The sequence below is a fragment of the Protopterus annectens genome, chromosome 1.part2, assembly GCF_019279795.1.
Source record: "Protopterus annectens isolate FY-2018-M chromosome 1.part2, PAN1.0, whole genome shotgun sequence".
Classification (NCBI taxonomy): Eukaryota; Metazoa; Chordata; order Ceratodontiformes; family Protopteridae; genus Protopterus; species Protopterus annectens.
In genome coordinates this window covers 869,540,552-869,612,640 of record NC_056727.1, presented here as the reverse complement: position 1 = coordinate 869,612,640, position 72,089 = coordinate 869,540,552, and the positions used below count along the sequence as shown (strand labels likewise).

General features: G+C 41.0%; 1 long non-coding RNA gene across 2 annotated transcripts; it reads right to left on the bottom strand.

Moving 5' to 3' along the window:
• Nucleotides 1-39,065: 39,065 nt before the first annotated feature.
• LOC122792481 lies at nt 39,066-51,688 on the bottom strand. Of its 2 annotated transcripts, none has more exons than XR_006363318.1 (3): nt 51,478-51,688; nt 51,212-51,334; nt 39,066-39,312 (listed from the first exon to the last, which is right to left on the bottom strand). It is a non-coding gene; the product is annotated as an uncharacterized LOC122792481 (long non-coding RNA). The 2 variants fall into 2 exon arrangements; XR_006363319.1 differs by having other exon boundaries at nt 51,212-51,315.
• Between the last annotated feature and the right edge of the window lie 20,401 nt (nt 51,689-72,089).

The following is a 72,089-nucleotide window of genomic DNA, read 5'->3' as shown; positions in this document are numbered from 1 at the left end:
ACTTGATGTGCTGAGTGCAATGCAGTACTGTGCTGAGCCTTATGTGCTGTGCTGACCCAATGCGGTGCTGTTCTGAGTCCAACAGACATGCTGTGCTGAGCCCAATGCAATGCTGTGCTGAGATCAATGAACATACTGTGCTGAGCCCAATCCAGTGCTCTGCTAAGCTCAGTGCAGTGCCATGCTGAGTCAAATGCATTGCTCTGCTAAGCCTGATATATCTACTGAACTGAGCCCAATGCTGTCCTGTGCTGAGCTCAATGCATGTGCTTTCCTAAGTCAAATACATGTTCTGTGCTGAGCCCAATACATGTGCAGTGCTGCACTGAATGCAGTGCTGTGCTGAGCTCAATAAAGATGCTGCTGTGAGCCCAACACATATGCAGTCCTGAGAATAATGCAGTGCTGTGCTAAGTGAAGCACAGAACAGTACTGCATTGCTGTCCTGAGAACAATGGAGTGCTGTGCTGAGTGTAATGCAGTGCTGTGCTAAGCTCAGTACAGGTGCTGTGCTGAATCCAAGACATGTATGGTGCAGAGCCCAATTCCCATCCTGTACTGAGTGCAATGCAGGGCTGTACTGAGACCAATGCATGTGCTGTGCTGAGCCAATATACATGCTGTGCTGAGTACAATGCAGTTCTGTGCTGAACCCTATACCTGTGCTGTTCTGAGCCCAGTGCAGTCCTGTGCTGAGCCCAGTATATGTGCTGTGCTTGGGCAATGCAGTGCTATGCTGAGCCTAATACATGAGCTGTGCTGAGCCCAATCAACATGCTGTGCTGAGTACAATACAGTATTGTGCTGAGCCCTGTACATGTGCTGTGCTGACCCAAATGCAGTGCTGTGCTGATCCCAATACATGAGCTGTACTGAGCCCCATATATGTGCTGTGCAGATCCCAATGCAATGCTGTGCTAAGCCCAGTGCAGTGCTGTGCAGTGCTCAATACTTGTGCTGTGCTGAGCTCAGTACTTGTGCTGTGCTGAGCCTAATACACATGCTGTGTTGAGTAGAGTGCAGTGCTGTCCTGAGTCCAATATATGAGTTGTTCTGAACCCAATACATGTGCTGTGCAGATCTCAATGTAGTGAGATGCTGAGTCCAAGGCAATTCTCTGCTGAGCCCATTACATGTGCTGTGCTGAGCCCAATGTAGTGCTGTGCTCATCCCAGTGCAGTACTGGGCTGAGTCAAATGTGCATGCTGAGCTCAAAGCAGTGCTGTGCTGAGATCAATACATGTCCTGTGCTGAGTCCAGTGTACTGCTGTGCTGAGACCAGTACATGTGCTGAGCTGAATACAATGCAGTACTACAATGCATGTGCTGTGCTGAGCCAAATGCAGTGCTGTGCTGATCCTAATACATGTGTTGTGTTGAGCCCAGTATGAATGCTGTGCAGAGCCCAATGCAATGATGTGCTGAGCCCAGTGCAGTGCTATGCTGAGCCCAAAACACATGCTGTGCTGAGCCCAAAATATGTTCTGTACTGAGCCCAGTGCAGTGCAGTGCTGAGCCCAATACATGTGCAGTGCTGAGTCAAAGGCAATGCTCTGCTGAGCCCATTACATGTGCCATGCTCAGCCCACTGCAGTTCTGTGATCAGCCCAGTGCAGTTCTGTACTGAGCCCAATATAACTGCTTAGCCCAATACAGTGCTGAGCTGATCTCAGTACTTGTGTTGTGCTGAGTACAATGCAGTGCTTTGCTGAGCCCTATAAATGTGCTATGCTGAGCCCAATGCAGTGATATACTGAGCCCAATACATGTGCTGTGCTGATCCCAATACACATGCTGTGCTAAGCACAATACACTTGGTGTGCAGAGCCCAGAGCATTGCTGTGCTGATCCCAATACACATGCTGTGCTGAGTACAAATGCAGTGCTGTGCTGAGCCCTATACTTGTGCTGTACTGAACCCAACACATGGGCTGTACTGAGTCCAGTGCAATGCTGTGCTGAGCCCAAAGTAGTGCTGTACTGAGCCCAATACACATGCAGTGCTGAGAACAAGTGCAGTGCTGTGCTGAGCCCAATACATGTGGTTTGTAGAGTACAATGCAGTGCTGTGATGTGCCCTATACTTGTGCTGTACTGAGAGTAATACATGGGCTGTCCTGAGCCCAATGCAATGCTGTGCTGAGCCCAACACTCATGCTGTGCTGAGCTCAAAGCAGTGCTGTACTGAGCCCAATACACATGCAGTGCTGAGCCAAGTGCAGTGGTGTGCAGAGTGTAATGCAGTGCTGTGCTTAGTCCATACACTTCCTGTTCTGAGTGCAATGCAGTGCTATGCTGAGTCCATTCCATGTGCAGTACTGAACCCAATGCATCTGCTGTGATGAGCCCAATGCAGTGCTGGGCTGAGCAAGGTGCAGTGCTGTGGTGAGTTTAATGCAGTGCTCTGCTGAGCCTGATACAGTTGTTGTGCTTGAGTCCAGTACACTTGCTGTGCTGAGCCCAATCCAGTGCTCTGCTAAGCTTAGTGCAGTGCTGTGCTGAGTCAAATGCATTGCTGTGCTAAGCCCAATATATCTACTGTGCTGAGCCCAATGCTGTCCTTTGCTGAGCTCAATGCACGTGCTGTCCTAAGGCAAATACATGTTCTGTGCTGAACTTAATAAAAGTGCTGCTGTGAGCCCAACACATGCACAGCCCTGACAATAATGCAGTGCTGTGCTAAGTGAAGCACAGCACAGAACTGCATTGCTGTCCTGAGAACAATGCATTTCTGTGCTGAGTATAATGCATTGCTATGCTGAGCTCAGTACAGGTGCTGTGCTGAATCCAATACACGTACTATGCAATTCCCATCCTGTACTGAGGGTAATGCAGGGCTGTGCTGAGACCAATACATGTGCTGTGCTGAGCCAATATACATGCTGTGCTGAGTACAATGCAATTCTGTGCTGAACCCAGTACCTGTGCTGTGCTGAGCCCAGTGCATTCCTGTGCTGAGCCCTGTATATGTACTGTGCTTAGCCAATGCAGTGCTATGCTGAGCCTAATACATGAGCTGTAATGAGGGCAATCGACATGCTGTGCTGAGTAGAATGCAATGTTGTGCTGAGCCCCGTACATGTGCTATGTTGAGCCCAATGCAGTGCAGAGTGCAATTCCCATGCTGTGCTAAGACAAATACACATGCTGTGCTGAGCCCAGTATATGTGCTGTTCTGAGCCCAGTGCCATCATTTGCTGAGCCCAATGCACATGCTGGACTGTGTGCAATGCAGGGCTTTGCTGATCCCAATACACAGGGTGGGCTGAGTGCAATGCATAGCTGTACTGAGCTCAATTCAGGCCTGTGATGATCCCAATACAGGTGCTCTGCTGAGCAAATGCAGTGTTGTGTGAGACTAATGCAATGCTGTGCTGAGCCCAATGCATGTGCTGTGCTAAGTCCATTGCAGTGCTGTGCTTATCCCAATAGACATGCTCTGCTGAGCCTAAAGCAGTACTGTGCCCAATACATCTGCTGTGCTGAGCCCAATGCAATACTCTACTAAGCCAGATTCATGTTCTGTGCTGAACCCAATACACATGCTGTGCTGAGTACAATACATGTCCTGTGCTAGTCCAAGGCAATGCTTCTCTGAGCTCATTACATGTGCTGTGCTGATCCCAATGCAGTGCTGTGCTCAGCCAAGTGCAATGCTGTGCTGAGCCCAATTTATGTGTTGAGCTGAATGCAGTGCTATGCTGAGCCCAATGCATTGCTGTGCAGAGACACATGTGGTGTTGAGCCCAGTGCAGTGGTGTGCTAAATCTAATGCAGTTTTGTGCTGAGTCCAATACACTTGATTTGCTGAGTGCAATACAGAACTGTGCTGAGACTTATTTGTTGTGCTGACCCAATGCAATGTTATTCTGTGTCCAATTAACTTGCTGTGCTGAGGCTAATGCAATGTTGTGTTGAGCTCAATGTACATACTGTGCTGATTCCAATCCAGTGCTCTGATAAGCTCAGTGCAGTGCCATGCTGAGTCAAATGCATTGCTTTGCTAAGTCCGATATAGCTACTGCGCTGAGCCCAATGCCATCCTGTGCTGAGCTCAATGCATGTGCTGTCCTAAGACAAATATATGTTCTTTGTTGAGCCCAATACATATGCAGTGCTGTTCCCAATGCACTGCTGTGCTGAGCCCAATAAAGGTGCTGTGCTAAGTTCACTGCAGTGCTGTGCTTATCCCAGTAGACATGCTCTGCTGAGCCTAATGCAGTACTGAGCTGAGCCCGATACATCTGCTGTGGTGAGCGTAATGCAATAATCTGCTAAGCCACATTCATGTTCTGTGCTGAACCCAATAAATGTGCTCTGCTGCATACAATACGTGTCCTGTGCTAGTCTAAGACAATGCTTATCTGAGCTCATTACATGTGCTGTGCTGATCCCAATGCAGTGCTGTGCTCAGCCAAATGCCATGCTGTGCTGAGCCCAATTCATGTGTTGAGCTGAATGCAGTGCTATGCTGAGCCCACTGCATTGCTGTGCAGAGACACATGTGGTACTGAGACCAGTGCAGTGGTGTGCTAAATCTAATGCAGATTTGTGCTGAGTCCAATACACCTGATTTGCTGAGTGCAATACAGAGCTGTGTTGAGACTTATTTGTTGTTCTGACCCAATGCAATGTTATTCTGTGTCCAATTAACTTGCTGTGCTGAGGCTAATGCAATGCTGTGTTGAGCTCAATGTACATACTGTGCTGATTCCAATCCAGTGCTCTGATAAGCTCAGTGCAGTGCCATGCTGAGTCAAATGCATTGCTTTGCTAAGCCCAATATAGCGACTGTGCTGAGCCCAATGCCATCCTGTGCTGAACTCAATGCATGTGCTGCCCTAAGACAAATACATGTTCTTTGTTGAGCCCAATACATATGCAGTGCTGTTACCAATGCACTGCTGTGCTAAGCCCAATAAAGGTGCTGCTGTGAGCCCAATACATGTGCAGTCCTGAGAATAATGCAGTGCTGTGCTAAGTGAAGCACAGCACAGTACTGCATTGCTGTTCTGAGAATGATTCAGTGCTGTGCTGAGTCTAATGCACTGCTGTGCTGATCTCAGCACAGGTGCTGTGCTAAATCCAATACACGTACTGTGCAGAGCCCAATTCCCATCCTGTACTGAGACCAATACATGTGCTGTGCTGAGCCAATATACATGCTGTGCTGAGTAGAATGCACTTCTGTGCTAAACCCTATACCTGTGCTACTCTGAGCCTAGTGTAGTCCTGTCCTGAACCCAGTATATGTGCTGTACTTAGCCAATGCAGTGCTATGCTGTGTGTAATATACGAGCTGTTCTGAGATCAATAAAAATGCTGTGCTGAGTGCAATGCAGTGTTGTGATGAGCCCTGTACATGTGCTGTGCTGAGCACAATGCAGTGCTGGGTTGAGTAAGGTGCAGTGCTGTGGTGAGTCTAATTCAGTGCTCTGCTGAGCCCAATACAGGTGCTGTGCTTGAGTCCAGTACATGTGCTTTGCTGAGCCCAATATAGGTACTGTGCTGAGCCAAAGGCAGTGCTGAGCCCAATACATTGCTGTGGTGGGTGCAGTTTACATGCTGTGCAGAGTGCAATTCCCATGGTGTGCTAAGACAAATACACATGCTGTACTGAGCGCAGTATATGTGCTGTTCTGAACACAACTTTGTCCTTTGCTGAGCCCAATGCAGTAAGGTGCTTAGCGCAATACACTTGCTGGGCATTGTGCAATGCAGGGAAGTGCTGAGCCCAATACACAGGGTGGGCTAAGTGCAATGCAGGGCTGTGCTGAGCCTGATACAGGGCTGTGCTGATTCCAATACAGGTGCTCCGCTGAGCCAAATGCAGTGCTGTGTGAGACTAATGCAATGCCATGTTGAGCCCAGTGCATGTGCTGTGCTGAGTCCAGTGTAGTGCTATGCCAAGCTTAATGCATGTGCTGTGCTAAGTCCAATGGAGTGCTGTGCTCAGCCAAGTGCAATGCTGTGTTGAGACCAATTTATGTGTTGAGCTCAATGCAGTTCTGTGCTTAGCCCAATGCACTGCTGTGCAGAGACCATTACACATGCAGTGCTGAGCTCAGTGCAGTGGTGTGCTAAGTCAAATGCAGCGTGGTACTGAGTCCAATACACTTGATGTGCTGAGTGCAATGCAGTGCTATGGTGAGCCTTATGTGCTGTGCTGAACCAAGGCAGTGCTGTTCTGAGTCCAATAGACATGCTGTGCTGACCTCAATGCACATGTTGTGCTGAGCCCAGTCCAGTGCTCTAGTGAGCTCAGTGCAGTGCCATGCTGAGTCACATGCATTGCTGTGATTAACCATATACATGTGCTGTGCTGAGCCCAATACATGTGCTTCACTGAGCCCATTCCATGTGCAGTACTGAACCCAATGCATAAGTTGTGTTGAGCCCAATGCAGTGCTGGACTGAGCAAAGTGCAGTTTTGTGGTGAGTCTAATGCAGTGCTCTGCTGATCCTTATACATGTGCTGTGCTTGAGTCTAATACATGTGCTGTGCTGAGCCCAATCCAGTGCTCTGCTAAGCTCAGTGCAATGCCATGCTGAGTCAAATGCTATGTTGTGCTGAACCAAGGCAGTGCTGTTATGAGTCCAATAGATATGCTGTGCTGACCTCAATGCACACGTTTTGCTGAGCCCAATCCAGTGCTCTGGTGAGCTCAGTGCAGTGCCATGCTGAGTCACATGCATTGCTGTGATTAACCATATACATGTGCTGTGCTAAGCCCAATACATGTGCTTCACTGAGCCCATTCCATGTGCAGTACTGAACCCAATACATCTGCTGTGCTGAGCCCAATGCAGTGCTGGACTGAGCAAAGTGCAGTTTTGTGGTGAGTCTAATGCAGTGCTCTGCTGATCCTTATACATGTGCTGTGCTTGAGTCTAATACAGGTGCTGTGCTGAGCCCAATCCAGTGCTCTGCTAAGTTCGGTGCAATGCTATGCTGAGTCAAATGCTATGTTGTGCTAAGCTCAATATATCTACTATGCTGAGCCCAATGCCATCCTTTGCTGAGCTCAATGCATGTGCTGTCCTAGGCCAAATACATGTTTGGTGCTGGGCCCAATATATGTGCAGTGCTGCACCCAATGTGCTGCTGTGCTGACCCCAATAAAGGTGTTGCTGTGTGCACAACACATGCAAAGTCCTGACAATATTGCAGTGCTGTGCTAACTGAACACAGCAGAGTACTGCATTGCTGTCCTGAGAATGATTCAGTGCTGTGCTGAGTCTAATGCACTGCTGTGCTGAGCTCAGTACAGGTGCTGTGCTGAATCCAATACACATACTGTGCACAGCCCAATTCCCATCCTGTACTGAGTGCAATGCAGGGCTGTGCTGAGACCAATACATGTGCTGTGCTGAGCCAATATACATGCTGTGCTGAGTAGAATGCACTTCTGTGCTGAACCCTATACCTGTGCTGCTCTGAGCCTAGTCCAGTCCTGTCCTGAGCCCAGTATAAGTGTTGTGCTTAGCCAATGCAGTGCTATGCTGAGCGTAATATATGAGCTGTTCTGAGATCAATCAACATGCTGTGCTGAGTACAATGCAGTGTTGTGCTGAGCCCTGTACATGTGCTGTGCTGAGTGCAATGCAGTGCTGGGTTGAGTAAGGTGCAGTGCTGTGGTGAGTCTAATTCAGTGCTCTGCTGAGCCCAATACAGGTGCTGTACTTGAGTCCAGTATATGTGCTTTGCTGAGCCCAGTATAGATACTGTGCTGAGCCAAAGGCAGTGCTGAGCCCAATACATTGCTGTGGTGGGTGCAGTTTACATGATGTGCAGAGTGCAATTCCCATGCTGTGCTAAGACAAATACACATGTTGTACTGAGCCCAGTATATGTGCTGTTCTGAGCCCAATGCTGTCCTTTGCTGAGCCCAATGCAGTAAGGTGCTGAGCCCAATACACATGCTGGGCAGTGTGCAATGCAGGGAAGTGCTGAGCCAAATACATAGGGTAGGCTAAGTGCAATGCAGGGCTGTGCTGAGCCTGATATAGGGTTGTGCTGATTCCAATACAGGTGCTCCGCTGAGCTAAATGCAGTGTTGTGTGAGACTAATGCAATGCTGTGTTGAGCCCAATGCATGTGCTGTGCTGAGTCCAGTGTAGTGCTATGCCAAGCCTAATGCATGTGCTGTGCTAAGTTCAATGGAGTGCTGTGCTTACCCCAAGAGATATGCTGTACTGAGCCTAATGCAGTATTGGGCTGAGACCAATACATCTGCCGTGCTGAGCCCAATGCAATACTCTGCTAAGCCAGATACATGTTCTGTTCTGTACCCAATACATGTGGTGCGCTGAGTCCACGGCAATGCTCCTCTGAGCTCATTACATGTGCTGTGCTGAGCCCAATGCAGTGCTGTGCTCAGCCAAGTGCAATGCTGTGTTGAGCCCAATGTATGTGTTGAGCTGAATGCAGTTCTGTGCTTAGCCCAATGCATTGCTGTGCAGAGACCATTACACATGCAGTGCTGATCTCAGTGCAGTGGTGTGCTAAGTCTAATGCAGTGTGGTGCTGAGTCCAATACACTTGATGTGCTGAGTGCAATGCAGTACTGTAGTGAGCCTTATGTGCTGTGCTGAACCAAGGCAGTGCTGTTCTGAGTCCAATAGATATGCTGTGATGAGCTCAATGCACATGTTGTGCTGAGCCCAATCCAGTGCTCTGGTGAGCTCAGTGCAGTGCCATGCTGAGTTACATGCATTGCTGTGATTAGCCATATACATGTGCTGTGCTGAGCCCAATACATGTCCTGCACTGAGCCCATTCCATGTGCAGTACTGAACCCAATACATCTACTGTGCTGAGCCCAATGCAGTGCTGGACTGAGCAAAGTGCAGTTCTGTGGTGAGTCTAATGCAGTACTCTGCTGATCCTTATACAATTGTTGTGCTTGAGTCTAATACAGGTGCTGTGCTGAGCCCAATCCAGTGCTCTGCTAAGCTCAGTGCAATGCCATGCAGAGTCAAATGCATTGCAATGCTAAGCTCAATATATCTACTGTGCTGAGCCCAATGCCATCCTCTGCTGAGCTCAATGCATGTGCTGTCCTAGGCCAAATACATGCACGGTGCTGTGCTCAATACATGTGCAATGCTACACCAAATGTGCTGCTGTGCTGACCCCAATAAAGATGCTGCTGTGAGCTCAACACATGCACAATCCTAACAATAATGCAGTGCTGTGCTAAGTGAATACAGCACAGTACTGCATTGCTGTCCTGAGAACAATGCAGTTCTGTGCTGAGTATAATGCAGAGCTATGGTAAGCTCAGTACAGGTGCTGTGCTGAATCCAATGCATGTACTGTGCATATCCCAAGTCTCTTCCTGTACTGAGTGCAATGCAGGGCTGTGCTAAGACTAATACATGTGCTGTGCTAAGTCAATATACATGCTGTGCAGAGTGCAATACAGTTCTGTGCTGAACCCTATACCTGTGCTGTTCTGAGCCCAGTGCAGTCCTGTGCTGAGCTCAGTATATGTGCTGTGCTTAGCCAATGCAGTGTGGTGCTGACCCAAATGCAGTGCTGTGCTGATCTCAAAACATGAGCTGTACTGAGACACATATATGTGCTGTGCAGATCCCAATGCAATGCTGTGCTTAACATTACATTGCTGTGCTTAGCCAATACAGTGCTAAGCTGACTCCAATACATGAGCTGTGCAGGTACCACTACAAATGATGTACAGAGCCCAATGCAGCACTGAGCCTAATGAAAATGCTTTGCTAAGTACAATGCAGTGCTGTGCTGAGCCCTATGCATGTGCTTTGCTGAGCCCAATGCAGTGCTGTACTGAGCTCAGTACATATGCTTTGTTGATCCCAATACACATGCTGTGCTGAGCCCAATTCAGTGCTGTGCTGTGCTGAGCTCAATACATGTGCTGTGCTGAGCTCAATACATGTGCTGTTCTAAGCCCAGTGCAGTCCTGAGCTCAATACTTGTGTTGTGCTGAGCCCAATACATGTGTTGTGTTGATTCCAATGTGTTTCTGTGCTGAATCCTATACTGTGCTGTTCTGAGCCCAGTGCAGTCCTGTTCTGAGCCCAGTATATATGCTGCGCTTAGCCAAAGCAATTTGGTGCACACCCAAATACAGTGCTGTGCTGATCCCAAAACATGAGCTGTGCTGAGCCCCATATATGTGCTGTGCAGATTCCAATGCAATGGTGTGCTGAACATAATATATTGCTGTACTTAGCCAATACAGTGCTACTATGCTGACTCCAATACATGAGCTGTGCGAGTACCACTACAAATGATGTACAGAGCCCAATGCAGCACTGAGCCAAATAAAGAGCTTTGCTAAGTATGATTGCTATGCTGTGCCTGATTCATGTGCTGTGTTGAGCCCAGTGCAGTGCTGTACTGAGCCCAGTACATATGCTTTGTTGATCCCAATACACATGCTGTGCTGAGCCCAATACAGTGCTGTGCTGAGTTCAATACATGTGCTGTTCTAAGCCCAGTGCAGTCCTGTGCTGAGCTCAATAAATGCGCTGTGCTGAGCTCAATACATGTGTTGTGCTAAGCACAATAGACATGCTGAGCTGAGCTCAATATACATGCTTTGCTGAGTCCAATGGTGTGGCCTGCTAAGTCTAATGCAGTTCTGGGCTGAGCCCATTAAATATGGTATGCTGAGCCCAATACACATGGTGTTTGAATAAAGTGTAATTCTCTGCAGAGCCCAATGCACATGCTGTGATTAACCCAATGCAGTGCTATGCTGAGGTTAATACATATTCTGAGCTGAATGCAATTCTGTTCTGAGCCCAATATATGAGTGTAATGAAGTGCTCCGCTCTGCCCAATGCATATGCTGTACTGAGTCTGGTGCAGTGGTGTACCAAACCCAATGCATGTGGTGTGCTGAGTCCAATGTGGTTCAGTGCCCAACAGACATGCTGTGCTGAGCCTAATGAAGTGGCATGCTGAGCCCAATGCAATGCTGTGCTGAGCTCTGTGCAGTGCTGTGCTGAGTCCAAGGCAATTCTCTGTTGAGCCCATTACATGTGCCACACTCTGCAAAATGCAGAAAGCAGTTGTGTGCTCATCCCCCTGCAGTTCTGTGCTGCGACCAATACATGTGCTTTGCTGAGGCCAATAGATGTGTTGTGCAGAGCCTAGTGCAATGATGTGCTGAGTACAGTCAAGTGGTGTGTTGAGTCTAATGCATTGCTGTGGTCAGCCCAATACACATGCTGTGCTAAGCGCAAGGCAGTGATGGGCTGAGCCCAATATATATGGTGTTCTGAGCCCAATACACATGCTTAGTTGAGCACAGTGCAGTGTTCTGCTGAGCATAATACATGCACTTTGCTTAGCCCAATGCAGTGCTGTACTGAACCCAATACATGTGCTGTACTAAACACAATGTAGTACTGTGCTGAGTCCAATATACATGCTTTGCAGAGCCCAGTACACTTGCTGTACTTAGCCCAATGTAGTGCTATGTTGAGCCCAATACATGTACTATGTTAAGCATGATGCAATGCTGTGCTGAGCCCAGTGCAGTCCTGCACTGTGCTGAGTCTAATTAAGTGCTGTGCTGAGCTCAGTACTCGTGCTGTGCTAATCCTAATGCACATACTGTGTTGAGTAGAATGCAGTGCTGTGCTGAGGCCAATATATGAGTTGTCCTTAATCCAATATATGTGCCGTGCTGATCTAAATGTAGTGCAGTGCTGAGTCCAAGGCAATTCTCTGTTGAGCCCATTACATGTTTTGTGCTGAGCCCAATGTAGTGCTGTTCTCAGCCCAGTGCAGTACTGAGCTGAGTTCAATGTACACACTGAGCGTAAAGCAGTGCTGTGCTGAGATAGATACATGCCCTGTGCTGAGTCCAGTGCAATGCTGTGCTGAGACCAGTACATGTGCTGAGCTGAATACAATGCAGTACTATGCTGAGCATTGTACATGTGCTGTGCTGAGCAAAATGCAGTGCTGTGCTGATCCTAATACATGTGCTGTGTTGAGCCCAATATGAATGCTGTGCAGAGCCCAATGCAATGCTGTGCTGGGCCCAATGCAGTGCTATGCTGAGCCCAATACACTTGCTGTGCTGAGCCCCGCACTTGTTCTGTACTGAGCCCAATGCAGGACAGTGCTGAGCCCAATACATGTGCAGTGGTGAGTCGAAGGCAATGCTCTGCTGAGCCCATTACATGTGCCATGCTCAGCCCAATGCAGTTCTGTGATCAACCCAGTGCACATCTGTACTGAGTCCAATATATGTGCTTAGCCCAATACAGTGCTGAGCTGAGCTCAGTAGTTTTGTTGTGCTGAGTACAATGCAGTACTTTGCTGAGCCCTATAAATGTGCTATGGTCAGCCCAATGCAGTGATGTGCTGACCCCAGTGCATGTGATGTGCTGATCTCAATACACATGCTATGCTGAGCACAGTACACTTGTGGTGCAGAGCCCAGAGCATTGTTGTGCTAATCACAACATATGTGCTGTGCTGAACACAATACACATGCTGTGCAGAGCCCAATGCAATATTGTGCTGAGCTCAAAGCAGTGCTGTGCTTAGCCAGTGCAGTGTTATACTCTGGCCAATACAGATCCTGTTCTGAGCCCAATACTTGTTCTGTACTGAGCCCAATGCAGTGCTGTGCTGAGGTCACTATATGTGCTGTGCTGAGTCTAAAGCAATGCTCTGCTCAGCAGAATGCAGTTGTGTGCTCAGACCAGTGCAGTTCTGTGTTGATCCCAATATATGTGCTGAGCTCAATGCAGTGCATTGCTCTGCTCAATACATGTGCTGTGCTTAGTCCTTTGCAGTGATGTGCTGAGCCCAATACATGTGCTGTGTTGATCTCAATATACATGCTGTGCTGAGCCCAGTACACATGCTGTGCAGAGCCCAAAGCATTGCTGTTCTGATCCCAATACATGAGCTGTGCTGAGCCCAATGCAGTGTTGTGCTGAGCCTAATAAATGTGCTGAGCTGAGTACAATGCATTGCTGTGCTGAGCCCAAGGCAGTGCTGGGCTGAGCCCAGTACATATGCTTTGCTGATCCCAATATATGTGCTGTGCTGAACCCAATATACATGTTTGCTGAGACCAATATAGTGCAGTGCTGAGTCTAATGCATTGCAGGTCTGAACTCAATAAACATTGTGTGCTGATACCAATACACATGCTGTGCTGAGTAAGGTGTAATGCTATGCTGAGCCCAAACCCTGTGCTGTGCTTAGCCCAGTGCAGTGCTGTGCTAAGCCCAGTACATATGCTTTGCTGATCTCAATACATGTGCTGTGCTGAGCACAATGCAGTACTGTGCTGAGCTCAATACATGTGCTGTGCTGAGCCCAATACATGTACTGTGCTGAGCCCAATATACATGCTCTGCTGAGTCCAATGCAGTGGAGTGCTGAGTCTAATGAAGTGCTGGGCTGAGTCCAATAAACATGGTTTGCTGAGTCCAATACACATGCTGTGCTGAGTAACATGTATTGCTCTGCGTATCCCAGTACACCTGCTGTGCTTGGCTCAGTTCAGTGATGTTCTGATCCTAATAAACATACTGTGCTGAGCCCAATGCAATGCTGTACTCAATCCAGTGCAGTACTTTGCTGAGTCCAATGTATGTTCTGGGCTCAATACATGTGGTGTGCTCAGCCCAATACATGTGCTGCACAGGGCCCAATGCAGTGCTGTGCTGACCCCAATGTAATGATGTGCTTAGCCAATGCAGTGCTATGCTGAGCCAAATACATTAGCTGTGCACAGCTCAATAAACATACCATGCTGAGTACAATGCAGTGCTGTGCTGAGTGAAATGAAGTGCTGTGTTGATCCCAATGCACACGCTGCGCTGAGCCTCATACATGTGCTATGCACAGCTCAATTCATTGCTGTGCATAGCCATTGCAGTACTATGGTGAGTCCAATGCATGAGCTGTGCTGAGCCCAATATATATGCTGTGCAGTGCCCAATGCAGTCCTGTGCTGAGCTCAATACACAATCTGTTCTGAGTCTAATAAATGTGCTGTGCTGAGTACAATGCAGTGCTGTGCTGAGCTGAGCTCAATACATGTAATGTGCTGTGCCTAGTGCAGTGCTGTGCTGAGATCAGTACATGTGCTGTACTGAATACAATGCAGTCCTCTGTGGAGCCCTGTACATGTGCTGTGCTGAGCCATATACAGTGCTATGCTGATCCCATTACACATGCTGTGTTCAGCCAAATGCATGTGCTGTGCAGAGCCCAATGCAATGCTGTGCTGAGCTCAATGCATTGCTGTGTTTAGCCAAGTGCAGTGCTATACTGAGCCCAGTGCACTTGCTGTGCTGAGCCCAATACACATCCTGTGCTGAGCCCAATACATGTTCTGTACTGAGCCCAATGCAGTGCTGTGCTGAGCTCAATATATGTGGTGTGCAGAGTCTAAGGCAATGCTCTGTTGAGCCCATTATATGTGCCATACTCAGCAGAATGCAGTTGTGCGCTCAACCCAGTGCAGTTCCATGCTGAGCCCAATATATGTGGTGAGCTCAATGCAGTGCAGTGCTGAGACCAATACATATGCTGTGCTGAGCCTAATGCAATGTTGTGCACAGTCCAGTGCAGTACTGTGCTGAGTAAATTTTATGTGCTGAGCTCAGTGCAGTGCAGTACGGAGTCTAATGCTGTGCTTGGCTGAGCACAATAAACAGTGTTCTGATCCTAATACACAGGCTGTGCTGAGTACAGTACAGTACTATGCTGAGCTGAATACATGAGCTGTGCTGATCCCAATGCAGTGCTGTGCTTAGACCAATACACATGCTGTGCTGAGCCCAATGCAGTGTTGTGCTGAGCACAATACATGTGCTGTGCTGAGCCCAATATATATGCTTTGCTGAGACCAGTCAGTGCAGTGCTGAGTTTAATGGAGTGCTGAGCTGAGCCCAATAAACAAGGTGTGCTGAGCCCAATACAGATGATGTGTTGAGTAAAGTGTAATGCTATGCTTAGCCTAATACATGTGCTCTGCTTAGCCCAATGCAGGGCTGTGCTGAGCCCAATACATGTGCTGTTTGGAGCCCAATACAAGTGCTCTTCTAACTCCAGTGCAGTGCAATGCTATAATGAGTCTAATGCAGTGCTCTGCTGGGCCCACTGCAGGTGCTGTGATGAGCCCAATACACATGCTGGGCTGAGCCAAATACACATGCTTTAATGAGCCCGATGCAATGATCTGGTGTGTCCAGTACATGTGCTGTGCTGATCAAAATACATGTGCTGTGTTGAGTGCAATGCAATCCTGTGCTGAGCCCAATACCTATGCTGTGCTGAAATCAGTACCTATGCTGTGCTAAGTCCAATGCAGTGCTGTGTTGAGTCCAATACATGTGCTGTGCTGAGACCAATACACATGCTGTGCTGAGCTCAATGCATTTCTGTGCTTAGCCAAATACATGTGCTGTGCTTTTGCAATGCAGTGCTGTGCCAGGCTTAATGTATGGCTGTGTTAAGTCCAATACAGTGGTGTGCTTTGCCCAACAGACATGTTGAGTTGAGCCTAATATAGTGTTGTGCTGAGCCCGATGCTTAGATGTGCTGGACCAGTGCAGTGCTGTGCTGAGTCCAATGCAATACTCTGCTGAGCCCAATTAATGTTCTGTTCTGATATTAATGCAGTACTGTGCTGAGCTAAATATATGTGCTGTGCTCAGTCCAAGGCAATGCTCTGCTGAGCCCATTACATTTACCACACTGAGCCCAAAGCAGTGCTATGATCATCCCAGTGTGTTGCTGTGCTCAGCCAAATATATGTGCTGAGCCCAATACACATGCTGTGGAAAGCTCAGTACATGTGCTGTAGTGATTCCAATACACATGCTTTGCTTTTCTCAGCCCAATACATGTGCTGTGCTGAGTCCATTGCAGTGCTGTGCTGAGGTGCTGAGCCCTATACATGTGCTGTGCTAAGCCCAGTGCAGTGCTCTTCTGAGCCCAATACACTTGCTTTGCTGAACACAATATATGTGCTGTGCTGAGCCCACTGCAATGCTGAGCTTAACCCAATACACGTGCTGCACTGAGCCCAATACAGTGCTGTGTTGAGCCCAATACTTGCACTGTACTGAGCACAATACATGTGCTATGTCCAATACATGTGTTGTGTTGAGCCCAGTACCCATGCTGTGCTGAGTACAATGCAGTGCTGTGCTAAGCCCTATGCATGTGATTTGCTGAGCCCTATACAGTGCTGTGCTGAGCCCATTACACATACTGTGCTAAGCCCACTACATGTGCTGTGCTGATCCCACTGCGATGTTGGACTGAGCCTAATACATGTACTGAGGTGAGCCCATTATACGTGTTGTGCTGAGCTCAATACAATGCTGTGTTGAGCCCTGTGCAGTGCTGTGCTTTGCTGAGTCTAATTAAGTGCTGTGGTGAGCCCAATACTTGAGCTCTGCTGAGCCCAGTGCATATATTGTGTTGATTATAATGCAATGCTGTTCTGAGCCCAATACATGAGTTGTGCTGAGTCCAATACATGTGCTGTGCTAAGCCCAATGCAATGCTGTGCTGAGTGTAATGAAATGCTCTGCTGTGCCCACTGCTAGTGCTGTGCTGAGTCCAATGCAGTGGTGTGCCAAGCCCAGTGCATGTGCTGTGCTGAGTCCAATACACATGCTTTGCTGAGACAAATGCACATTCTTTTCTAAGCCCAATACACGTGCTGTGCTGAGTCCAATGCAGTGCTGTGGGGAGACCAACAAATTCACATTCTTTTCTAAGCCCAATACATGTGCTGTGCTGAGTCCAGTGCAGTGCTGTGGTGGGACCAATACATGTGCTGTGCTGAGTACAATGCAGTGCTATACTGAGTCCTATACATGTGCTGGGCTAAGCCCAGTGCAGTGCTTTGCTGAGCCCAATATGCTTACTATGCTGAGCCTGATATATGTGCAGTGCTGAGCACAATGCAGTGCTGAGCTTAGCCCAATACATGTGCTGCACTGAGCCCAATGCAGTGCTGTGTTGAGCCCAATAAATGTGTTGTGCTGAGCTCAATACACGTGCTGTGTCCAATACATATGTTGCATTGAGCCCAGTACACATGCTGTGCTGAGCACAATGTAGTGCTGTGCTAAACCCTATACACATGCTTTGCTGAGCCTTATACAGTGCTGTGCTGAGTCTGTTACATGTACTGTGCTAAGCCCACTACACATGCTGTGCTGACCCCAATCCAGTGCTGTGTTGAACCCAGTGCAGTGTTGTGCTTTGCTGAGTCTAAGTACTGTGCTGAGCCCAATAATTGAGTTCTGCTGAGCCAAATACATATACTGTGTTGAGTACAATGCAGTTCTGTGCTGAGCCTAATACATATGCTGCGTTGAGTCCAATGCAATGCTGTTCTGAGCCCAATGCATGAGTTGTGCTGAGTCCAGTACATGTGCTGTGCTAAGCCCAATGCAATGTTGTGCTGAGTGTAATGAAGTGTTCTGCTGTGCCCAATGCATGTGCTGTACAGAGTCCAATATGGTGCAGTGCCCAACAGACGCACTGTGCTGAGCCCAATACATGTGCCATTCTGGGTCTAATGCAATGCTGTACTGAGCCCAAGGTAATTCTCTGCTGAGAATTAGATGTGCTGTGCTGAGCCCAATGCAGTTCTGTGCTCAGCCCAGTGCAGTACTGTGCTTAGTCAATGTATGTGCTGAGCTCAATACATTTTCTGTGCTGAGCTGTGCTGAGATTAATACATGTGCTGCACTGTGTCCAAGTCAATACTGTGCTGAGCCCAATATATGTTCTTTGCCGAACCCAATGCAGTGATGTGCTGAGCTCAATGCAGCAGTGTGCTGAGCTCAATACGTATGTTTTGTTGAATCCATTGGAGTCCTGTGCTGAGCCCAGTGCAGTGCTATGCTGAGCCTACATATGTACTGTTCTGTGTAATGCAGATATTATGCTAAGCCCAATTTGCTGCAGTGTTGAGCCCAATGCATTGCTGTGCTATGAAATGCTGTGTTCAACCAGAAAAGACACACCTTACTATACAGGTACACTGCTCAGCTACAGTTCAGCCATTCCTTTAGTATCCTCATTTTCCCAAGTCATTATGAATACAGATCTCACTTCTGGATCTTCTTACAAAGACGCTGTAGTGGGAATTCTGCTAGCTTCCTTCAAGATAGATAGGCTACAATTCTCTGTTCATTTCCATCTTTCCCTAACAGGGTCTTTCTGCTCCCGGACCACTAATCAAACATGTGTTGGCTGGGACCAAGCCAGAGCTTATTCCTATGCACCATGGACCAGTTAAAACAAGTCAAATATATGAGAGCAATGTCAAGGAAGGACTAATGGAAGAGAAATAGGCTTTAATGTTTCTTTTAAAGCACTAAAATGCTACCAGCAAAATGGCAGATTCCTTTCTGTTGGCTTAGGGTGTAGTATCAGTGAACCATCCATAGTAAACATAGAGTGAAGTTATGAAAAAAAAAACAAAGCTTCTTATGCTCTTAGTATTTCTTCTCCTCTGTGCATGTCAAGCATCCTCACTCTCTTAAAGCCCTTTTATTCCTTCATTGCAATGGCTAGTTCAGCAACTGTTGGAGTTACTGACTGGAAAGTCTTTCATGCAAGCAGAGTTACTGACTGGAAAGTCTTTCATGCAAGCAGCCATGCTGACTGGTGAGTTTTACTGTTGTGATCTTACCCCCATCCTGGCAGTTGATGTGAGTCCCTGCATAAGTAATGGCCTGCAAGGTTTTCCCTGATGTACATGTATATTTCTGTACATATGCAATGGAAGCCACTGCATACATGGCTATATTACACCGCATCCACACTGCATGCTGTACAGTTATCTCTCTAGTAGGTGCCAACATTGCAAGAAGTCCACACTGGCTGATCTCCCATAACAATTGCCTCTGTTTCCTCTGGCACATGGGACCCTACTCATCACCAGGTCATCTGTGTTGCACGTAAGGCTTTATTCCTAGGTGCCATTCTGCAGGTAACTAAACACAATACTTATAGGGCATACTGCTTTAGGGTAACACCAAGAAATAGTGGTATGTTCTTAATGTTTTATTATTTTAGGGAAACCCTTTTGCTCATTGCACAATACTACACTCTGTTAAAAGTCACCTCATTATTGCACGAAACTACAGCATATGCAGAAATAAACTGGCAATACATGTCAAGAACCTTCATATAATCAGTTGACTTCTCCAATGCTAATGATTAAATAAGATAAAGAAAACTGAATAATGTGTTGGTCTTTGAAAAGTTACTATACAAAATACATGTGCTAAATATACATACCCCAGAACTTATGATATCTTGAGCAAAGTGAATGGAACAATGATTTTGTTTACCATGTTTTACAACTGGACATTAGGAAATCCTCTGTATAATCAGTCTACATATCTCAATAGTGTTCATCTCCCTTTGGAAGATGCTGAGTTTTGTGTGAGGCTTAATTTATAAATTAGTATTCACGCAAATTTCAAAGGTTAAAAGTACAATCATGAGAGACAGTCATTGGCAAACTGATAACATGAAATTGTAATGTAACAGACAGACATGCTAAATCATTGAACAGTATATCATATAAATTTATGCAAGCAGTGGTGACATTGAACAAAAACAAAAGTAAGTTGATAATGTCAGGAAAAGCATTTGGGGTTTTTGTGGTGGAGAAGGAAAACTAATCCCTGAAACTTGTAAAGTAAAAGCTCACAGTGAAAAAGATCTAAAAGACAATGAGAAGTATAATCATTAATAGGACTGAAAAATTATTACAGAAAGTTTATCCCTCATTTTTTGTCACTAGTAGCACCTTCACTTACTTGCTAAAGGGTTAAAACTAATGATATATAAGCCACCTCCATGGGGTCAACTGTAAATAACTCTCAAACCCATATTATTATAGATGACGGAAGTGATTTCTCTACTTTTTTAGATAAACTACCTGCATTTCTCTTCTCAAAATTTCAAAAAGATCATTCCTTCATGCACATAAACAGAAAATAATGATTGGGATAGATATATTCTACAAAAGAGAGGTATGCATAAATATTAAAATGACTCTAGATATACAGTGCTTGATGTATCGAATACTAGTGTCAGTTATTGATCAATGTCCCTTGAAATGAACTGTGAAAATGAAGTTTTGGTACTTACCTTCAGAATTTCAGATTTACCATTAAATGCAACACATTTTTGCATCTGCCTGCAAAAAAAACCCATACTCTTCACAATCTGGCAATTCATTACAAAGTTGCTCCTCTATGAGCATCATTACGTCACACTAGAAAAAGCAGTATGGCTACCCATAAAACAAAACAAAGTTCTACCCTACTGTTAAGATCCCATCTCTACAAACTACACTAACTGAAGACATTTACCCTTTTGCAGCAAACCTTCATGAAAAGTCCTCCTCATCCAACCTGTGACACCACTCACAAGCCACGCCAACTCTCCTTAACCCCATAAACAAACTCCACAGCACTGCTTAAGCATTCTCTTCTCAAGCACCTACTCTTGACAAGCTATCCCCATCAGTCTAAAGGAAATCAGCACTTACTCCAAATTCATAACGCAAAAAGCATATCTTCATCTAAGCCGAATGCTTCTGCTTCAACAGAGGAAATATCACTTAACACACTATTACTAACTCCTTTCTACTTCACTTCTCTTCTCCTCTCCTCTCACAGAATTACTTAAGGTTGACCCACTTTTAAAACTAACGTGAATAGTGTATGTTATACCCTGCTTCTTTATTATAATGTTCAGATATCCATTTCTATGTAAATGATCTGAAGTACTCCATCAGTGCTTACATTTCTGTTTTTTTTTTGTTTTTTTTGTACATGAAATGTTTTGCATTTCACACAGGCTGAGCCTGAAAGTGGTCACTATTGCAACCCCTGAAAACAAAAACTAACTAATTAAGTAACTAAATGCCTCTCCATTTACCGGTCATCATTTGTATTGTTTCATCATGTTTGGACAAAAAGGAAAGGCTATATGAAGAAAGTATACTAAGAATCAGAAACTAATGGTATACATCCTGTATCATAGCTGTGGTCCTACAGATCAATAGATCAAATTACCTGAATCTGAACAAACTTTACAAGCAATTCAGAGGTAATATCTATTCCCAAGGGTAGCAAATGAACTGTAAGTGTATAGGTCATATTTGTATGTCTGCTGACACATTCCATTTTGGACAAAAATACTATGAGAGGAAGAGACTGCCAGTAAATAACCCCATAAAAATGGAATTTAGTTTTTGTCTCAACTGTACCTCTGTGATGACTGGACAATCAAGCAGGAAATCTTTTTGTAACAGAACATGAAAACACAATCCATGGGATTCAGAAACTTGCTAACAATAATGATGGTGATCCTCTGACTTTTTATTATATGGGCATAGTGTGGCTCAGAACTTATTATGAACTAACAATGTGAAAACTCAGAGTTCAAAGACTGGATAATTAGTAATCTCACTCATATGCAGAGCAGGTGAGAAAACTGCAATAGTGACTGTTTAATACAATGAATAGAAGTGTTAAACATGGGGGTGTATATACTCATCAGTATGTTCACACAAGCTTAAAAGGCTTACTGTATACTTTAGATCTACTTTTGAAGTAGTAGAAATGGTAACGAGCAGTAGGGAAAAGGGGAGAGCAAGCCGAAGGAAATACCCAAGAGAAAACATGCCAGGAATGAACATGACGGGAAGGGTTAGGAAGAGTATTTTTTGAGTGGGACTAGTGGCTGTTTTCTTGTTTCAAAGAGAAAAAGGTGGGGAAAGGATACAAGTGAAGGTCAAGGTATTGTAAAAAGGTTAGTGTAGGTCGCAGGGAAAAAACACAAATACTTAACAGGTCCAAGGCCGACAGGGGAGGTGCTGACTCAACAAGGGAGTAGGAGAACGGTGGATTTAGAGATATTACACAAACAAAAAGAAGACATTGGTGATTGGGAGGATTGGACAACAAACAGTGGAGAATATAGAGAAAAAAAGGGAGGGATACACAGTGTTGGGAGATAGGGTGAACAGGTCTCCCAAACTACCCTTCCTGCGTCATCCTCAATGGGAGATCAGACACCACCATGTACACCTTCCCCACTGGGTCCCAGCTGTGATGATGCTGACAGCGCTGGGCAGGAATTCAACTCTACCAGCTGCAAGTGGAGTCTTTTTTGGTGGGTGACCTGTGCAGCTATATGCCAGTACACCAGCTCCCCCACAATATCTATCAGCTGCCTGTGGGTGTCAAAAGCATCAGCCCTGGTGGAGCCACTGTAAGAACAATGGTGCTCTCATCTGGTGAAGCCCCACCAGGGTCAGGGGAAGATGGCATCCCATGCTTTCCAGTAAGCATTGGGCAACCCACCCTAGTATGCAAAGAGGTGGATGAATTGGCTGTCTGGCTCAATGAAGGTAGCAGAACTAGGGTCACCATTTTGTGGCAGCTACTGAACTGAACTGCAAAATAAAAGGAGAGAAATAAGTTAATAAACAGAACAAAATACATTAAAAAGAAAGAATAGGAGCAAAGAAGGAGTTGATAAATAGGGAGAGACTGCATGAAATAAAGCTAAGGGAACAGCAGAGTTGTCTAACATGCATCAACTGCTTCACTGTAATGTGCAAGTACTGTCTACAGGGAAAATATTGGAGGTGTACTATGTATACTGCTCATGAATTTATTACAATTGGTATACGTAAAAAGTACTAGAACACAGCATTAGGTCAGTATATGTGTCAAAGCCTTGATGTATCTATTACATAATGCGTCCTCAGATATGTGCAATGGCATAAACAGAACTGGTTACACCACAGTTTACCTAACTACTTCATGTGCCATGCTCTGTAAACAACATACATGTCATTACCATTATGCAAACAAACAGGAGCTCCTAGACTACATTTTATAAGTATGCATGCAGTGTAATGAGAAGTTAGCACTAGTCCAGAATGAATGTCACTGCAGTATATAAACAGAATAGCCTCTTAACCTGTGTAGAAAGGTGACACATCATTAACTTACTGCCCTTCCCCCATAAAATATGCAAGAAACAAAACCTTAATAACAGCTACACAGGCATACGGACAATATATCTCAGGTGATTTACTATGGCATTATCTTCCCACTGATTAAGGTCTGGGTTGTCAGCTGTGTGAGATATGCTAGTGTATCACTAACAACCCTTGAGAAAGAGAGTCAGGCATCCACATTATACTAGGAAACAATAATTAAGTCAGTAAGCATGGGCTCCCATGGTCCCCTGTGTAGTAACTACAGTAACATTTTACATTCCTTAGAGTACCACCACAGCATCCTGCCAAAAGCAGTGCCACTGGAAACCATGGTCACACACTAGGTCTCATACCAGAGAATATGGGCTGGCATCTTGAGGTCACACCCATTTTACATTTTAGCACTCAGCATTGGGCAATTTGGTAGTGCAAGCTTTTGCAATGTGCAAGATGGTCTGCGTCAATGTCACTGAAGTGCAAATGTGGCAGAAAGGTGTGAAAATGGTATAACAAATGTACACTATGTGCATGCAGGTGAACATTTGGAGCAAATTTGCTGTTTAGTTCCTCCACTGGCTGAACATGTATAACATGTAATGCAAAATGTATAACATGTAATTCAGCATCCCTACCTGTGCCCTTGACCCATCCATGCATGCTCAGTATGCACCACATGTGGCTGCACGACACAGAGAAAGCCTCTTAGCATGACTATGCATCCAGCAAAGACAAGTAGATTGAGTGATTCAGGAATATCCATGAGGTGGATCCTTGTTTGCATATACTTAGGTATAAAACTCCAGTGGCTGCATAGACCCTCTTTGCATTACAGAAGAAAATATGGACCACCATTACTGCAACTTGTTATAAATTTGTGGAAAGTTTATTATGAAGTAGGAAGGCAGCATTAATGCTTGTGCAAGACATGGTACTACTGTTTATTAAGGATTACATTTCCTGCACTGTCGCCCACATATTTGTGCAAATGTCTCTAGAATATACATTTCAAAGGTCTTGCTACCATTTTAAACAAATGTCTGCAGTAAGAAGTGACAGCAATTCAGACACAACTATGAAACAGAGGTGCAGCTAGGGTAGGGGGTAGGGATCAGTTACCCTGGGCATAAGGTGCTGGGGGAGCAATTAGCAAATAGGTGTTGATGCAGTACTGACATTCAGAAATTAATGCCAATACTGTAACTGTTGTTAAGGCTGAAGAACTGAAGCTTTGAAGTGCTTAGTGGGTGATATTGTAACTGCCAAAGAATGAAGAAAGAGAGTGAAATAGCATATTTAGGAAATACTGATAGCCAAAAAAAAAAAAAAAACTCATGCGCCTCCTGGTTTTGTAAGAGCATAATTTTTCTTTTGGGTATTATAACTATAGAAAACTACTTGCTACAACTACAATGACTATATGTATATATACAGTATAAGTCCTTTAAATCATTTACTTATATGTTGGTCCTCAGTTAGAGTTGATGGACACAGATCAAGGAGAACAAATGTTGCCCTTCAAGTTGTACAGGAAATATAACTTTTTTACTCTCCAGTTTACAGCTGAGAGGTGCAGATCAGAGAAAATGGGCTTTGCTCCTCAGGTTGGAGACAAATGGACCTTGTGTTTGCTAGCCAGCAGATCAGGTAATATAACAGTGAGGAGTTGACCTCTGGCATGGTACATCAGTTATCCATATTGGTAATGACCAGGTCCAAGATATTTCTGCCCTGGTGGGGGTATGGACAAGCCCAATACCCTAATAATGGGTGATTTCAACTACCCCATCATCAAATGGGAAAACTATTCAAGTACTAACTCATTTGCTCAGCGTTTTCTGGAATTCATAAATTCCAATGCCCTGGATTAGCTTGTCCATACCCCCACCAGGGCAGAAATATCTTGGACCTGGTCATTACCAATATGGGTAATTGATGTACCATGCCAGAGGTCAATTCCTCACTGGTCAGATCCGACCACAAGCTAATCACCCTAGACATCCATATCCCGCCCCCATCCCCCATTAAGGAAACCACCGTAAAAACTTCTCCAAAGCCAACTTCATGCTTCTTAAGACAGAAGTGTCAAGCTTCACAACACCCATACAGACAGAAAATAGAGGTATGACTACTGAATCCTATACAAATGCACTGTATAAGCACATTCATGAGTGCATGGATCATGCCATCCCCAACAGAACCAAGATGCTATCCTCTAAAAAAAGGAAGCCAATCTGGTGGTCCCTTGCCATAAACAAACTCTATTACTGAAGGAAGAAGCTGTTGCAAAAAAGAGTAAAATCCCATTATTGCAGGAACTCCCTGGTTATCCTCAGTAAGAAGCTAAGATCTCTCATAAGATCCTCCAAAGCCAGTTACGAAAATAAAATTGCCACTGATTCTAAAGACAACCACAAAGCATTCTACAGCTATGTCAAGAATCTCAATGGCAACACTTAGATCTGCTCTGAGCTACAGCACAATGGCACTAGATATACAGAACCAACTGATATTGCCAACATCCTGGCAGATAGGTTCAGTGCAAACTTTACACCCCCTCACCCTATAAAGGGCCCATCTCTATACCAGAAGAATGCAAAGCCCCTGTAATCACAGATGCACAAGTAAAGACCACACTCTCCAAAGCCAAGAACACAGCATCCATGGGACCAGACAACATCCCAGGCTGTGTTCTGCATGAACTACAGAATGAACTGGCACCTCATCTAAGTACCATGTTCAACCATAGCCTCCCTCAGGCTTTGTGCCTACTGAATGGCACACAGTGATGGTTATTCCACTCCACAAAGGGGGTGCTACCACAGAACCTGGGAACTACTGCCCCCATTAGCCTGATGAGCCTGGTCTGCAAGGCCATGGAATGTATAATCTTGGAGCTTATAAACAAAGACATAGGTAAACTCCAAACTCTGGACCCCACTCAGTTTAAGTTTGTAAAAGGTAGATCATGTCTTTTAAACCTGATTGACTTCTTTGAAGCAGTCACCAGAGCCGTGGATGAGGGTAAAGTGGTACACACAGCCTATCTTGACCTTGCCAAGGCTTTTGACACCATCCCCCACTTGGGAATTATAGATAAACTCACTAAGCTGGGCATAAATCCCTATGTCACAAGATGGGTGACCAAATGGCTCACTGACAGATCCCACACAGTGAAAGTAGTCAACTCCAAATCTGACTTCAGACCAGTGACAAGTGTAGTGCCACAGGGTTCAGTCCTGGGACCTCTCCTGTTTGGCATCTAATTCTCAGACATCCAGGCTAACACAGCAGGTCTTTGGCTAAAGAGGGTCGCAGACGACTGCAAACTAGGGGCCATAATAGCATCGCCTAATGAGGGGCATCACTGAGACTGACACTTAGTGTCAAAGTCATGGCCTCAAGCTCAGTGCCAAGAAGTGTATTGTCATCCCCTTTGGGAAAAACACTGTACCCATGAAATACCACATAGGCGATAGCCTACTAAACACTGAAAGTATGATAACAGACCTTAGGACACAGGTGGACAGTAGCCTCTCCTTTGATAATCACATCACCACAGTAGTCAGGAAATCCCTCTACATGGCACACCTCATTACAAAGGGGTTCTCCTCCAGAAAAAAAGAGGTCATTGTTCCTCTCTACTCATCCCTCATCAGACCCATTATAGAGTACAATACCCCATTTGGCATGTACCTCACAAGACATCTACAACTACTAGAAATGCCACAGAAATACCTCACTAAGAGGATTACTGGCCTCAAACAGATGCCATATGCAGACCGTCTCAAAAAACTTCAGCTCTACTCCGTCGCATATCGCCTACTCAGAGGAGACCTCTGCCTAACATACAAAGCCATGTCAAACCCAGATCTGTTGGACATGCTACACTTAAAGAAATCCCAATCTCTCTGAGCCACATGCTCCAAGGACCTAAACCTTGTCACCACAATAAACAGAACATGCTGGAGGGATAGATCCCTGTCCCAGAGACTTCCCATGCTTTGGAACAGACTACCCATTCATGTCAAACAAAGCTCCTCATTAGCCCTCTTTAAGAAAAATCTTGACAATTGTATGGAAAATAGGAAATTCACCCCAGGGATCACTTCTGTGGCTCTGCTCGACAGGGGCACAGGAAAATAATTTTCTTGGGTGGTGAAAGCCAGGGAACTTGTTTGGCTAGGCTTATATAGGCCTGAAGGCAGATAGCCTAGTACCTACCTATGAATCTATACTGTGCTGACTACTCTTACATACTGAATGTTTGTTTGTATTTTTGAAGGGGTTAGGGGATGGGAACAGTCACACAGTTGCAGTAAATGAGCTGAACATACTCTGCATGTCAGAAGATCGTGCATATTTGCAGGCAAGGTATACTATTGCTTTCAGTGCTGCCTGGTGGGTTCTTTGACAGGTAAGCTGCAAGTGAAGTATAGTGGGCAAACTAGAAACAGGGTTACATGTTTGTTTGCAGTTTCTTGTTGTGTACAACTGAGGGAGAGGGGTTGTTGGCCTGGTATGGTGTACAATAGCTTTGAATATGCAACTAGTTCAGTTACACCAGCCTGTCTTCCTGTTATGTATATTTATTGGCATGCAGCAACATAGTCTGAATAGTGACCTATAGATGGTGTCATATAAATTGCAATGTTTATTTGCATACTAAAATGGTGTATGCTTTCTCCCGCACAGCATCTTTCATAGAAAAGGAAAGGCAAAAATATGCAAGTACCCCCATGTAAGGAATGAGATATTGTTGCAAGTGCTCCATCTTCATGACTGACAGATATTCATATATGAGATTTCTGAGTGACTGTGATGTAACCTTGACTGACAGGATGTGGTTGCAGTCATTAATGCTGTTTGTGGCAAGTACCAAAACTATGATTAAGTCAGATGCAGCACCACTGACATGATTACAAATGTACAAAAGCATGCTGCCTGCCTTGCACGGGAGGGTAAGGTGATAAAATATGGAGTGTCAGCCAAATCTCTATTGACTGAGAAGGAGGACATTTTTGCCACAATGCACAGGGGATCAGACTTATCAGTTTCTCAGAGTGGTATGTTGGACATAGGTACCAAGCTGCAACATTCCCCTAGATTGTGCATTAGGTGTGTTTCACTACTGCAGTGTGAAGAACACACTTATCTGTGTAGTGTAGTTCTTGTCCCAATAAATGTGCTGTGCTGAGCCCAACACATATTCCGTGCCAACCCCAATACACATGCTGCCCTGTGCCCAGTGCAATGCTGTGCTGAGTCCAACACAGTGCTGTGCTGAGCCCAATGCAATGCTGTGCTGAGTCCAATATGCATGCTCTGCTGAGCCCAATGCATTGCTAAGCTGTGCCCAGTGCAGTGCTGTGCTGAATCTAATGCAATGCTGTACTGACTTGAAAACACCTGCTATGCTGAACCAAATACACATGATGTGCTGAGTGCAATGCAGTGTTCTGCTGAGCTTAAAACATGTGCTGTGCTGTACCCAATGCAGTGCTGTGCTGAGCCCAGTGTACATGCTGTGCTGAGCCCAATGCCAGTACTGTACTTAGTACAATGCAGTGTGAAGTCCATTTCATGTGCTGTGCCAAGTCCAAAGCAGTGCTTTGCACAGCCCAACAAGCATGCTGTGTTGAGTGTAAAGCAGTGCTGTGCTGATCCCAATACATGTGCTGTGCTGAGCCCAATGCAGTACTGTGCTGAGCCCAGTGCAGTGCTGTGTTGAGTCCAATGCAATACTCTGATGATCACAATATGTGTTCTGTGCTGTGCCCAACGCAGTGCTCTGCTAAGCTCAACACATGTCCTGTGCTGAGTCCAAGGCAATGTTCTTCTGAGGCTATTATATGTGCCATGTTGAGCCCAATTCAAGTGCTGTGCTGAGTGCAAAGCAGTGCTTTGCTGATCCCTATACTTGTTCAGTGCTGAGCCCAAAGTAATGTTGTACTGAGCCCAATACACATGCTTTGCTGAGTACAATGCAGAGCTGGGTTGAGCCCAGCATACCTGCTGTGCTTAGCCCAATATACATTCTGTTCTGAGCACACTGCAATGTTGTGCTGTGCCCATTGCACATGCTCTGCTGAGTACAGAGCATTGCTGTTCTTACCCCAATACATGTGCTGTACTGTGCTGGGCCCAATACAGTGCTGTGCTGAGCCCAATTCATTGCTATGCTGAGCCCAATACACAAGCTGTGCTGAGTCCAGTGTAGTGCTGTGCTGAGTATGATGCTGTGCTCTGCTGAACCCAAATCATGTGCTGTGCTGAGCCAAATATACATGCTGTGTTAGTGCAAGGCAAAGTTCTTCTGAATCCACTACATATGCTGTGCTGAACTCAATGCAGTGCTGTGCTGAGGCCAGAGCACATCCTGTGCTGAGCCTAATGCAAGTACTGTGCTGATTCCAGTTCAGTGCTGTGTTTAGCCCTATAAGCCTGCTGTGTTAAGCCTAATACAGTGCTGTGTTGATCCCAATACATGTGTTGTGCTGAGCCAAGTGCATTGCTGTGCTGAGTCCAATACAATACTCTGCTAAGCACAATACACATTCTGTGCTGAGTCCAATGCAGTGCTGTGCTGAGCTCAATACATGTGCTATACTGAGTCCAAGCCAATGTTCTGCTTAGCCTTTTACATGTGACATGCTTAGCCCAATGCAGTGCCGTACTGAGCCCAGTGCAGTGCTGTGCTGATCCCTATACTTTACAGTGCTGAGCCTAATGTAGTGGTGTGCTGATCCCAGTACATGTGCTGTGCTGAGCCCAATGCACTGTTGTACTGAGCCCATTGCAGTGCTGTGTTGAGTTCAATACAATACGCTGCTGAGCAAAATACATGTTCTGTCCTGAGCACAATACATGTGACTCCAGGGCAATGCTCTGCTGAAACTTTTACATGTGCCAAGCTGAGCCCAATACAGTGCTGTGTTGAGCCCACTGCAGTGCTGTACTGATCACTATACTTTGCAGTGCTGAGCCCAATACATATGCCGTGCTGAGTCCAATATAGTGCTATACTTATCGCAGTATATGTGCCATGTTGAGTCCAATACACATGCTTTCCTGACCCTAGTGCAGTGCTGTCCTGAGTCTAATACAGTGCTCTGCTGAATACAAAACATGTGCTGTATTGAGCCCAATGCAGTGCTGCACTGAGAAAAATACATGTACTTTACTGAACCAAAAACATGTGCTGTGCTGAGCCCAATACATGTGCTGTGCTAGTATAATATAGCTCTGCACTGATTCCTATACTTGTGCAGTGCTACACCCAATGCAGTGCTGTGCTGATCCCAATACATTTACTGTGCTGAGACAATATACTTTCTGTGCCAAGCCCAATACATGTGCTGTCTTGAGCCCAGTGCAGTGCTGTGCTGAGTCTAATACAGTGCTCTGGTGAGCCCGGTGCAGTACTGTGCTGAGATCAATGCACATGCTATGCTGAACCAAATACACCTGTGCTGAGCCCAATGCTGTGCGCTACTAAGCCCAATACATGTGCTGTGCTGAGCCCAGTGCATTGCTGTGCTGAGTCTAATGCAGTGCTGAGCTGAGCCTAATTCAGGTGCTGTTTACACTGCAGGGCTGTGCGGAGCCCCATACTTGTGCTATGCTGAGCCCAATACATTGCTCTGATGAGATGAGTACAGTGCAGTGCTGTGCTGAGCCCAATATATGTGCCATGCTGATACAATGCAGTGCTGTACTGAGCCCAATACATGTGCTATAAATAGCTCCATCCAGTGCTGTGCTGAATACAATGCAGTGCAGTGTAGTGCTGAGCCCAGGTGCAGTGCTGTGCTGAGTCTAATGCAGTGCTGTACTGAGCCCAAAAATGAAGCTGTGCTGAGCCCAATAAACTTGCTGAGCTGAGTGCAATACAGTGCTGTGCTTACCCAAATATATGTTCTGTGCATAGCCCAATGCTGCAAGTGGTGCCTTTTCAGGTGAGTGATCTGTGCAGCTATATGCCAGTACACTAGAACCACCACAATATCTATCAGCTGCCTGTTGGTGACAAAAGCATCAGTCATGGTGCAGCCACTGTAAGAACAATGGTGCTCTCATCTGGTGAAGCCCCATCAGGGTCAGGGGAGGATGGCATCTCATGCTTCCCAGTAAGCCAACAGGCAACCCATTCTAGCTGGCAAAGATATGGATGAATTGGCTAGCTGGGCTCACTAAAGGCAGCAGAACCAGGCACACCATTTTGTGGCAGCTACTGCACTGAACTATTGAATAAAAGGAGATAAATAAATTAATAAACAGAACAAAATATATTAAAAAGAAAGGATAGGAACAAAGAAGGAGGAGATAAATAGGGAGAGAGTGCATGAAATAAAGCTAAGTGAACAGTACAGTTGTCTAACATGCATCAACTGCTTTACTGCAATGTGCTAAGTACTGTCTACAGGGAAAGTATTGGAGGGTGTACCATGTATACTCCCCATGACTTTATTACAGCTAGTACCCCTAAAAAGTGCTAGAACATAGCATTAGGTCGGTATATTTGTCAAAGCCTTTATGTATCTATTACTTAATGCATTCTCAGATACAATGTGCAATGGCATAAACTGAACTGGTTCCACCACAGTTTACCTAACTATTTCATGTGCCATGCTCTGTAAACAACATACTCTTAACCTGTGTAGAAAGGTGACACATAATTAACTTACTGCCCTTCTCCCATAAAATATGCAAGAAACAAAATCTCAATAACAGTTTCACAGTCATACGTATAATATATCTCAGGTGTTTTCACTCTGCCATCATCTTCCCACTGATTAAGGTCTGGGTGGTGCTTGTACAAGTCACTGTAGTGTTGCCTGTGCTGCTCATCTGTGTGAGATATGCTGGTGTATCACTAACATCCCTTGAAAAAGAGTGCCAGGCATCCACATTATACTAGAAAAACCATAATCGAGTAAGTAAATATGGGCTGCCATGGTCCACTATGCAGTAGCTACAGTAGGATTTTATATTCCTTAGAGTACACCCACAGCATCCTGCCAAAAACAGTGCCACTGGAAACCATGGTCAAACTCTAGGTCTCATACCAGAGAATATGGGCTGGCATCTTGAGGTTACACCCATTTTACATTTTGCCGTTTAGCATTCAGCATTGGGCAATTTGGTAGCACAAGCTTTTGCAATGTGCAAGATGGTCTGTGTCAATGTCACTGAAGTGCAAATGTCATAGGAATGTGTGAAAATGGTATAACATATACATACTATGTGTATGAAGGTGAACATTTGGAGAAAATGTTCTGTTTAGTTCATCCACTGACTGAACATGAATAACATGTAATGCAAAATGTATAACATATAATCCAGCATGCCTACCTGTATCCTTGACCCATCCATGTATGCTGAGTATGCACCACTTGTGGCTGCACAACACAGAAAAAGCCTCTTAACATAACTATGCATCCAGCCCATACAAGTAGATTGAGTGATTCAGGAATATCCATGAGGTGGTTCCTTGTTCGCATATACTCGGGTATAAACTCCAGTGGCTGCATAGACCCTCTTTCCATTACAGGAGGAAATATGGAGCACAATTATTGCAACTTGTTACACATTTGTGAATATTTAATATGAAGTAGGAAAGCAGCATTACTGCCTGTGTAAGACATGGTACTACTTTTTACTAAGAATTACATTTCCTGCACTGTCTCCCACATGTTCGTGCAAATATCCCTAGCATGTACATTTCAAAGGTCTTGCTACCATTTCCAACAAATGTCTGCAGTACGAAGTGAGAGCAATGCAGACACAACTATGAAACAGAGATGCAGCTAGGGTAGGAGGTAGGGGTAGTTACTCTGGGCATAAGGTGTTGGGAGAGCAATTGGCAAAGAGGCTTTAATGCCATACTGACATTCAGAAATTAATGCCAATACTGTAAATCTTGTTAGGGCTGAAGAACTGAATTTTTGAAGTGCTTAGTGGGTGATATTGTAACTGCAAAAGAACTAAGTAAAACAGTGAAATAGCGTATTTAGGAAATACTGATAAAAGAAAGTTATACTCCTCCTGGTTTTGTGAGAACATACCTTTTCTTTTGGGTATTATAACTGTAGCAAACTGCTTGCTACAACTACAATGTATATATGTATATGTAGTCATTTATTTATATCTTGGTCCTCAATTAGAGTTGATGGACACAGATGAAGGAGAATGGAAGTTGATCCTCAAATTGTACAAGAAATAGAGATATTTTCCCCTCTTCAGTTTAAAGTTGAGGGGTGCAGATCAGAGAAAATGGACTTTGCTCATCAAGTTGGAGATGAAGGGACCTTTTTTTGCTAGCCACCAGATCAGGTAGTATAACATGGTACTAGAAAAACAAGATGCAGCCCTGGTAACTGAAGGCATTCCTTTCAGTGAATACATAAATCAGCATTTAAAAATGCCTCACAAATAATTGTGAATCTCTCTAATGACATTATACTGTTTTGAACAAGAGCTTGTGCAGGTGTCAGAACTAGAGTCTGCTGCTGCTTAAGTACAGAGCATTCAGTTTACCTCTGACTGTTGACCATACAGGTAGGACATGCATAAATAAGTTCAGTCAGGCAGGATCTAAAATTACTATACTGTGCCGAATACCCTTATGTACTGTATGTTTGTTTACATTTTTGAAGGGGTTAGGGGATGGGAGCAGTCATACAGCTGCATTAAATGAGCTGAACATACTCTGCATGTCAGAAGATAGTGCATATTTGCAGGCAAGGTATGCTAATGCTTTCAGTGCTGCCTGGTGGGTTCCTTGATAGGTAAGCTGCAAGAGAAGTATAGTGGGCAAACTAGAAACAAGATACAGTGCTATGCTGAGTTCAATACATGTGGTGTGCTGAGTACAGTCTAGTGCTGTTCTCATCCCAGTACATACATTGTCCTGTGCTGAGCCCAGTGCAGTGCTGCGCCCAGTCAGTGCTGTCCTGAGTCTAATGCTGAGTCCAAAACCTGTGCAATGATTAGCTAAATACACATGCAGTGCTGAGTGCAATGCAGTGCTCTACTGAGCACTATACATGTGCTGTGCTGAATGCAATGCAGTGCTGTGCTAAGTACAATGCCCTAGCTTTGTCAAGTCCAAACATGTGCTGTGCTGAGTACAATGCAGTGTTGTGCTTAGCCCAATAAGCATGCTCTGCTTAGCCCAATACATGTGTTGTGCTGAGCCCAGTGGAATGTTGTGTTGAGCCCAGTGGAGTGTTGTGTTGAGTCAAATGTAATACTCTGCTGAGTACAATACATGTTCTGTCCTGAACTCAATGCAGTGTTGTACTACACTCAATACATGTGCTGTGCTTAGACCAAGGCAATGCTCTGCTGAGCACATTACATGTGCAATCCTGAGCCCAATGCATTGTTGTGCTGAGTGCAATGCGGTGCTGTGCTTATCCCTACACATCCACTGTGTTGAGCCCAGAGCAGTGCTGTCCTGAGCTCAATACCCTTGCAGTGCTGAGTCCAATGCAGTGCTGTGCTTACCACAATACACATGCTGTGCTGAGCCCAGGACACATGCTGTTCTGAGCCCAGTGCAATGCTGTGCTGAGTCCAGTGCAGTACTGTGTTGATTCTAATAGTCATGCTAAGCTGAGCCCAGTGCAGTACTGTGCTGAGTCTAAAACATGTGCTATGCTGAGCCAAATGCACATGCTATGCTGAGTGCAATGCAGTGCTTTGCTGAGCCCAAAACACATGCTGTGCTGACCCCAATCCATTGCTGTGCTGAACCCAGTACATATGCTGTGCTGAGCCCAATGCAGTGCTGTGTGGTCCAATGCATGTGCTGTTCTGAGTCCAATTCAGTGCTGTGCTTAGCTCAATAAGCATGCCATGCTGACCCCAATACATGTGCTGTGCTGAGTCCAGTGCAGTGCTGTGTTGAGTCCAATGCAATACTCTGCTAAGCACAATACATGTTCTGTGCTGAGCCCACTGCAGTGCTATGTTGAGCTCAGTACATGTGCTGTACTGAGTCCAAGGCAATGCTCTGCTGAGCCAATGCAGTGCTGTGCTAAGCCAAATACATGTGCTGTGCTTAGCCCAGCTAACATGCTGTGCTGAGTCTAATACATATGCTGTGCTGAGTGCAATGCAGTGCTGTGCTGATCCCTATACTTGTGCAGTGCTGAACACAAAGCAGTGCTGTGCTGAGTCCAGTACACATGCTGTGCTGAGCCCAATGCAGTGCTGTGCTTATTGCAATACACATGCTGTGTTGAGTGCAATACACATGCGGTCCTCTGCCCAGTGCAGTGCTGTACTGAGCACAATATATTTGTTTTGCTGAGTCCAATACAGTGCTGTGCTCTGCTCAAAACATGTACTGTGCTGAGTCCAAGGCAATGCTCTGCTGAGCCCATTACATGTGTTCTGCTGAGCACAATGCAGTGATGTGCTGAGTACCAAGCAGTATTGTGCTGATCCCTATATTTGTGCAGTTCTGAGCCCAAAACAGTACTGTGCTTAATGCAATGCACATGCTGTGCTGAGCCCAATACATGTGCTGTCCTGTGCCCAATGCAGTGCTATGCTCAGTGCTGAGCACAATACATTGCTGTGCTGAGCCCAGTCCAGTGTTGAGCCGAGTCTAATGCAGTGCAATGACGAGTCCAAAACACATGCTATGCTGATCCAAATACATGTGCTTTGCTGAATGCTATGCAGTGTGCTGCTGAGCCCAATACATGTGCTGTGCTGAACACAATGCAGTGCTGTGTGGAGCCTAATGCATGTACTGTGCTGCCTCTGATGCAGTGCTGTTGAAAGTCCAATGCATGCAATGTGCTGACTCCAGTACTGTGCTTTGCCTAGCCCAATAGGCATGATGTGTTGAGCCTAATGCAGTGCTGTGCTGATCCCAATACATGTGCTGTGCTGGGCCCAATGCACTGTTGTACTGATCCCAGAGTTGTGCTGTGCTGAGTCCAAGGCAATGCTCTGCTGAGATGATTACATGTGGCATGCTGAGCCCAGTACAGTGCTGTGCTAAGCCCAATACATGTGCAGTACTGAGTATAATGCACTGCTGTGCTGAATCCAATACACATGCTGTGCTGAGCCTAATTGGTGGTCAAAGTTCAGATTGCTATTTATGTGTGCATTCCTAGTGTTTGCATCACTGTGTTTCAGCATAGCAGGACTGCTGTCAATGCTGTAATTAGCAGGGAATTTCACTGTGCATAAGGACAAAATAAAGACACATTTTTGCATTTATTTGCAGACAGTGTGGCTTTGCCACCAATCATTTGTCTGTGTTAGCCCCTCCTGTAGTATATCATCATAGGTGGACTCAATGATTGCACCCAGTATGCAAGAATCTACACATGTGGTAAGCCAAAGGTCATATACTTTAGCCTGAACTGTTGAGAAATAGATTCCAAACAGAAAATGGCCAAGCAAAGACCCCTGGGGTATGCCAGTAATTATAGCTCTACTGGTACAGGTTGATTCACCAGCTTTCACAGTATGTGTTCTGTCAGTGAGCCAATTGGTTAATCATCTAGTGATGTAAGGGTTAATCCTCAAATGAGAAAGTTTCCTCAATGATACCTACATGGGGGACAATGTCTAAACCTAAACATCACAGATCACATATTGTGTGACTCAGCACATACACCTTCCTGACACTGTTGAATAAATACTTCAATGCACCTGCCACACAGACTATGTTCCTGTAGAAGGGTATACATCAACATGCATCCATTGAGTTGGGGGGAACAGCAGCAAATGCATGCATATCTAGACACATGCTGACTCTCTTCTTCTGTGAGGTGGACCAACACGTCATCATGAACCTTTTATAAATGGACAGTACTAATAACCTGGCTGTGTGCAACATAGTTGTGTGTGTTGTTAATGCTACATTGTGTTTGTTACTTCTGTTAAGTGCCCTCAAAGAGGTCATCAAAGGCATGCATGATGACAACACTATTATCCTTTCGAAAAGCCCAAGGCATTTGACATAAATCCACACTGAGGTATTCACTCAAAACTGTCAGATATGGCCATCAAATCCTATATCACCAAGTGGGGAGATCATTGTATCACTTATGTGGTATCTAAATATGTTGAAATGTGTGAAGTGAACTATATCTCAGGTCCAGTGATTAGGTCCATATATCAGAGCTATCTGCTAGACCTTTCCTGTCCATTATTTAACTCACATACATCACAAATGACATACACATCCTGTGTCCAAACTGCTGTCAGAAGGAATACAGATTGTTAGTAATCATTGACTGCAACTGTGATATTAGTATAATACAGACAGTATCAGCGCATACCAAAGGTTGCTGCCACAGTCGTGACAACACCTGCAATGACCTGAAAAGATGGGGGATTTTTTATGTCACAAAAAGAAACTCACAACCCAAGTATAATGTAGACATCACATCCTATAACCAGACCAATAGGCATGTAACCTGTGTGCTGGGGTAGATGGCACGTGGAACGTCCACCAGCATGCGGCCACAGTGCTGACTACTCCCTTGTATGTAACACAACTACTGAATATGGGAAGGGCATCCACATTACAGGCCATAATACCACCACAGTTCACAGCCTTCCTCACAGCAATAACTGAGTAAAATGCACCCTTCATGTGTGCCCCTTTCCTTGTTGACCCTGCTGAAGCTGTTTTATCAGGAAGATGTTGTGTAGCATGTCATATACTGTGAATATTTCAGTACATGTACATGAATTGTACTGCAGGGCTCCCCCAGATGTATCTAGCAACTGGAACTACGACTTCAGCAGCCTAAACACACACTCTATGATATTTCTGGTTTGAGTGTGTGCACCATTATGGCATTCTTCAGCAGGTGTGTGCATTTCTGATGGGGGTCATCAGCCATGGTTCCAGTGCATAACCTGTATCCCCCAGTAAATGACCCTGTGAGATATCCCCCCTAGTGAACATCTAATACAGCTGGGAGGTGTGCCTGATATGTAAGTTGTGGTAACTTCATGGGTTGCCAGCACACGATGTTGGCATTACACACAGCTTAGCGGTCAATAGAGTGGAAGCCTTTTCTATTTATGTGGAATCTCCTCTGTTCTCTGGGTGGTATCTTAATTTCTATATGTCTGCAAACTACGGCACACAGAACATCAGGATAGTGTGCTACAGGGTAGAACTCCTGCATATTTCTGGCCCTATTCTCAGGAGTATGGGAAAAATATATGTGTCACTCACATGCTGGAACATAGCATTCAGGAACTGATGGAGGATCCCGGATGCTGATGCCTGTAACACCCCCATCATGTCCCCTGTTAGTCTCTGAAATGTACCTGCAGCTAAAATTCTAAGTGCTACACATACCTTTGTCTCCACTGGTATGGGTTCCCCTTGATTTGGCCTGGCTGTGAGTTGAGGATGACAGAAGTTGGAGAGTTCCTGTAGTGTGTCTCTATCTACCCTATAGCACACTACAATTTCCACCTCATGTAGCTTACGATAAATTAAGTGGGATGTGAAAACTCTTCTCCTTCTCGGCTTTGGTCTATTAGCAGCAGCAGAACCAGCATAGATTTTACCCTGTTGTACAAACACATGAATTAAAGCAGCAGCAGCCCCTAACATTGTTTTTGTGTAGGCTCCTTTCTATGGCTCTATTCTAATAGGTTTTAGAATTTGCAGGGAAAACCAGCACTAAGTGTACACTGTTGCTTTATAACTTGTTGAATAGCTCCTCCATCTTGGGTTGGTTAATTAGCATACAATTCAGCTGCGAATTCTGTAATTTGCATGCCGCAGTGTTTACTTTGTTTGTGCAGCTCAGTGTAGCTCTACACACCATGTAGAGATGATGCCCACACACTGTAAATGGACCATGTAGGCTTTATTGGATATGGCCAAAACTTTCATACTTAGATAATGGCATTTATTTATAATGGCATTAAGGCTTCTTCTTCAAGTTATTGCATTTCCAAATTTGTGCGAATACAAATTCGTTCCTATGTATCTAACATCCCTCATCATTTCATATTCACTGCTACTTGTTTCTGCCTTAAATTTATTACAGATGATCTACATTTCCAAAGAAGCATGTATGTGACATGTTAAAATATTCTCTTCCAGCCTCACTATATGTCCATTTCTAGTTCTTCTTTTTCTGAATGGTTACTTTTCTGTGGCTCTGAAGTATGCCTTTATACTATACTCCTTGATTTAGTGTCAGTGCTCCTCAAAGCAGCACTACCGCCTGCCACCCATGTTGCAAGACAGTTCCTATTTGGATAGCTGTGCCTGTGAAAAAAACATGAACATAGTAAAATAAACATTAAGACAAAAATATCTTCTAATGACTTCTAAGTTTTATAAAAATATGAATTTTTAAGTAAAATAATGTAATATGATATGAAACATTTTTTCAGTATGGAGAAATAAAAAAATTCAATGAAAATAAGTTGGGTTTGCCATGTAAAATCACTGTATTCTGTAAAAATTCATATTTTGGACATCAGAAATTGTAACAATGCTACCACCAAATACTTCAAATAACAGTTGCTATGCAGATTATGCCCACAGGTATAAAGAAAAAACTTGTGCTGTCCCAAACTTCCTGGTTTCTTAATGGTATCTTTAAGTGCTGAACACCACTTTGACATCTGCCTGTGATTACTGGCATTTTTTTGTTGCCACATTTACTTCAACAACTCTAATACGTTACTTTTCCATCAATTCTCTTCCAAGTAGCTAGGTACTGCATTCTGTCAAGCATGTTCAATAAAATGCAAATGCACCCCGACATTTCTGAACACTCTGCTAAAATAAAAATTCAGCAATTCTACACTATCATATATTTATGAATTATGGCACCTTTCATAAATGCGATATTCTTTATTGCTTATAGTCAGAAATGATATACTTCAGCCATTAAGTCTTACAAATGCTAATGTTACCATGACAAACAGCATAAAGTCTGTTTTTTTTTTCCCAGTGGGGATACGATTACAAATGTGAAACAAGTGTATGCAGCCTCAAAATATATGCTATAAATAATGTGAAAAAGTACATGAAAACTGTAAAAAAATGTAATTGTTTAGTATGAAGATGCAAAAAATATCAAATGCAAAAAAATTTTATACACACATACTGTAAGGTAAGACTGCTGAACAGCTTTAAGTTGAAACTATTGCAGTTGGAGCACTCTCACGCTGAGGATGTGTCTTTCTTACCTGCTGCCTTCTACCAAATTACTGCTGGAACATTCCAGAAGATCTATTGTTTGAAATTTGAATTTTATCATACAGAAGGAAATCAGGAACTTCTTGACCTAATACAGGAAGGAGACTGTTGGTAAAGAATCTGTGTTGACATCATATTTCCGGTTATTTGTTGCTAGACTGTCCTCTAGCATTCAGGTAGATTGACTTTCTTTATACTGAATCCAGTCTATCACCCATCTTCATTTCAGCTGGCACTTTGAAGTATGTGCCACGGGAATGTCTGCTACCCTGCATCAATTACTTTATTTCCATTTCCATTGCCTGTTTTGCCAAGGTAGAAGTAAATACATTCCTATATAAAGCTAGAGCTAATATCAGAACAAGCTAGTCAGTTTGTTTTTCTAATACCGTGTATGTGTTTAAGTTATATTTTATATCTGCCTCTGTGAAATCAAGTGCCATTTTAGATATTTAATTCTTACACTGTATTGCCCAATTTCTTTAACTACAAAATTGTATTTATTCAATTTTCAAATCTTGTGGCTGATGATTGATTAAGGAATACATGTGTGATTGCTCTGAAGTACTGAATTGTCCTATCAACATCTGCCTTTCAAAAAGAGATGTGTCTTAGCTTTGCTACCATAAGATATTAGATTTTTAAGAGTGGTAGAGTTATTGTGTCATGTCTACGACAAACTGATCTGGCTGGTGACAATGAACTTCTGTAGGAGCAAGAATGGGTTTGAGGCCCTGAAAGTTATTGTAAACCTCTTCTGGAAGTGTGTGTGTGTGCGTGGATGTGCGCACATGCATGTGTATGTACACACGAGTTTAAATGCAATAGATGCAGTCAATATACAGTTACTGGTGGTTAATTACCACTGCAGGGCACTGGACTTCTCTGTGGTTGTCTGTTGTGAATTGTGTTTGGATGTGGCTGGTGTAGGTCATATCGGAAATGAGCAGTCCTCATTTGCTATAAACACTTAAGAGCAAATACCACATGCATGCCATTTTGTTTTAGTTTGGAGCAGTGGTGATATTTGAAATTTGCCTTTGTCCCTCATATATTAATTGGTAGCATATCATAGGCCTTTAACATTATGTTAATTGATGGTCAGTGGCATTTGTACTGCAAACTGGATTTACATAGCCTGTAAACAACTTGCTCACCAAAATGTGTGTGTACCTTTCCAGCCGCACACGTTGCACAACATTTATTTTATATGTTTTGCAGAAGAGTAAAGAACAAGCAAAATGAACACTGGATTATATCATAATATCAGTGACACACGTGACCTATACATTTGTCTGACCAAAGATGAGCTTATAGCTGCCTTGAATATAGTCAAAGTTCATTCTACTGAACCTGTAGTTATGCATCACGCAGAAAAAGAGACACTCAAGGGAGGGCCAGCAGACAGATGCCGAAGTTATAGAACATGAAAAATAGTTATACATGACAAGGAGATGTTCAACTTTTATCAGGTACACATAATAGGGTGAAAACCCACTTTTGGATGCCATTGTAAGTATGAAATTGTCTCCTCATTGAACAGACGAGGACTAATAGCTTTAGTGAATCATGTCTTTAATCAGCACTAAACAGATCAAGAGGTGAAACGTTTGGCTTCTCTGCTTACAGCTAATGCTAATTAAGAGTTTCATATGCAAATACTAGGCTATCAGTCTGCAAGTTATTACAAGCTTAGTCACTAACCAGAGGTCAGAATTAAACCCTGCACTTTGCATCTGCAAGGTAAAAACTTTAAATATTATACTAAACCCTATTTCCATGCTGAAAGTTCATAGATTCATTAATTCATAGATTGTTACTAGGCTAATGACCCAGGGGGACTTTTTAAGCCTAGCAACGTTTTCCTGAACAAAGAATAATGATGTCCTGCATCCAAATAGGACACTGAGGGCCAGACATTTATAAGCTACCTCTGTTCATAAGGGACATGGGTACCAGGCCCAGTGTAAACTTCCTATTCCCCATCCATTGGTTTAGGTTGCATTTAAACTGGGTAATAGACAAACTCAGCTTTACATGGATTGGAAGCCTGTTCCACAAGATGGTGGTCTCTGGGACACAAGTCACAGATAAAATTCAGGTCTGTGGACCTTGTATTTTTCTAGCACTCTTTGACTTATGAATATGTAGGAGATGCATACGTATGTGGTTTGCAGATGCCTTGTAAGCCAGGCATAGCACACTCCTCAGCAATTTATAGGATACTGAGCAAAGGGAAAGGACTTTAAGCCACTCTGCATAAGGCAGGTTTGTTACACCTTGTATTCTTTTTGTAAGGAGCCTCTGAGGTCACTCTAGCTGCTGCATATGCCTAGTCAGGTACATACCAAGGGAGCATTGTACTCTATGATGGATCTGATAAAGGCAGAGAACAGTGGAATAATGGCCTCTTTGGACGTAGATGCCATGCCCTTACTTATAAGTTTACCTAGTTTGTATACTAAGTTCAGACTGGTATCATTCCTTAAATTAAAACATCAACAGCTTATGCAATTAATTGTAGTTTAGTTCTGCTTGAAGGTCAGTATTGCGCAATTTGTAGGCAGACTGAGGAAAAGTACATACTCAAAATGTTTGTATTTTTAATATAATAAAAATGTCATTTTGTCTTTATCCATACTTTCTTAATTTTTGTTACCAATTTCATAATTCTCTCATCACCGTGTATACAATAAGCTGCTTTTAGTTATCTTCAGTTTCTCTGAATTACTGACCTAATTTTTCTTGTGGTAATTCATGCTTAAGATCAGCTACTTTTCCTTGTCTACACAATGTAATATGATAAAACAAATGAAAAGTACATGAAAGAACATATATGATTCAACAGAAAGCCAAACAGAAACAACTTCAGGCATTAAACAAATGTAAACATTCTTAAACATGACTTACTTCAAATAGGATGTTCTTAGTGTTGGATTAAAACTTAAAAGAAAGGGGGACAGTTTTTTTGGAAATAATTTTTTCTCTTTCTGTTTTATTGAAATCATATATTTCACATCTAGGTACACTGGCTCGACCCATCCATCTTATATTAGTCTATTATTTTCATCAATATAACAATAATTTACATTATTTTTAATGCACTGCAATTTCTTCATGTAACAATTCCTGCCTTATAAAATGCAATTGTATTATTACCCTCACTTCCTATCAAATGCAACCCTAATCCCCTTGAAATTATAACACTTATGCCTTGTTTCACTTTTCCTACTATCCCACTTCTTTGTTCTATTTACTTCCCCAACATATATTACATTTCTCCTTTAATCTTTTTGCCTGGCTCTTATTACCCTCAGTCATAATGTATGGAATACACAATCCCTATTTTTCTTCAGTAACACTACTGATATTGCCGGCTTTCCACACCTTCACAATTTGTCCTTTCTATCACCTGACCATTAATTCACCTTCCATTTCATCTCTCCTCTGCTTTGCCCACTCCAGGTAAACATCCATCCCTCCTTTACCTTTTCCTTATATAGCCTGTCATTTATTCTGTAGCATATATAAATGTTGTGTACTTATCTGCCACACCTCTAATACTCTACACTCTCCTATCAATCATCTTCTCCCAATATCCTTGCGGTCTTATATCACTGTTGAACAGCCTTCTATGCTGGTCTTTCACTAGCTCTGATCTTTTTAGAAATGTTCCCATTTCCCATGCTACTATTTACATTTCATTGCTCTCTCATATGCTACTTTCCTTTATCCATGTCTCCTTACGCTACTTTCCTTTATCCATGTCTTCTTACGCTTATGCAACTTTCCTTTATCAACATCTCCTTACGCTTACTAAAGCTCTTTACTCCCTCCTCCTTGTCCTTCTTCCCGAGTCCCTATATATCAATCCTATCTTTCCTTGTTTTATACACTCCCAGTAACAGATCCTTGCACTGATACCTTGCTTTTGTCATCTCTGTCTTTTTTCTTCATTCTCAGCATCTACCCTCTTTATTAATCCCCTATACACCAACCAGTTTCCTGCTACTCAATCCCACTCAAAGTATTCATCTGCCTGGTCTATTTGCCTAACATTCCCTTTACTACATCCCTTAACATAGGATCATAGGAAGTTACTAGGCTATTGGCCCTGATGCCCTTACAAGCCTAGCCAAAAATGTAGGCCATGTTCCAACATGGGCACTTTCTACTTTTTTCTTCTAGTCTCTCTCCCTGTTGAATATATTGTTTCCTCCTTTTGACCATGACAACATCACCATGTGCTGTAATCCTCCTCCTTCTGTCCATATAGTTAATAATTTCTTGGGATGATACTGTGAGCCCAATTCCTTTCTAAACTCCTCAATATCTCCAGCACCTGAACTAACAACTCTCTCCCTTTTACAATAACAATATGCAATCATCTGAAAACATGTTTTTTCTAATTTTCTGACCTCTCATTTCTCAACTTTCTATCAAGCCATTTATTCACTGTGCTAATTTCTCTACAAGCAACATAAATAAATAGGGGGACAATGACATCCCTGCCTTGTATTTCAGGTTAGACTCATCCCATTAGACAAGCCTCCACTTACCCTGTATTGAATATTTGGCATCTTACATGGATCCTATAATACTCTGCGACATCCTTACTTCTCCCAGTACCAGCTTTGGTGTTGTCATCATAAACACCAAGCTTAAGGATTTAAATGCCTTCAGAATATCTGAGTACAACCTCTGCCTCATTTATCTTTTCCAGCATACAACTCGTGCAATTTAACAACAGTTTCAGACTACATAAATGGCCTGTCTTTCACAAATCCCACTAGTGACTTTCCAACTAATTACCATAATCATATCTGCAGTTTAGCTGTACATATCCTAGCTATAATTTCATTATCACTGTTGCATAATGAAACTGGTCTATAGTTTGCAAAGCCCTGCATTCTCCCCTTTTCCTTATACAATACTACCATCTGTGCTTACCAAATGGATTGCAGTACTTTTCCTTCTGCTTCTTCCCCTATTCTATAAAGCAAAGCCACCAAGTATTGCCTTATCAGTCCTCCCACTAACTTGTAATAATCAACTAAGAAAACAGCTAAGCCACCTCCTTTGACTTTTTCATGATTCATCACAGCTACTACTTCATCCATGCTCACCACCTTGTGGATCTCTTTTCTGTCTTCTTCCTCAAGATTTGGTCCCGAACATTTCTTAAACCTCTTCCCACTTGATTCTCTTTGCATATACAAATCCTCACAAAATGTCCTAAATTCATCTAAGTCATTACTCTTGGTAACCTTACTTCTTTCTGTTTCTATGCTAGCCATGCCATGTTCTCTTCTTTGCATCCTTTTCTTTATACACTAATACTTTCATGTCAGTGTCCCTTTTATATACCCGTCTGCCTCAACTCTGCTCCACCTATGCCTGTATGCGTTTTCCTTATAGCTCTTATAACTCCTCCTACAACTCATTGATCCTGCCTTTCTTAGCCATGAACTCTTGCTTTAGTTGCTGCACATCCTCATTCATTTCTATTTGGTCTCTGATTCTAGCGCCGCTTCATCTCTATTTATCCCGTCCAGTCTTTCACAACCTGTTTGGCTTTCCATGTATCCTAGGACTTCTGCCTTCTAAGCAGTCTTAATTTTGTCATGCCCTTTAATTCAAACTCCACTGTTCTGGTTTACTCTTTTGAATTATCTCCTTAGCCATCTGTTGTCACTTTTCTACCAGATCTGCATCTCCTATTTACTAGAGTTTCATCTGCATTTCAGTTGTCCTTCCCTTCCATCTTTATACAGAACTGTAACCAATGAATGATATGACACCTCCCCTCCCTTCTCTACATACCACTGTAACCAATGAATGACATGACACCTCCCCTCCCTTCTCTACATACCACTGTAACCAATGAATGACATTCACCTTTTACATATAACTGTAACCAATGAATGACATGACACCTTCCCTTCCTATTTTACATAGCAATATAACCAATAAATGACATGACACATTCCCTTCCTTCTTTACATAGTAAAGTAACCAATGAATGTCATGACACCTTCCCTTCCTTCTTTACATAGCAATGCAACCAATGAATGGCATGACACCTTCCCTTCTTTATTTACATAGCACTATAACCAATGAATAACATGATACTTTACATTGCACTTTAACCAATGAATAACATGATACTTTACATTGCACTTTAACCAATGAATGGTTTCCTTTCCTTCTTTACATAGTATTGTAAGCAGTGAATGGAATGACACCGTCCCTTCCTTCTTTACATAGCACTGTAAATCAGTGAATGACATGACACTTGCCTTTCCTTCTTTATGTAGTACTGCAACCAGTGAATGACATGACATCTTCTCTTCCTTCTTTACATAGCACTGTAAACAATGGATGAAGTGACACCTTCTCTTCTCTGTTCATATACCACTGTAACCAATAAATACCATGACACGACACTCTTCTTTCATATATGTTTATGCACTCTGCCTCAAATTAACTTTCAGAAAGCAGAATATTCATTCCAGCCTATGTCCCTGCATATCTTCCTATGCTCTAAACATAAATTGCTTGATCCTCCCTCATTCTTCCTTACATGTATCTAGTATTCATATCCATTTCATTAATTTTTTTAAGCTTGTCTGACATGTCATACTAAACTCTACCTTTCCATGGAACCTGTCTAGTTTTAGGAAAGAAGAACTTAACTTTTGGAAAGAGTTCTTAAAGACGTTTTAAGACACTTAACTGAAATGCAGCAACTAAAGTGGACATGTAGTTGGTTGCAGAACATGTAGTTGGTTGCAGAGGAGAGCATAGGGGCACCAATAATCCATTCACTTTTGTCTCCATTTCTCATAAATCTGGCTGTGCAATTCTGTACAGAAGTGGAGCCTGTAATGCAAATACAGGGAAATTGCTAAGACAGGAAACCAGGGAGTATAACTAGTGTAGCTGAATGGGATGCACTTTTACTAGGCCTGCAAGAAGTGCTTGTGTGCTAGTAGCTAGAGATATACCTACTTGTTGTCACTTGCTTGAAAAAGCAAGTGTTCAAACTCCCACCACCCAATCGCCAGTGTCTACATAGCCTACCCATTACTTGACCTTATTCACTAGAGCCCTAACTCTAACACTAAAACTCCCATTTAACCCAGTTCCTCACTCCCTTACCCCAAACTCCACTTCCCCCTTCCCAAGAGTCCCCAGTCACTCCCTAAGCCTAAAACTCCAACCCCCCTTCCTTAAACCTAAATTCTGCAATTATTCCTTAACCCTAAAACTTTCTTCCTGTTCAATGAAACTAAAACTCCTCTAAAACCCCTCCTGCTGCTCCATTCTAAACCCCCCTCCCACTCTCTCCTCACAGCTGCTTGTCCAAACTCATATACGAGTTTGAGCATAAGCAGTTCTCTCTCCCAACGGCTGCTTGCCCAACCTCATATTCAAGATCTGGAACTAGCAGTAGACTAACTGAGATGCATGGTGCTTGGGTCCCTGGCTTCAAGACAGTGGGTTTCAAGAGTTTAAGACTTGCGATCCTGCAGGAATCCCCTTCCCACTCAACCTCTGACTCAACAAATCTTGCCTGCGATATACATATGCGGGAATAATATAAGAAGCTGTAAAGAGCCTGTAGCATTTCTGCCCCAGTAAAGAAGCAGTAAGAATGGGAAATGTGAAAAAAAGCTATCTGAAAGCTGTATGTGGTTTCTCTGTAAAGATGGAGCAAAATGCACAATATAACTAATGTATAAAATATCTGAAAACTTTAGTAAATATGTAATAATGCTACATCAAAATGTAAACGTATGCAGAAAATATAAAATTTTTAGTGAATGAAAAAGAGGAAAAACATGAAAGCATTGCAGGTGGATAATCACCTGTAGACTCACATTAGCAGGGCTTTCTGATTTGTACCACCTCTGCTCAAGTAATAAATTATCTCACATAGATGGAAACTGCCACATTTACTGTTTAGAATTTGATATCTGATTTTGGTCATACTAGAAGGAGGTAGAAATATCTTGACCAGTTGTAGGAATGAAAGGATTGCACAAATTGATACATTTTAATAAACTGATATTTAAATGAATATATAACTTAAAACTTTAAATTAATAAATTCATATCTATATAATTGACCCTGCTGCATGGAACTCACTTCCTGACTCTGTTAAGAGACTCCAACAACCTACAGACATTCTCTAAGCATTTAAAATAGAACATTCTAGAGGCAAAAATATGTCATTCTTTCAGCAAACCAGGATGAATATTTGTAATCTTTACTCAAAGGATTGCTAATGGTTTGGGTTGAATGTCATTGTTCTTCTGTATTCTTAATGGTTTATTAAATTAATGTAAATGGGTTTGGAGTCATTATATTGTTTGCTCCTGCACCTTTCCTTTATTCTTCTTTAATATTTAGACATTTTTTCTTCTAGATGTACATTATCCAGACTGTTAGATCTGTACAATGAATGTTTGACCATGTATTATATTGTTATACTTCCTGTCTTTGTATTAGATCTGCACACTGAATGTTTGACCATGTATTATATTGCTATACTTCCTGTCTTTGTATTAGATCTGCACACTGAATGTTTGACCATGTATTACATTGTTATACTTCCTGTCTTTGTATTAGATCTGCACACTGAATGTTTGACCATGTATTATATTGTTATACTTCCTGTCTTTGTATTAGATCTGCACACTGAATGTTTGACCTTGTATTATATTGTTATACTTCCTATCTTTGTATTAGATCTGCACACTGAATGTTTGACCATGTATTATATTGTTATACTTCCTGTCTTTGTATTAGATCTGTACACTGAATTGTTATCCATGCATTTACATTTTATATCTCTTTGACCAGGCTGTGCCTGAAAGGGGTCCTTAGACAAATAATAATTAATCAATTTATAAATAAATAATAAAAATACTGTAATGCCATTCCAAGACATCCCTCCAAAGTTCAAGTGGACTGACTCTCTTTCTAGATGATCTAGAATAGCAACAATTTTCAGTTCAGTTGTTAGCTGAAAGTGCATGTCTAAGGGTTGTCTGATTTGTTGTTTTAGTGAATTAATTTCCATTTATTTTGTCTGCAGATATTATGCATTTTCTAGATGGTGACAGCTGGCAGAGCCTAGTAATCCTGTAACTAGAATTAGTCTCAGAACTATGGTATTTCTAATCCCATCTGTTTAAAACTTGCTATATTTCTCTGTGTAATCTAAACACATCCTAGCTGTTTTGCGGGTTTTAGAGTTGAGCTTCCTGAAGCATATTTGCCCAAAGTCATAAGATGCTATGGTGCAAAGTGCTGATAAGTATTTTCCATACAAAATCACTGTCTGTATAGTCTATATACACACATTAGCAAGGATTCCTTTGTTTTGGGAGCTTTCTCCCTTTTTCATGCTCATGATGCTATGGACTTCATATACTTAAGTTTGAAGAATGTAACAAGATTGCTCATCACATGAGGGTGCAGGGGGCTTGCTCTACTCCCAAAAAAGCACTTACAGTTTGAGATTTCACATGTTGGTATTTCTGGCATTTGGGCTCGATGATGTGGTTCCTCAGCATCTGGTGGCTCAAGAGTTTAATACTGGAAAACCCACATAGCTGTCTGTATATTTAATTCTAAAACAGAACTGCCTAATTTCTTTAAGTAAGGAATTTTACATATTAAGTTGCAAAAATTTATGGGTGTTGGCTTAATCATGTTTATATTGTCACTGGTGATGAAAAATATACATTTTACTATTGGTATCAGCATTTTGACAGGCTATTTTACTTGGGTTTCACAAGATGTTGGGTTGTAATTTATGCCCTGGGTGTGTCATACTAATCTGGCTTTGAACTACCATAACAGTGAAAAGGACACTGTGACACTGGAAGTTATAACAAGCCTCTTTTGGGAATTATTGTATTTGTATGCAGTAGATGTGGCAAAAATGCATTTACCACTGGTAAGTCAGCCCTTCAAGGCAATGGCCTCAGAGTGAGATGGGTGACTTCTTGGGTAGCTAGTGTGAGTCATATCTCAAGGCAGCAGTGCTCATTTACTATTAGGCCACCTGCCTCATGTATACCATTTTTATTTAGGGTAGACTTGTGGATCAAAGCATTGTAAACCTGTTTGTCCCATATTAATTGTGACACAGTGTAGTTACTGGCCTGTGTCATCACATGCTGTTTTCAAAAAGACAATGATAATAATTTGTTTTAGTATTTATTTATTTAACATTTGTTTACCAGGATAATCCAGCTGGACCACTAGTGTCTGTTTTCAGTGGAGTCCTGGGGAGAAAAGCTCCATACAGTAAAAAACTACGCTAGGTTACAGAGTAACATGGAAGTGACGGTTGAATAACATATGGTAGGATAGCTAATAAGTACAAAGGATACAATTTCCAAGTATATATGTAAGTATAACAGTTTCATAGAATGGCAAAGGTACAATATATGTGCAAGGCATTTTCATAGTAGAACATATATGCAATATATTCAATTTATACACAAGGCAACTGTAGAGCAACATAAGTGTTCTGCAGATGCTTAGGGTGGTAGGCTCCTGTGTTGGGTTAGGATTCAGGAGGGTGCACTGCAGTTGCATAAAGGCTTGGAAAAGAGAGATGATTTAAGAAGGTTTTTGAAAGTTGAGGCACTTAATAAATAATAATAAAACAAAGTGATGTGTTAAATATTTTGCAGCCCTTTTCATTATTATGGAAACTTTTCACTCTCCAGATAAAAAGATCGAAAACTGGTGTTCTGCCTATATAATTTCCAGCGTGTTTCATTTCTGCTACTAACTACCCCCCCCCCCCCCCCAATTCCACATCAATTGTTGGCGAGCTTGTTCCCATTTTTTTTCGCATGCCATCTTCATGATTTTTCCACAAATTGTCTCTTTACGTACCTTTTCCACCAGTCCATCATTCTAGTAAACTCACCTGTAATATTATATTTAAAAATGTTTTGGTCAGCTGTATTAACACTGCACTCTCCATCCTCCTCTTGCTGATGGTGAACGAGACATTTTCAGCACTTTGCCAAGCTGCGGAGATCAGACCAAGCTATGAGGTTAAGAACAATATAAATAAACAAACGCTTTGTAAGATGTAACGCTCTTGATAATTAATTGTTATAACTGACATGCACATTTAGCTGTGGATTTGTGGAAATACTACAGTTATGCATTTTAACGTATATGCATTACCTTGCTACAATGTGCTGTGGACAAGCTACTCTCCTTGTTCAGCAAATTATTGGAACTGCTGTTTAGCAGTAAGTAATCTAAATTACAAATGCATCAGCAAGCTGGCGTGATTCGTGTAACTGCAGTTATGTGATATACGTGCAGCTCACTGCTACTGCATTCTTGTAAGGGTCGCTAATCACATACCGTCCATTAATAGGTTGCAGCAGAAAGCTTGGAATTCAAACACACCACGTGAAACCTGAAAGAAGAGATTTGTGTAAATAATGAAACAAATGGCGTAGCCTTCAATTACCAACTTAAGAAAGAGATAGAAGTAGAGTGGCGGTCAGATACAAACAGTTTGCAAAGGCTAAAGATAACAGTTTGCAAAGGCTAAAGATAACAGTTTGCAAAGGCTAAAGATAACAGCGCGCAAAACTTGCAATAAATCCGAACTGGCTGCTAAAGCTGTACCACTGCAGCATGCGCTTTGGAGATCTGCAGCCCACAGAATGCGGCGTCCCAAGGACAGCATACTTAACCTGCAGCACCTAAGCACATACTAAAGCTCTGGTCATGCCATCTGTAGTTACGAGAATAGTCGTCCAAATGAAAGAAGCATGCTAAACTCCTGGTACGGTAAACAAGCTGACTTGTGTGCTGGACTCGTTACATGCTACGTATACCCCCTTTTTCTAAAAGGCTCTCTAAATGCCTCCTTCCTCTGTGGAGGCTGTTGCATTCCGGTAAATCCAGTTCCTGAGTTTCGGCTCATCCGTTCCCCATCACCGTAACAGGAACACATTGGCTCTTTACGATTAACCCCTGGAGCTGCAGTGCAGGAGCAGTTGAGATTGGAGAAATCACTTACTTGTAGCTCAGTGCTTGCTACTCGAGACACTTGGCTTTGCAAGCCTACGCTTATGTGCGGTGAGGGGGAACCCCTTTAAGGGTAAGAAAGGATTGGGTTACCTGGTCGCATTGCTTTTGTGATTTGCGCATTACTCTTTTTCACCATCATATCCTTTACTAGAAGAGTGGAGTTAAGGATTTAATTCTTCACAAGAGGGGGATCCCCGTCAAGGTAAGTGATGGATTGGTTCAGTGTGGCTGTCAGGAATGGTGAGGTGCCAGTGATTGCATTCCCATTGTCCTAGATCCATAAATATGGTTAATGACTCGCTACATTTAATATTGTGTTATATTTAACAAAGGCAGCTTAGAATTGTGAGTCCTGCGTGGCAATTTTGGACTGAATCATTTAGCACATTGCAAGACATTTTCAGTGAGAAAATGTGTGAGCGTAAGTGATAATTAATTTGGTACAGAGGCGCACTATAATGAACATTGCCTGTGATAGACTGCGCTTCTCTTTTGATCCGTTGTCTGTAATAGCATGCAGTGTAGTTGGTTTTAACTTTATAATGCCACAAGACCGAATGAACAGTGATGGCCATCTGTCTGTACGAATTGTGTGGGTGTAATGTAGTATTATTTCCCATGTGATGCTTTGATGAAAAAACTCTAGAAAACTCCTAAATCACCTGTTAAGTTCCGAATGTTTTCATCTACGGTTGCTCCAGATGGTGTCTAATGTGTTAACATTATATTGTGGCATATATAATGGGCCAGTTATTCAGCAAGCAGTTCACTGCTGATTTCTAGATTGTATTTTTATATGAGCACAGTTTTTACCTCTTCATTCCCTTGTGAAATGTTAATAGTCGTAAAATACATGCGTGAATTGTTAGTTTCTCTAGGTTAAAACTTGGGTACAGGTAGTGTGTAGTTTCTGTTATCCTGTTTTGAATTATAACAGATTGATATTTTGCGGCAAGTAGTCCTCATTTTTGCTGATAAAGTTTTGACATTTCTCAGGCTTGATGAGCAGGGTATTCGGAATACATAGTGTGTTTTATCAAGGTTCGTGGCAGATAGTTACTTATCAAACATCATGAATTAAAGGAAATCATTGTTTGCACCGTAAAAAATAAATAAATAAATAAAACAAATCTGATGTATGTAAAACTTGAAACATGCAGTGATGAATTCTGTATCGTGTCTCATTATAGAACCAGAATTTGAAACTCTGAACAGCCGTATATATTTTTTCATGTATTAACTTACTACATCTACAAGGCCGAAGCTGCACTTAGCTTAGTCAGAGCTAAGTCGTCTGTATACTCGGTAAATTAAACCATTCCATCCTGTATATGAGACTCCAGATGGACTTTCTATATTTCTTTTTTATATGAATCTCTATTTCTAGATCATTGAGGACCCCAGACTCCGATCTCCAGTAAGAACAATTAAATCTATAAGTCTAATAGTGTTTAATAAAATATTTAAAAATAGGTAATTTGTTTAGCAAATCATTGATTTAGTGAGGTTGATCACCTTGAGAAAATACTAGGGTATACAAATCTGTTGACAGTTAGAACAGCTATAAGGTTAAGTCCTAATGCCATTTGTGCTTAGCTTTTGAACCATTTTAGTTCAGAATAAAGTGAGCAGCTGAAAACTGTAAATTGTGGTTACAAGCAGTAGGTACCCAGTTTTAAAAAAGGAAATCCATAGTCCCATCTGAGTGTAATGCTGCTACTACAAGAAGTTCATTGTTGTAGAATCCTTTTCCATGAACATGTGTGCTTTAAACATACTATTCTGTTGAGTGTGATAAACAATAACTTTTTATATAGTTGTGTATGTAATTGTGTTTGTTCCCAAGTTAATTTTCTTAAACTCTTTATCGTGATCATGCCATTTTATGGTAAGATGATTGATTCTAGTGTTTTATAAATTTTATAAGATCCTTTCATTATAAATGGTTGCACATGGCAGCCTTAAATGGATGCTAAGTTTTTTCCTCAATTTTCTGCACTCTGTTCAGTTGATTTCCCATTATAAATGTATGTCCATTCTTCTCCAGATGTTTCGCTAGTGACCTTTAAGTTAGGATGGTGTCCATTAAAAAAAGATAATTTTCAGCTAACCGGTTCTCACTGTCACAGGCATGCACATGGTAAGCTCTAGTACCCCAAGCTGCTCGATTGCTCTTTTGAACATCTAAAAATATACAGTTACTGAAAATCTATTTGCAGTTAACTACCCCAAACATCCTTGTTTACAACCTTGGATATGACATACTATCCAACTTTGCTTTTTTATTATATTAAAAGGCTTTAGCTAGAGCATTTGGCTTTCAACTACATTTTAGTTGGCTTTTATCATTTATAATTTGGTAACGCATACACTCATTCGAAAAACAGGCTGACAGTTATTCAAATATGTGGAAAATAATGGAAGGATTCGAATCTGGTGATAGAAGCAGGAAGCAAAGGATGCTGTGACATATGTTGTTAAAAATGAAGAATCAGACTAACTGTATGTTGTAAACTCCATTCCTGTTGTGAGAATTTTATTTGGTTTTAATGACTTCTGTTGCTGTTACTAAGATTATGTTTTGTGACCTTCAGATTACTTCAGCTTTTTAAGTTTGGTAACAAATGAAAAGAGATTTGTAATTTAATGTGACAAGCTTGGCTGTCAGCTTTTAACTGTATTACTTGCCTTTTTAGCTTATTACACTGTATACTTTTTCTCATGTGCTAGAATGAATATTTACCATAGCTTCCAGCCAGTTACACCGTTAGTTTACTGCGAAGTTCTAATACTGCTGTGTACTACTACACAGATTATATTTATAGATGCATGCACCATTAAATCGCAAAATATTAGGGGAAATGATCCCTGTGTCCCAGCTGTTATTTTTTTCAATTTTAATAACTTTACTCACACTTTGCCATGCCATATTAGTTATTGGGTAACACATTCAACTTGTCATAGATTCACTAATCGAAAGAACTGTATATGAATTTGTATACTCATTAAGGATAATCTGGCATTCATGGGGAATCCAAGATGCTTCTATAAAAAGAATGTACCTTGTTCCTGTGGACATTTGCTTACATGAGATTACAGGAGATCTTCATGTTACATTTGCTTCCAATATATTTATATTGAATACAGCTCTGTGGTGTTATAATGTCTTGTTGCATAGTGATGTGCAAAAACATTTTGTATTTACCTGGTTAGATATGGAAAGAAGCATAGCTGTTTAGAATGCTTGCCATGCTTTCAAAAATAATTTAAAAATGTGTTGCAGTTCGAAGTTCCATTCAGAAGATGTTACTACTGGGTACATTTTAGCAAAATGATCTTTTTTTGTGATGTCTTCAGAAAATCAGTCTAATACAGCTGTGAGGTGTCGCTCACAATGGCTAGCAATAGCATGGCAAAACCCATCCGTTCTAAAAAGCTACAGAAAAAAATCTCTTCTGCTGACTGAATGTAATTGGGTCAGGAAATTAGTTTTACATGGTATAAATGCTAATTGTGCTTTTTAATTTGTAGGAATTACTGTATGTGCATTTTATCTATTTATTGATGATATATGGAAAGTAGAAAAATATTTTTTAAGTTTTTCACAAAGCAGTACCTCCCTTTTCATTTATTTTTATTTCTACATCAGTTTGGGGTACATCTTTGCCATTCTAAAATGATAGTCTTGACTTCAGCAAGTCATACATCAGACTACACATATAGACCAGGAAAAAACAATTTATTGTTGTTGTTGTTAATAATAATGGTGAATACATTGGTATACTAATTTAACTGGTGTATGCATTTATTTGATGTTTATTGAATGGGTGTTCTTTTATGGGTCCAATAGATATGTGATGAGGTTTGCACACAAAGACATGTTTTTATGTCACTGACACAGTTTACTGAGACAAATTCAGTAAGAAGTTACAATGTCCTAATAGTCTGAGGAACTTTAAACATCACTGCTCTGAAAATCTGCTGGTTGCTATAGATGATGTTCTTAAAAGTCTTCTAAGACATGAAAATGTCATTATTTCCATAACGTTTTAATGGGGTGATAGTTTGGAATGAACCACATAAGTAGTCGTAGAACAAAGTCTTAACTACAAAATAGCAGATACAATTCTAAGAAGTAGAATTAATTTGTGTTGTGGATATGTTTACTGGTCAGGTTCAAATGTGGTTGAAATGTACTATATTTGCATGAATTAAAATAAATACATATAACTAAAAAATTGCAGACAAAATCGGTATAGTTAGGCTGATTGTAAATCACAGGCATTTGTTACTGGTGAAACCTAGTATCTTATGAAAAAGTGAGTAGTAATACATTTCCTGTAAATATGGTAACCAGATTGTGACCATTTCCTGTAAATATGGTAACCAGATTGTGACCATTTCCTGTAAATATGGTAACCAGATTGTGACCATTTCCTGTAAATATGGTAACCAGATTGTGACCATTTCCGTTTTTCCCCTCTGCCTGTTGATCATCAGCACCCAAACATTAATTGTCTCTCTCCCCAACACAGGGGCCTGAGCAGGGATGGTGGATGACCAGGAAGGGCCATCATTCAGACAACCATCAGAGTGGTTAGAGATTCTTTTTCTGTGTTGCCATATTCCCACTTATACCTAGTGATGCTTTAGGGTGGGGATGTGTAGTGGGCTGTAGCAAAGAGCAGCCATCTCACTTCTGCAAAGGGCATGTACTCTGTCTCTGAAACATAAGGGAAGGTTTCCCTGGTCTTTCTCAAGGAAGCTACACTCCTCTGTGTGTTCCTAAGTGCTTGCATCCCTCTCCACCACCCCTGCAAGGAGGCAAGCAGGACACACCCCTTCATTTCACTCCTCTCTGCTTTGCTGTTGCAATGCTGGGGACATGAATTGAACCCTGGTTATCTGAGCCATAGTCAGGGCTCCGCTAGGCAGACTGTGATTACTTCTGGTGTTACAGTAATGTACATTTTGTGGGGAAAGGCACAGAAATCAAACAAGAATTGGTTATCATATTTAGTGAGGCATGTTGTACTTCGTGAATGATAGTTTGTACGTGTCAGTACGATCTGCTGATTGGGACAGTCTCAGGCAAAACAGTCAATATATTGATGTAAACACTGTTCTTACAAATAACACTTTATTTTAGAATCGACATAATCCAGTTTGGGGTTACATTTTTGCTTTTCTAAAATGGTATTCCTGACTTCAGCAAGTCTAACATATACACTTGATGGTTTTCAGTTAAGATTTACTAATAAATCATCAACAAACTTGAAGCAATACTCAGTGAACCACATGTGTATGGAGGGACAGAGGACCCTTACATGCCATCAATGGTCCTCCTGCATTTAATGTCTCTACCTACTACCCTGGTTTGCTGTCCAGCTACAGAGTCAAGTGAATGTGCAATATACTGCTGTCCAATATACTGCTGTCCAATATACTGCTATCCTATCTTGAGGGCAGAGGGTATAAAACATGGACGATGATAGCTATTCCTCAGTGATGACCAGGTGGCTAACACTAGCCTGTGTTTTAAACATATGACTGGATATTAGTTTGTGTACCCACGCATTCACCGTAGTGCTTCATATTATCATTACTGCTCATTTGTGCAAAGGGTAGCTGTATTTGCTCATTTGGTATAGTATGATATCTCCAGGATGATACCAACATTTGTTGTAATTTCGACAACCTAGTCCTAGTGACTAGAGGTCTCTGTTCCCTGGAGAGGCAGGAATCCTTGGACCAAGGGTCAGCGGGTATCACCATAGCACCCCATGAGAATAAATGTACCGGATTCAGCTTCACACTGAGGAAAAAGATGAAAAAGTATAGCAGTAGTGACTTGAGATACTGCTGTTAATTACATCAGCCATTTTCTGTCTTGTTTCTTCAGACTTGCATGATGCTACCATGATTGAGATACCACAGACTTGTATAATGTCCTACCATGACTGAGAGACAATTTCTACTTATGGTTATTGTTTGGAGAAGACGATGTAGCTAGACATCATGTTACTTGTAGTAAGTGACCTAATTTGAAAATAAATAATTCTAAGTAATCTGATTTTATATTTTTCTTGGATAGAACAAATATTTAGTTTACTTTGTGCTTTTTTTATTTCCAGAGCTAATCAAACCCTGAGGCTGACTCATTCAACTAGAATTGTCATGGAAAAACATACTCACACTGCATAGCCAAACTATGGAACTCTGTCCAAATTCAATCAGAACTATAGCAAGCCACCATGTACTTATATTTTGAGGGGTGAGAAAGTTAAACATTTAATATATACAATTGTAACTCCTCCCCCTTGCTTATGTCGTCTGTCACATTGAATTATATTGTAGCTTTTAGCCATATTTTGCTAATGACAGTAATATCTGGTGAGTATTGAATAAACCATGCTAGAAGGTCTGTATCTTTGTTTACAATACTAAGAATATTAATGGTGGCAAGGTCAGTCAATCAATCAATAAATAAGTTTGAATGTTGGTTTTGAAATCGCCAAATTTCTAATGCTCACCAGACCTCTCAACTGTTCCTATTTTGGAAGAACATTCCTATTTTCAGGCCTAATTTACACCTGCACATGAGGGACCTACTTTTGGAGGTATACCCAAATTTTTGGGTTCCCTTTTTTCAGAAGCAAAGATAAATAATCTTGTGTGGAAGAATTTTCCAATACAGTACATTAAAGTCTACTTATTTTACTCTGTCTCTAATAATGTACTTATATTTCCCCATCACTTTTGTTAAGGAACAGTAACCCTCATTCCTACTGGAAGTGAGATGAGTTATGTACTATTTGTTATTCAAAATTTATGCTTATTAGATGTCCAGATTTTTTTTACTGGCTATTCCTACTTTTCAAAGGCCTTTTGGTACCTATTTTTAATCTGTGGAAGTTGAGAAGTAGAATCCATGCAGGCACGTGGCACACACACCACACCACACATCATACAATACACACAACACACACACCATACAACACATAGATGGATTTCCAGCCCGGCTTCAACCTAGTGGTTAAGATAATTGTCTACAGGTAACCTTTTTGATGCAGCTTTTGATCTGTATTCCACAGCTTATCTGCTTGTGAATAGTATACTTATTAATGCAGAAAACTTTTTCGCTCTGCTCTGCTTTGAATAACTACTTTTTCCCATATGACCGTCTGATTATTCTGAGGATAATGCATAAAAAGCTGCTATGGTCAATGTTCCTGTGTTATGAGGAATATACTTCTCCAGTGCAGTATCTTTGGTGTTTGCCACTTAAGTCTGGATTCACTGTGAATGAAGTGACATTCATAGTCAGTGATATCATTAACATATAGTATGTAGACACACAAAATCATAATGAAACATTAGTGAAATTTGTTCCACTCTTAAGATTTTTCTAGGCCACATATGATGATGCATAACAGTTGGCTGCTCGGTTGCAGTGGGGAGATGATGTATCACAGATGGTGTTAAACACATTACTCTTTGATTTGAGCTGGAAATAAATCACTTTGATAAGCACATTTGGCTTCACTGTCAAATGCATCTCATTTTGCAAGGCCATTTAGTTATTTTTTTAATTAATTTAGTTATAGTTATTTTTCATCTAGGTGCTTTTTGTTGTCAACACATTGATTTGCTTGTGTGTGTGTGTGTGTGTGTGTGTGTGTGTGTGTGTGTGTGTGTGTGTGTGTGTGAGAGAGAGAATATATATTGATTGTAGAATATTCAAGACAGTGGAGACCTCCAGTCTTAGAACAAGCGGTTGTTTATAGATTTATCATACAAAAGCATAAAATGACAGGTTCTTCCAAAAAGCAAAGTCTTTTGTGGCTTAACAAATTTCACACAGTAAGTAATTTCAGTAAGTCATGTACAGCTGGGGTATGGTCTTACAGGCTTACCCCAGTCTTCCTTTTATACAGCATTAATTATTTAATTAAGAAAACCTGCTCTAGCTGATGAAGCAAAATTTCTGTCTTTTCACAAATCAGCATTCTCATATAAAGTGATAGCAGCACTTCTCTGGCTGAACAAAGGTCCCTCTCTGTTATAGAAACACTTTTATTTACCACTTGTTTTTAAAGAAAATGATTCTTATTTACAATACATACTTTCTATACAAGTACTGCTCTATGTACAATATTTACTTTCACTTGAACATTTTGTTGTGATCCACTACTCTATACTTCTATAAGTACATATATATGTGTAAACACACACGCAGTATTTATTAACTGCATATGAACTTCCCTGTCCGATGTCCTAATGACCTATTCTCCCACTTCAGGGGTGAGAATGGAGTAACATTAGTACTGTCGTCATCCATTATGAGAGGTTAGACCATAGGCCATATTTACTGGCATTGCAAACAAATAGACTCTTCAAAATGGTATAGCAGCTTTGGGTCACTGGTTTGATCAAACCAATCTGATTTCATGTATACACAAATCGTACTGCTTGGAAGTTAGTAATTGCAGAACAGTGGGTAGCTACCAGAGTGAGTAGGTATAATGCTCAGTGTAGTTGACAATTTCCTTGGTTTAGGAGACATGGTAGAGAAGGTACTTAGATTTAATATTCATATCACACAAATGTGTGCAGAGGTCAGCAGATTTGCAGGAGTAGAGCTAAGTGCATTACAGGGTTTCAGAACTTCCATGGCGAGTTCTATTTTATATTGTTCAAAACTGTCCACATGTTGAAAAGTCTGCTATCCTATAGTCTTGATTCAAAGGGTGTTCAGTAAATCATATCAAAATAATGCAGAGATGTAGGAAGAATAAATTAACATGGTTTAGGCACCAGAAATGCCGTCAAAGATTTGTTCAGTTAGATGTTTTCCCCCTTGTACTGTAGAGCATTATGGGGGATGTGCTGCTAGCCTGCCGCAATCCTAGATGCTAATATATCTAGGCATGCCCAGATTAAAAATGAACAGAACCATGTTTGATCTTCAAAGTTAAACCTACCTAGAGGATGAACTAAGATATTTTATTAGGATGGACTCTTTTGCTTAGTGGGTAGTTCCTTTATGGAGTGAACTCCTTAATATACTAAAGCTATAGATATAATATGAAATCTTTTAAGCTTGTTATAGATTAGTATTTTAGTGATGGACATACCACTTTTATAAGGATCTGACATTAGGAACATTTGGCTTCTTATCTGGAAAATATACATAGACGTTTTAAGGTATATTAAGTGATTTTTGAAAGTTTTTTAAATATTTCCAAACATCTTCCCTAGCAATGTCTACTGTGAACTATTGAATTGCTTTGGCTGTTGCTCAGTAAAAATAGATGAAACAAGATGACTAGAGTGGGCCAGCACTTGATATGGGAGTACCCTTGAAAGGTCAGGCAGCAGTCTGAACTTGAGGTATTACAGTTTTGTGATTTTTTTTTTTTAACTCTTGGATTTGTATGTTTAAGATTTCGGTCCACCTTGGGCATCTGACAATTGTGTTTAAAACGGACAGTGATGCATTTAAAAAAAAAAGCATTCAGCATAAAATCAAAGGTATGCTTTGAGTATCATATTAATATGGAAAATGATTCCAGGTAGAACATTGCACAGTAGTTGCACAGCTGTTTTTGTCCTTATCTTATATCAATATAAAGGTTATATAATTTGTGACATTTATTTTTTTTTGTGACTTTTTACACAAGTGTTACATTTCACACTTATTAATACACAATGGGCATGTAGCACTGTATGCTAAACAATTGCATTTCATTTCTGTGCTTTGAACTTAGTACACCCCATGACTGAACACAGACCTATTGATTTTGTGGCTAAGTTTTCAGCATCAATTTACTCTAAACACAGTTAATAGATGACTGAAGACTACTTTTCAATGCCTGAGGAAATAGATCTAGATTCTTACTCGGCTCTTATTTGAATCTGTATTTTTCTTTATAACCAACACTCTTTTCTCTGAGGAAAAAAAAATGTCCATTTCAATGTGTAAATTAAACATCTTTCACCATTAGTCAGTTGGAAAATACTTTAATTACGTAATATATATACAGTAGTTATGCTTAGATAATTTAAAGTAGTCCTGGGTGTAAATTTTTTGCAATAATAATTCTGTACATTTTCTGTTTTAATGCAATGTTACATTTTTATTTTTGGAACCCAGTTTAATAACTCTTTTATCATTTTGACTCTACTTTTCTGTTTATGCTATGAGGCTTGTAGGAAAACCAAGATTTGTGAGGTATATTACCATTCTCACTGTTGGAGGGTATTTTATTTTAAGGAAGGGATCAAACTCCTCATCTCTGGAACTAATGTTATTCCTCATCAGTTATTCTTTCCATGTCTGTAGTATGGAATCCTATATAATAACTTTTGTGTTCATTCTAACTTTATTTATGTTATAATATTTTGACTGATATATTGCCTTATGAAATCATGCCAGTCAGCCACTAGGGTTACTAGAAAGTTCTGTATTGCATTTGTAAGTGCAAAAGAGAGGGCATATTACATAGGAAATTACACAGAGAGACAGAGAAAATAGTAACAATCTTACACTGAGTGAGAGCACAGTGACAGACATTCATTTTTGTTGCTAAATGAATTACAGGGTTATTTTTGAGTAGAAAGGATGTATTTGTTGATGTTGGAATGTCTTAAAAGGAATATACTGGCTAGGAATACTACAACAAATAAACTTTGCTGCTACTGTGTAAATGGATTTACTTACCTCTAAATGAAAATTGGAAGTGCACTAATTACAGGATCATAAGTAAATATTAGGCAATCAAGCTGCTGACCATAACAAGCCTAGCCAAAAACTTATATTCAGAAGTACCCTCCAAGCTCAAGTAGGGAAGACGAGATAGACCAGGGCATAACAAGGCTGCCCTCCCAATATTTAGGTTTACTTTGAAGGTGGCAGTAGTGCTACTTTAGTTGACATGTTGTATGTTACAAAGGTGATGGATACATATGGATATGAATGTTACTCCAACATGCCTTATCAATATTTTGATGAACATTTCACTAGGTATTTGAGGCACCACTTGTTTTGCAAAGGAACAGGATGCCAACAAGGTTTGGATCTTTCATGATTCAAAAGGCTAGCACAGATTTCCATGGAGGAATCAATATAAGACTCGGTACAAGGAAAGGGATGCCATTTTGTCTTTATAAGTAAGATAGCAAAAAGAAGCAGAATAGCTGGTAAAAATAATCTAAACGTGTAGACAAACTAGGCAGAGTGGAAACAACTCTTTAATCCAAATTACTGAACAATAAACACTGTAGAAACACTGTATAAAATAAGAACAAATTAAAACAGATGAGCGCATTCACACCTTCTAGGTGCTTCATCAGTTCTAACAAAACATCAGCCTGTTTAAATAGCCCTCTCATATCTTCAAACCATGTGACTGAGGGTTGCTCTTAAAGGTATATACTCATTAAGCCCTTTACCACATCCACTGCTTTGGTTACTTTACAAAGAAATCAATGAGGTTAGAGGCACAACCTTCCCTTGATAATGCCAAATTGAAAATCTCCTAACCCTGGACCTTCGTCAATGTCCAGATCAATAAGGTATGAAACAATACATGCCATATCTTTACATATGAGGCTAGTGAGACTAATGGATTTATAGTTACCATGGTCAAAGGTTGGGCTGCTTTGTGTAACAGCATTACGGGGGCTCCTTTCCAAGCTTCAGGAATGTAACCAGTGGAGAGGTTTAGATTAAAGAGGTTACATAATGGTTTAGATAGGCCATATTTGACACTGATAAGCAACTTGGTATATTAGGGCTCATGGATGATGCTCTCTTTGGTTTAGAGAAGGCTAAGAGAACTTATGACATAGTAATTTAAAGGAAGAGGCTGAAATTGTAGAATCTGTGAAATAGCTATAACTGCGGGAGGAGTAAAATGTGATATAAACTTATCAGCTAGGATATTGGCTATTTCCTTTAAGTCAGAGTGAGCAGTATTCTTGTGAACTTGCTCCAAATATTCCTGGGTACTAGTTCTAACTTCCTGACATAGTTGAAGAAAATTTTTTTATTTATTTTGGTTTTAGTTGTTGTTTTAACTTCATACTCAGCTGTTAGCTACCCAACATAGCACAAATAGAGAACAAAATTGAACATCTTTCCATTATTAAAATAATATGACATATGGAAATTTCTTTAACTGAGTGTACTTATTTAGTTTTCTGTGACTACAAGGTGGGACTTGCTTGAATGTAGGGAATTCTAACAAAAAATCATGAACAACAATATACTACTTAAGAACACCGTGGTGAAAGCTCTCACTGTTACTCAATGAATTTGTATAGGTGTTTAAGAGAGACAAATTGTGGTCATGTTGATATTAGGAAATGTACAAAGAAAACAAATACAAACAACATTAGAACATTGTGCTAGATCAACAGACATTTTCCACCTATAGTGGGGATATACAGTATCAGTTGTTGGGGAGAAGGTTGATGCTTTTAGATATGTGAAACTGATGAAAAAAATACAATAAAAATAATGTAGGGTACAAAACCAGACTTGTGATTGTTTTCCTAGTGGGTTGTAAACAAGTGCCCTCTGATGGATTTATTGATATTTGTCCGACAATCCACTGGGAAGCATTTAATTCAAAATAAATTGATATTGTCTCAGTGAGGGGAATACATGTTTTACTTGTCTCTTGACTTAATTATAAATTTAAAAAGCTTTGTACAAAAGGAGATACAATTTTTAATAAATGTCCTGCAATCACTTCTTTGGATGAAATACTTGCATTTATTTGTCATCACTCAGTATATCAACTGATACTGATGACATATATGGAAAAGAGAACATGCAAGCTCGAGCTAATTAACCAGCACTGAGATGATACAGGGCACATTCAACGCTGTGTAGATCTTGCCGTCATTGAGAAAACAAACTGGAAGTAGTAGTTGTTTCGACCTCTCACACTAGTGAGGATATAGGTGGTAATGTAGCTAGACACTCTTAGAGAGAGCTACACTATTATCCTTGCATAAGAATGCCTCATTCATAACCATTTGAAATGTCAGGACCTGCTTGAGCAAGTCTTGAAACACAAAGACTAAATTTCCAGAGAAATAGACTTGCATATACTAAGTCCAGTATTGCCATTTCTTGGAATACTCCATTTTCCCTGAGGTATGGTGATTCTAGAATTGATATATAAATTTTGGGGTAAAGAGGTATGAGGAGATTGAAACCCAAATTGGTGGTAGGAGAGCAATGTTCAAGATTCGCTCTTCTGCTGGATTTCTGATCTATAACACTACACTTTTTGCATTTAGTTTTTGCTGACTTTTTGTATGCCATCGTTCTGTAATGTCTAGTTCTTGTTTCAAGGCCTCCATATTAAAGAATAATGTGACAATTACAACCTATTTATAATCATCATAAATGTATTTAGCTATTTCGGTGGGTTAGTTGTTTGTAGGTCAGATAAGTATATCCCAAACAGGAAAGTTCCCAGTATTGATCCCTGATATATACTACTAGTTAATATTTGCTTTCTAAGGTAGTGTCTGCTATCTTGACTATATGTGTTATACCTTTTGATCCCAATACATCTTACCAAGTATGGGTCAACATTTAGATCTTTAAGTTTGTTAACAATACGATAATTGGTATAGTGTCAGAGGCCTTGGCCAGGTCCAAATATGCTGTGCGGACTGAGCAACCACCACCCTCAGCGTCTATGACTTCCTTGAACAAATTTATTAGGTTGAGCAGAAATCATCTTTTCTTCACAAACCCAATCTAACTGTATTCATTTTTGACATTACAGTTTATGAAGTCAGATGTTACAGATTAAGCTAGTTTGATTGATTGGTCAGTAGTTATTCAGACAGTGGCAGGGCCTCCTTTATGAAGGAGCAACACAACTGTTGTTTCCATATGTTAGGGGCTTGTCCTCTGATCACTTCTGTACTACTACCCATAGTTCATAATGTTTTGCTGAACTACTGTTTTTCTGTTACAACTGTTCTCAAACTAATGATGTCTTCCTGTTAGCTAGCTGTAAACTATGTACTATTTGTTGCAAACATGTTGTTATATCTCATTTGATTTTATATTATGGCTCTGTAACTAGTTATTTCCAGACTGAAAATTTAATTGAATAATTTGAAATACTTGTGTTTGGAGCTTTTCTCCCTAAACCTCTGCGGAAAATGAATATGTACCCAATTGGATTTTCCCATTAAAAAGAAAACAAATATGTAATACTCAGTTGCTAAACTTAAGTTGAACACATTTAAGATGAGTTCTGCAAGGGCATGTTCAGTGTTGCTTGTTATGCAAGTAGTTCTGTTGTCTCATCTCAGTGAAGTAGTATTTTTGGCTTTTAGGAGTACATTTAGGTCATGTTTCTTTAAGATGTTAGGTAGTTTTAGGGAAACCATGGATATGCAAATTTTTTATGGCTGTCTGCAAGATAAAATTTGCAGTAAATGTTTCTCCAAGTAGACAACCCCCTCTTCATTCTCCTAGTAAATGAATGACTACATTAACATTTATACATTATAAGTATACTATTGTATTTTCTAAGAAAAAAATGTGCACATTGTAATTTCTTTTCATAGTTAGAAAAAAAAAAAAAACATTGTCTGAAATATGAAACTAATTTTGCTCTGTATTTTGGGGGGCAAGGTGGTGAGGTCAAATTCTCTAACAAGTTGTACGACAGTCTTTTATATGAATTTTATACCAAACTTTTCTAAAATAATTTTGTTAAAGTTTTATTAAGAACTCTAAGGAAGACTGATATGTGGCTGTTGTATAACCGAGTACCAAATATAGGGTTTAGGAGCATTTCATTGCTACAGTCTTGCATGTTGCATTATACTTGATTTCCATCAGGGATGGTTATATGATTTCTGCTCAGGATGGAAGATTCAGACTGCCAAGACTGTATATTTACTGACTTTATTTATATTAGCCATAAAAAATCATATACATTTCTTTAGACAGGGAACCAAGGCAGTTTTTCTCTGTAAACATGTCATGACTAAAACTCCAGGTAATGAAGGGGCAGTGTAAATTCAACACTGCCGCACATTAAAATCCCTAAATTAAGAACTGAGGTAATAAGTGCATTTCCAAATACCCAAATGATAACTGATTGATTTGTTTAAGAAATATGAAAGGGGGACTGACATAACATTTTTCATATAGGTATCCAAAGTAGGGAGTTACAAGCATTTCACTTCATAGTCCAGCAAATAAAGCTGTACTCTGGTACCATTAATGTGCATATATGACTTCTGTTTAAGGTAGACACATACCATATGTCCACAATATACATTTGCAGTGTTATCATTACAGCAAAAGTAAGTTTCCTATATATTTTTCATGAAAAATGATGGATTCAGTAAATAGTTTTATGCCCCACCCCCGTGTAGGCTCGTGCAGTGATTTGTATTGAACGAAGATACAATTGTGCAAATTCTCTCATTTATGAAATCACCATACACAGTACAATTGTGCACATTCTCTCATTTATGAAATCACCATACAAAGTATTGTCTGTAACAGGGGGTCATCTCACATGTTCTGCAAATTTATTTGCACTGTTTCAAATGATTTCTAATATATATATATATATATATATATATATATATATATATATATATATATCTATATATATATATATATATATATATAATATATGTGTGTGATCCTATATTGCTAGGTATCACCAGTAAGTCTAAACTTACATTTGGCTATTCTGTTTTCCATCGTGATTTGTGAAAAAACTTATACATTTGACCATTTTTAAGCTGACCGTCTTAGTATGTATCTGAAACGCATCATTTATTTTATTCTTATAAAGTCAAAACCCAACATAATATAACAAAATATGCATAAACTTGCTTTAACAGATGTGTACATATTTGACAGTGTTCTCTACATATGCTAAGAGTTACTAACTCATGCAGTATGTAATGCAAGGCTGATCATCCAGGTGTCTTGTTATGAAAAAGTTTTTATAATAGTTTAAAGCATATAGAAATAGCACATTTCCCCCTCTGCCTATTGATGGTCATATCTGCGTGAATGAATGCTAACATTGGTGGGGATTTCCCATATCCACTAGGGTGAGAATTAATTATTTGGTGAAGCCATCATAAGGCAAACATCAGGATATTTGTGGCCTCACCAGCATCCTAGTAATGGGGGCATTTTTGTTATGAATGGCATAACTCTTCCCTTTACGGTATGTGAGCACTTGCATTACTACAAAGACCATCTGTGCCCTTCTGTCCATGCATGATCACTCCTCCAATTGCCCTGACAATAGTTACTGTCACCAGTTTCAGCATGCCATCCATGCACTAGTTCTTTGCATCCTGCCATGCCCCTGCCTTAGTAGGGAGTTGTGTCAAAAGACCAGCAGTGCAAGCTGGCAGGAACAACTATTTCTTCCCACCAAGGATGGGCATGGACATCTTCCCCATCTACATTGTCAATCGACACACCACAAGTCAGACTCGGGTTTCCTGAGCCATAGTCAAAATGTTGTGCCACTCTGCTCCTTGTACAGGCTAAAGCATTTATGGAGCACTTCACAGGAGTATTGTGTTGCTGTGACTTCAGGCCTAAAACCTGCGTTTTCTGTAAAAACAGTGATTTTTACTGTTTTAAAATGCAATGGTATAACAATTAAAATAAAATTATATTCTTTTTCATAAAAAGTCCAATATGTAGATGCATGTTTGTCCTTGAGGACAAGGGTATCACATGAAGGAGTTAATTGGCTATTACTTCAGTGTACAGAATACATTAATCCAATTTGGAAATGCATACATTTATAGAGAGAGTGAAAGTGTTCATCAAAAGAGTCAAAATAAGTTTTGTGCTATTCTCTTGAAAATGGTCTTTGATAAAGGTTTAAATATATTGGGTATATACATCATAACTGAGGCCTTCTTACATGGGTTTGTGTGATTATAATTTCTCTCACTAGATCTTTGATTACCAGTATTTGCCATAATAAAATCTTTTCATCTTCTAAATTCCACAGTAGAAAGCAAGTGGTATTTGGATCATCCACTTGACTGCAAATGGTATCTTCAGTAATGATGTATGGCAAGCCCTCACAGATCAGTGTAAAACGGATATATTTCCTCAGACATGTTTTTGTAATAATTGCAAGTCTGGGTCAGAAGGGAAAGTTGTCTGCCCGCAAAATGTTTTGAAGTGAAAGAAACTGTACTGGTACAAGAGGAGCAGCTATTCTTTGAAAACATAATCTTAGTTGTATTTTGTAATACAAAATGCTGTCCATATCATGTGAAACATAATGCCATCATATTTAATGTTACATTCCTCCAAAGTAACCTGATAGTTTTCTTGAAGACACTGTTGCCTAGGTAGATAGATCCACAAGATCTGAAGCAATTCTTCTGGTAGACTTTAATGTAGTATGGGCTGACAGTTATTCACATTTCAAGTGTGTTAATTAAACAGTGTTACCCAAGTCAACTGATGCCTATCCTAACCTGAATTAATAAACATTTTCAGAGTATCAAAAATGGTTAGATATTATCCTTCCATCCTTCTTACTTACTTTCAGTAGTCATTTTACTTGACAACAAAAGTAACCATCATGTTACATTTGTCATACATAATCAAGATAAAATACATTCAAACCACAGATACTAAGAACCCATACAAATTATTCAGCAAGAAAATGTTAACTAACTTATCTTATTAATGTAAATGAGCTACATAATTTTGTAGACATTAATCCATGAATTTTGCAGAGCCTTGTAACCCCAAAGCTGTCCAGAGTGAAGCATGCATATCTTCTCTGGGCTTTAGCTATGAAGTTTGGGCGCCGGGCTGGCAACTTGACACAGTAAAACTCAACTGCCAATCTTGAGTGGACAGGTGATCTGCTGTGGCAACCTCTAACTGGGAAAAGCCGAAAGAAGGAGAAGTATCTAATGGTCTCTCAAGGTATGATGGATAAATACCTTTCTGGTAACAAGCCTGTATCACCACATCAGTACTGGCTGTTTAAAACAAGTGTAGAAATGTCATTAAACGGCAGAGGAAGACCATCTCTGAAACAAATAGAACTAATTAGGATTACCCAAAATTTCTGGAAAAATCTATTTCTATAGAAACCTTCCATTAATTCTCCCTTTCAAAACTTATAAGGTATTTGTTGAAGTATTTACAAATAGGTTTGGAAAATTAGAAGAATTTCTTGACTTTTTCTGTTTTCCTAGTACAAGCATCCTAGAAATTTCACCCATTTGGTGAGACTCCCAGGCTGATACATAAAATCAATTTTTAGCAACTTACAAGCTATTTTCAAGGGATAATGACTGTGATTGATTTCTATAAATCTTGTAATCTGCCTGACAAATTATGCTTTTGTTTTAAAGTTAATCAGCTTTAAAAAAAAAAAACATCAGTTTGACAGTTTACAAAATGTCGGTGAAGTGATGTTGATCACGTTCACTTATTGGGCTGCTTTTTAACTGCTTAACTATAGAACTTCTGTTATTTTTACCTTTTAAAAGCAACAGAATTTTTATACTTATTACAGTTTACAATGTGTATAATAAGTGATCCCAGCCCCCTAGTGACAACTTCTGAGCTGTCTACTGTTTCACTCCTCATACAAGTTGCCCACCATGGCAGATGCCAAGCTCTCCTAACCATTCTTCTAGAACAGATTGCTTTGTAAATGAAGTCAGCATGTACATGGTCAACAAATTCCTTTCTAAGTTAATACTCTGGATATCTAAGTTCTGACCATAAGCTTTTCAAAATTTATCAGAGTAGCTGCTTCCTTCAGCTTAGCTTATCCCTCTTACACTACAGGTTAATAAGGCATTAAAGAATGTTATGATTCCTAATTGTTGAATAAAGCTCCCTTTGTACCTGTTCAGTCAGTATGGATGTCAACTGCGATGAACATCTACAGGCATAAAGGTATATTAAATACTACGAAAAAATATTGCAATTCATTGTCTACTCCTCAAATTGTTTTACACCACTTAAACTTCCAAAATATCTTTCAGTCTGGGGCTGTTCTCCCAAGCAATATCAGCATATGCTACTCTTTCTGCTATAGTCCTGGCAGCATTTTTAATTTCATTTTTAATGATGATAGTGCCTTCAATTATATGTGTTGGCCTGAACTAGATTTGAATGCACTAGATGGTACTGTGTCCCTTTACTACTGTCCAAATTGATTTTGTGCCAGACAGGTTCAAGTATTATCCCTTTTTGAGCAAGGTGCATGCACCTTTAAAAAAACTGGAAAGCTGGACTTCCTCAAGAATACCGAAGACAGCTTATGTTCAATGGACTCCCAATTTTTTTTTTCTGAGCTTCAAAAAATGCAAAATACTTAAAACCAAGATTGGTACAAATATTGAAACTTATATACTTTGTTACATGGTAATTATTTGCAAAGATCAGGAAGGAAAACAAAAAAGACAGAAACAGTTTAAATAAATATAATTGTGCACATGTATAGTATCTATAATACATGATACAGTTATAAGTTACTGAAAATGTTTTGTTTTTTCCCTGACTTCTTTACAGCGCACCCTACATTTCAGTGATTAACTTCATATATAATCCACATCTGCATATATTATAACAGTAATAACTCCCCTTCCACTGAAGACAAGACTTTTATAGGTGCATAGGTTCATAGGCAAGTACTAAAGTAGCTGCTGTTGTAGACCATTTTAAGCCT